Source organism: Muscardinus avellanarius (assembly GCF_963383645.1).
Source record: "Muscardinus avellanarius genome assembly, chromosome: 4".
Classification (NCBI taxonomy): Eukaryota; Metazoa; Chordata; class Mammalia; order Rodentia; family Gliridae; genus Muscardinus; species Muscardinus avellanarius.
Window position 1 is genome coordinate 59,407,522 of NC_137789.1, and position 72,089 is coordinate 59,479,610.

The 72,089-nt window shown below is 36.0% G+C and overlaps 1 protein-coding gene across 1 annotated transcript; it reads right to left on the bottom strand.

Moving 5' to 3' along the window:
• Positions 1-9,916: 9,916 nt before the first annotated feature.
• Positions 9,917-56,505, bottom strand: ZC2HC1A (zinc finger C2HC-type containing 1A; the record flags this gene model as incomplete). The annotated part of the gene is given in 10 exon segments (XM_080693643.1): positions 9,917-10,082; positions 15,795-15,902; positions 26,299-26,398; positions 27,191-27,290; positions 32,705-32,853; positions 36,070-36,211; positions 43,616-43,732; positions 46,025-46,101; positions 56,392-56,442; positions 56,445-56,505. Coding segments are annotated over 10 exon segments (1,071 nt in total).
• Between the last annotated feature and the right edge of the window lie 15,584 nt (positions 56,506-72,089).

The window sequence follows — 72,089 nt, forward strand, 5'->3', positions numbered from 1 at the left end:
CCCCAGGGGGAGTAGTGTGGAGCACGCTGGACCCATGGGGAAACCGACCGGGTCACAGTGCTACTGAGTGCCTGATCCCACTACCTCCTCAAACCACATATACTGTCTTCTCTTATTAAAGAAAAAAGGAAAAAAAAAAAAAAAGAAAGAAAAAGGAAAAGGAAAAAAATTGGAGAGGGGTTAAGAAGACTGTGCCGGATGCCAGGACACTGGAGATGCAGACAAAACTTATCCATATGCACTGGAACTTATGGAAAAATTTCCCGTGAAGGAGGACTGCTGTTTCTCTATATCGTTAAGAATCTTGGACATCACCTGTAAGGAGAGAGTTTATCAGAGACCAAGGAGAAAGGCAGTGTTGAAAGTGGTCTCCGCGATGGTGGTGGAGACTTGTATTCAGGAGAAGCAGAAATCAGATCCTACCAACCTTATTTTTTGGGGGAAATTACACCAAATGTCGAATGCTACCGTCACACATGCTTAGGAACACTCAACAACATTCAGAGTGGAAAAAGAGCTTGGGAAGAATTTGAAATGGTGGAGGCAGTGGCAATGGCAGTGGCCAGTACTCAGGGGAGGCAGAGATCTGATGCATTACACCTGAAACCTTTGAAATAACCCCAGAGGCAGAATGTACCACCATGCACCCTCGAGAACGTGGGACAATTGGTTGGGCAAAGAGGGTGCTCGGATTGGAGCCTGCCGAGGGGTGAGGCCGGTGACAGACACAGCAAAGCTGGGATTGGAGCCTGCCGTGAGGCAAGGCTGTTGCTGGAGCCTCCGAGGCCAGGATCAGAGCTTGCCAAGGGGTTAGGCCTGTGCTGGGGCCAGTGAGGCCAGGATTGGAGCCTGCTGTGAGGCAAGACCGGTGCTGGGGCCTTCAAGGCCAGGATCAGAGCCTGCCGAGGGGTTAGGCCAGTGCCAGGGCCAGCATGGGCGGGATCGGAGCTCACCGTGAGGCAAGGCTGGTACTGGGGCCTCTGAGGCCGGGATTGGAGTCTGCCAAGGGGTTAGGCCGGTGCCAGGGCCAATGGCTGGCATCGGAACCTGCCGTGAGGCAAGGCCGCTATTGAGGCCTCCGAGGCCAGGATCGGAGCCTGCCGAGGGATTAGGCCGGTGCTGGAGCTAGCGAGGCCGGCATTGGAGCCTGCCGTGAGACAAGGCCGGTGCTGGGGCCTCCGAGGCCAGGATCAGAGCCTGCTGAGGTGTTAGGCCAGTGCCAGGACCAGCGGCCTGTATTGGAGCCTACCGCGAGGCAAGGCTGGTGCCGGGGCCTTCGAGGCTGGCATTGGAGTTTTCCAAGGGGTTAGGCCGGTGCCAGGACCAGCAGCCGGCATCGGAGCCTTCCGTGAGGCAAGGCCACTATTGAGGCCTCCAAGGCCGGGATCGGAGCCTGCTGAGGGGTTAGGCCGGTGCTGGGGCCAGCGAGGCTGGGATCGGAGCCTGCCACGAGGCAAGGCCGGTGCTGGGGCCTCCGAGGCCGGGATTAGAGCCTGCAGAGGGGTTAGGCCGGTGCTGGGGCCAGTGTGGCCGGGATCGGAGCCTGCCGTGAGGCTAGGCTGGTGCTGGGCCCTCTGAGGCCGGGATTGGAGCCTGCTGAGGGGTTAGGCCAGTGCCGGGGCCAATGGATGGCATCGGAGCCTGCCATGAGGCAAGGCCGCTACTGGGGCCTCCGATGCCGGGATCAGAGCCAGCTGAGGGGTTAGGCTGGTGTCGGGGCCAGCGAGACCAGAATCGGGGCCTCCCATGAGGCAAGGCCGCTGCTTGAGCCAGCAAGGTCTGGATCAGTCCACCGGGTAGCCAGGCCACTACTGGGGCTGTCAAGAGTGGGATCGGTACTTGCAACATGGCATGCACAGAGAAATATCACAGAAAATAAAAATCAGATGCTTCCCCTAATCAGCAAAAACTAGGAGGAAAGGGGCAACAGGAAGAGGTCGAGCTATAGAAAGGGCCCTATAGTGAATCAACTAAGGTGACCAATCAGAGGGTATGGAATAGGGGAAGATGGAGCCTCTTTAAAACGTAGGAGGTACATAAATAAATGTATCAAAGTTAATCACCAAACAATCATGGGATCGAGGGAGGGGGAGGGAATGGGATGAGGACTGGATGAGGGCTAATTGGATGATGTGTGCTTGTATATCCTCTCAAGTCTCGTACTCCAATGGATATATGATTACAATGCACCAATTTTTAAAAAAGAAAAAATAATAAAATAAAATGTACTCAAAGATCACAATAATTTTTCACTAGAAGATATTACTTAGGGAATGTTTAATTTAGTATTTAATATTCTCTACCTAATGAAAGAGGTTAAGCAATGGTAGATACAGTATCTTTGTCAATAAATAGCAAATCACCCTACTTCTAAACACTAGTTTTTTTTGTAATAGCATCAGTGAGAATCACTATATTCTATGATACAAGAAGGAGAACATTGGAAATATTTATTAAAAGGAACTTGAGAATACTATTCTGCTCAGAGGGTATAGAGTTGGCAACATGTTCACTCAAAAGGTGAGTAGAATTTTTTTTTGGTGTTACTAAGGGTAGAACCCAGGGGCTTTTCTACCTCCAGGCTATACTCCCAGACCTATTTTATACTTTATTTGGAAACAGCGTCTCTCAGTTGCTGAGAGCCTCACTCAGTAGCTGAGGTTGGCTCCGAATCTGTGTGATCACCCTGTCTCAGCCTCCCAAGCATAGGGATTACAAGTGTGTGCCCCACATACAGCTTAGTGAGTAGTTTTGTCTACCTTAAGACATAGTGTTAGAAAAGCTACTGCTTTGAATTTTTAACTTAACAACTAGTTGAACGTTTTCAAAGGGAATAACAAAGAATTAGTATTTAAAATAAAATATCTACTTTTTGTGACATGTACTTTTCTCTGACAGTAGTGAAAAAAATCATATTAAAAAAAACCTCGCCAGGCGTGGTGGCGCACGCTTGTAATCCCCGCGCTTGGGAGGCAAAGACAGGAGGATCGCGCAGGTTCAAAGCCAGCCTCGCTGACTTAAGAGACCCTGTTTCCAAATAAATAAAAGTATAAAAGTAGGTCTTGGAGTGTAACCCGGAGGTAGAAGGGCTTCCAGGAACCCTAGTACCACCAAAAAAAAAAAAAACAAAACAAAAAAAAACCTCCATGGTGGCACAAGCTTGTAATCCCAGCATTTGAGAGGCTGAGACAAAAGGATCCGGTTCGCATAAAGCCTCAGTTACTTAGTGAGGCCTTTTGCAACCAGTGAGACCCGGTTTCAAAATAAAGAATTAAAAATACGGCTGAGGGTGTAGCTCAAAAATAGAATGCCCCTGAGTTCTATCCCCAGTACTGGGGTCTTGTGAAGTTACTACATACACACTGGCCCTAAAATGATCCTTTTGTCTCAGCTTCTCAAGTACTGGGAATACAGGTCATCACATCTAGCTTTATTTTATGCTCGATGATGTAAAACTTTACATGAATAACCTGGACTTCTCAACTCATAGGTGATACAGAGTTAAAAAGGGAGGGGAAGAAAAACTGTTTTAGAATGTACTCTTGTGTAAAATTTATAAAAAATAATTTCATTAAAATTAAACCTAGAAGCGGGGTGTGGCAGCACATGCTTGTAATCCGTTTCAAAAAATAAAAAGACTAAAAAATAGGGCTGGGGGTGTAGCTTGGAGGTAGAATGCCCCTGGGTTCCACCCCCAGTCCTGAAAAAAATATTTTTTTAACCTAGAGTTGACAAAGCACTTCCAGAAATATGGATAGCTTAGCTAGGTCACAAGGGTATATTTAACCTTGTGAATACTACAAAACAATGGAGAAGGTAGCAATTTTAAATTTTGAAACATCCCCTTCTATATTTGCATTTTAAAGATTACAAAAGTACTATGGATTCATTTAGGAAACTGATAATACAAAAATATTTAAAAATATAACTTACCAGGAATTTTTCTAGTGGAAACAAATACATTAAAAATACATTTCAATCCTTTTATCACTGTAGCTTTTTACATAATTGAAATATTTCAATATATGTACTATTTTAAATAAGTGTTTCTCTTAATAATAAAATATATCTTTGCTATGAAAGTGCATTAATGACCAATGTCCGAATTTTCATTTGATTACTTATAATACTATTAATCATGTTCTGCATAAATATTTTACTGGTGTATTGTAATCATACATAATGAAGTTCAGTGATAGAGATGTACATGTGAGCCTCCCCTCATTTCCCCCACACCCTCCCCCTCCCTGTGCATGACATTGAGATCAGCATGTAATTTTGTCTATGTACACCACGCCCACCGAAGTGTTATATCAAATCTTTCTTCCCCTACCCACTTTCCCCCTTCCACAGGTCCCCTCCATCACTCCACTAGGGTTTTTCCCTCTTTGTCTATAGGCCCTTTTGTATCTCAATTTCTCCCTAGCCTCTACATATGAGGGGAAAAAATTATTTCTTACCTCTTGTGACTAATTTCTCAGCATAATATTTTCTAGTTTCATCCATTTTCCTGCAAATGACATGATTTTGTTCTCATGGCTTAGTAGAATTCCATTGTGCATATATTACATAATTCAGCAAGCCATCTGTTGATGGGCACCTAGGCTGGTTCCATAATTTGGTTATTGTGACTTGTGCTGCTATAAACATAGATTTGGATGCATTGGTGTAATAGCCTGGTTTCAATCCCTTTAGGTAGATACCCAGGAGTGGTATAGCTGGGTCATATGATAGGTACTTTCCCAGTCTTCTGAAGAACCTCTACACTGATCGCCAAAGTGGCTGCAACTAATTTGCAATCTTACCAACAATGTATCAGAGTTCCTATTTTGCCATATCCCCGACAGCATTTATTGTTTTTTTCACATAATTGTTATCGATTTATAGTTTTACTATGTGGATAAGGGCATTGCAGTACCCACGGCAGTTTTCAGTTTCATAACTTGTTTTTTCAATTGGTGAAAATCAGCATTTCACTGTGGCGTGTACTCAACACTAAGCACTGCTGGCTTCTTTCCAGTCTTCCTCCTTCTAATTAAATATAGGCATAGATATAGATATATTAGACAAGGAAACAGAGAAGACTGCTGTATTTAAAAATAATGATCCCAGGGAATTATCAATAACTTTCACACAACCTGACTTTTCCTCTATCTTTAGGATAGTAGCAGTTCCCAAGATTCAAGTAGCATTTCCCAGATCCAAGGGAACCCACTACACACAACCTTCCCACAACCATTTGCCTTTTCTCCATCCAAAGAGAGTGCAGTTCTTATAATCCCTGCACTTGGGAGGTAGAGACAGGAGGATCACACAGGTTCAAATCCAGCCTCGCTAGCTTAGGAGACCCTATTTCCAAATAAAAATATAAAAATAGGTATGGGAGTGTAGCCGGAAGGTAGAAGGATTTCCAGGAACCCCAGTACCACCAAAAAAAAAAAAAAAAAAAAAAAAAAAAAAAAAAGTTCCCTTTAAACAAATCATGTTTTTGTCCTGAATTACAATTATTTGTTTACATATCAGCTTCTCCAAATAAATATTAATTTGAAGGCAGGGAACTTAATCCTATCTTAGACATTCTCTTGATCTCTAGGAGTAAGTAGAATGAAGCCTGCATAAGGAAGGAGGGACAGGGGTAACAGGATTGAAGCCAGGGGCATTCAACCTCTAAGTTACAACTCTATCCTGATTTTTTTTATTTTGAAGCAAATTCTAAGTTACTGAGGCTTGCCTTGAACCTGTAATCGTCCTATCTCAGCCTCCCAAGTACTGGGATTAGAGGCATATACCACATCTGGCTATATACATCCTTTGATAAAAGTTTATAAGTTTAACGTTTTAACTGTATGCACCTTACATTAGTTTGCCTAACCACTCATTTACTGGCTATTTAAATTACTGCAATTCTCCTATGTTAGGTGATGTTAAGTTAGCCTAGGTGATTGGGGGAAGGAGAAGACCTTTGTCTTAAAAAAATATAACCAACTAAATTGGTACTAAGATAAAACATCAAAGAAAGATTTCAAATATTTGGTAATTTCCACGAGTGATATCTTCAAGATGCATAATTTTTCCAACAATATATTGGAAAGTATAAATATTAAATATTTCTATCAGTTATTATGATGTTGATGTCCAAAATAAGTTGAATGATGTTTCTAAGATATCAACATCTGAATTACTAAAACAAAAACCAAATGAGAAATAATTACTATTAATTTCTGTAATTCCTGTTGTCAAAAAAACCATATTACTGAAAGGTCTTAAACAATTGGAGGGAGGCTGATATTCGATTACGCTAAAGCACCCTCTAGTGGTAAAAAGGCAATTCACATAGAAGTAAATTGTACCTAGAGCGGCACCCTACATAACATTTACCTGAAAAAAGTAATCTTATTATTGCATTGTAATTATGTATCACAGTGAGATCACATATACATTTATATATGCACACTTCACTTGGTATTTTCCTCTCCATCTCATCCTGCTGCCCCCCACTCCTTCTCTATACATGTGAGATCTTCATGTAAGAACATAACATCATTTAATGTTTCCTTCTACAAGCCTCCTTTTGCTCTTCCCCTTCTCCAGTCCCCTTATGCTATTCCACTGGTCTCTTTCCTTGTTTATATTAAGTCCCTTTGTTTTCTATTTTACTCTAGCTTTCACATAAGAGAAAACGCATGACCCTCAACTTTCTGACTAGATCATCTCATTGAGCATAATATTCTCTAGTTCTACCATTTTTCTGCTAATGACATAATTTTGTTCTTCTTTATGTCTGAGTAAATTATGTGCACTTCTACTCTTGGTAAAGTGTTCACCTCTAGCCTAAGCAAACTGAGTTCAAGTTATATTAAACATACCAAACCCAAGCCATATTTTCACTAGAAATACTCATTTTTAAAATATAAAATATGAGCCAGGTGTGGTGGCGCACGCTTTTAATCTCCGTGCTTGGGAGGCGGAGACAGGAGGATCACGCAGGTTCCAAGCCAGCCGCGCTGGCTTAAGAGACCCTGTTTCAAAAATATAAAATAGGTTTGGTAGTGTAGCCCGGAGGTAGAAGGGCTTCCAGGAACCCCAGTACCACCAAAAAAATAAAAATAAATAAATAAAATATAAAATATGATCTGTTATTAAGTATTTGTCATAATAAGGATTTGCCAATAACTATATAATATTTAACTTTAAATATCCACATTTCCTATCAGCCTTAGAATCATGGATTTTCAATCCCTAAACTTTATTTGGTATGAAAAGAATGTTTCTATACCTTAAAAATTATAAAAACATTCATACTTTAAATCCATAAAAATATTAATTTAAAAACTGATATCATACAGTAACAATAAAAAACTATTTTCTCACTTTATAAAATTTGTATTTCAAATATTTCATTTATATTAGTGTGTTCCTATCTATATCTGACTAAAAGATAAGACATCAATAAATAAAAAATAGCATTTTTATAGTTCATATCTTTATTGAATTGGTTTAAAATGAAGGTACTATTTACAATAAAAACATAACAAGAAACATGATAATATTACTTTCTGAAGGTAATAACTTTGAGAATAATATTTAAGCAATTTTTACATTTTTAACTTAACCTTAAAATCATCTTTCATTCTACCACATTGACAAATACTTGTGCAAATAAATAAAAATAAAATAAATGATGCATAGAAAGATCACTTAAGAACTATTGTACAACAAACCAATGTGAGTAAAAGACGCATGTAAAACTACATTTAAATACACTGTAACGTGTCATGAGTCATAAATATATCTCACTGTTTATAATAATCGCTGTAATGCAAAATTTGGTGAGAAACAAACATGTGACTATTTATTTAACTTAAGCTTAATCATCTAACCCTTCTGTGAGCAGAAAAAAGATTAGGTCCTCTTAAAAAACAGTGTCATTCCTAGATAAAATAAGAATCGAAAGTTTTCATATGATTTATAACAAATAGGAGAGCACAGAAATTGTTGGAATGAGAATGTACATATTACATATTACATTTCTATTCCAATGACTAATATGTATGAGTTTTCTAAATTCATTACAACTTATTTGAGTCATGGATTTTTTTTTATCAATATGACCGAATAAGGTAACTAAAAAAAAAAATCAGGAAAGAAACTGAAAGGTGAGTAAAATGACAATTTCTATTACCACTAAGTTCATAACCTTTGCCTGAATTAAAACAAAAATTAAGAACAAAAATAAGTTTTAGAGAAATGAAATTCTAAACCACAAATTTCTACAGTGATCCTTATAGTTGATATGAATCATAAATAAAAAGCTTGAAAATACATAAAATATAAAATATTTACTTATACCTCTATGATAAGAAAAAGCTCACTTGGGTTTGACTGAATAGAAATTACTAAATATGGTTACATATGCCATCAAAGAAACCTACTACTAAATATTATGTTACACTGTGAGTGACAATGATCAAAAAGTTCTATTTTAATCAAGTTAAGGAGAAAATATGATTTTGTGTGTATAATTACATAAATCAGCTATGCATTAAAACAACACATTTTCAGTGGTTTTTCATTCTGACAGGAATGCTTTTCAACATTAAACACTAAAGAAAATATGAGTAGGAAATATTAGATATACTCTTAACCTACTCATAGCTACATCTAACTATACTATATGAAACTGAAATTCAAGAATACTTTTTACCTGCATGCTCAATGCTAATGAATAATTCCACAATTATTTATTAGATGATGTGGTTTTTAAAAAAATGCATCAAAGCACTTTTATAAATTTAGATATACTGAAATATGTTTAAGCATGTAAGATTTTTACAAAGAATTTTGTGCATCAAATACTGCAAAGAAACACAGTAGTAAATTAAAGCTACTCTTTAGATAATTAATATGAAATTTGGGAACACAATTGGAAGTAGAAAGAATAGAATATATGGGCCAGGCATGGTGGCACGTGCCTATAATCTCAGTATTTGGGAGAATGAGACAGGAGGACTGTAAATTTGAGTCCAGCCTGGGCGACTCAGTAAGCTCTGTTTCAAGACAACAACAAAAAAAGAGCTAGAGATGTATCTCAGTGATAGAATGTCCCTGTTCAATCCCCAGTACCACCAAAATAAAAAAATAAAAATAAACAATAAACAATAAATTTTTAAAAACACAAAAAAACACACAACAGAGGTAAAAAAAACAACAACATTCAGTTATAAACAAGATAAGAGCATTAGTATTTTTTAGTCTTGTTTCTGAAAAGGAAATTGCATAATTACATTTTCACAGAATAAGTAAGGATCTTTAAATTATATAATGAATAATCTACCAAGTTAGGGGAAACACAGACCTTAGGTTTTTTTTTTTTTCTCTCTCTTATTTTTTAGGAATATAAAATTAGTTGTTGAATTCAACAACAAATTAACCTCACACCAACTAATAACAACTAAAACAATTCTTCAATTTCAAAATTACAAGTAGCTCATCCTACCATCCTCCTGCCATATGAAGATAGGCATCAATAACAACAATGTATATTCTCATTTTCTGCTCAAAGTTGTGATTACACTAAAGCTCGAGGGCTAAGCACTAGCATTTGTGGAGGTACACTGAATGTGCTTTAACATCAACATAAGTGCAATGCCTAAGTTAGTGATTCCTTTTGAAAGTATTTCCTGACATTGAATATTTTTCTGAATGGCACAGCTTGGGGCATCAGGTATTTATTATATACAGGATATATACACATATATAAACACAAATTACGCAGCAAAAGGATATGATCCAAAAATTACTGGAATAGGCATTTTTGAATAATTTTGAACAAAATACCACAGGAGCTAGGGGACGTAGGCTAGCTGTCCAAAGAGCTAAGAAACTCTCAACCTGGCTCTTTCTTTTGGAATTCTGTTCAAAGAATCATTCTTCGAATGCCACATTCACAGCAGAACTTTGCCCATTCTACAGGGTATTTTGTCCCACACTCATGGCAGAATTTTGGTAAATGTCCAGATGAATTTCCTTCAATGCCTTTAATGTTTCCACCATTAAGTGAAGATGAATAGTCTCCATCTGGCCTGAAGAAGTAAAGAAAGAAATGGAAAATAAAGTTCACATCAGTAGTTATTGACCCATAACTCTTGAGAAACTGGTATAACTAAAAACTTGTCTAATCTCATTTTTAATATTCCCTTAGTTCAAATTTTAAAAAAAAAAGGATCTCTACAATATCAGCATATTTGTCACTGTTAGGAGAACTGATCATGACCAAAAACAACCATTTACTGCAGATGGAAAGGAAGACTTAAGTCCTTTCTGCAAATCATCTTTATATAAAGCAGAAAACTGAAATCAAGCCTCCAGGGAAGATGGAGGTCTTCAGGTTCTGGGTTTGGCCACAAGGCTTATGGGGTGATATATCCACTAGTTTATTATTTATTTTGATTCTATTAACCAATTATATTATTATGATAAAAGAGATACTTCACAAGCTCATATGCATGCTTTAGCAGGGCAGGCTTTTATTACCATAACACAGCAATGTATGTAAAACAGTCACTAGAAGAACTAAACACCTTAAGAAAAGTTTAGAGTAAAGTGCTAGAGGTTATAAGGGTTTCATCACAGAAATCAGTTTCAGGTACTACTGGTGAAACATTAATCAGGGAAAATAGCTATTTAATTCCTATAAGAACACCAGATGTTCTGAGAGAGGTAACAGATGTTCTGAGAAAGGGAACACTTAAATGACTGTATTATAAGAATGACACTACTGAAAAATATACATATTTTTCCCATGGCGGGGGGGATAAAGAACCTAGGCACTTCTCAATTCGGGTACTGTTTTCATATAAAAAGGTTAAGGTTGATAAATAACCAGTGAACTTTAAGAAAAGCCACTATAAATCTAAAAGTCATAGAGATGATAATGAAGCAAATGCCAGCATATTGTGTTTGAATATTTCTTACTTTTCCTGATTTCAGTCCTGCTAGAAAGAAGTTACAAAATTATTACAATTTTCTGCATTGAGAAGTACACTCTCTTAGCTATTGAGAGCAAACTTACAGCTTCAATATAATCCCTTTAAACCACAAAGAAAATACTAATGAATCAGAAGACTAATGATGGAAAAGTTCCAAGACAAAATAAGACAGCCTTACTGTCAACGAAATATATAAGAATTACTTTAAAATATAAAAGATCACTTTAATGCTCTAGTATGCACATGTAAGAAAAGAACACTACCAACATTAATACTTACCACAATAACAGAAACTCAACTTAAATAAATATTGTTAAATTCCTCTACACAGTGGTTAGCAAACTTATACTCCCACTGGTAACATTATGAGGTTTCTCCATTTCATGTTTTCTAACACAATTTTCACTGTGTGAAGAAATTTTCATTTTTGCTAACCTGATGAGAGTAAAATGGTAGCTTACTGCAGATTTAATATACTTTTTCTTGACTTTTTGTAATGCTAAAACATCTTCTCAAGATGTTTCTTGGCCATCTGTATTTCCTATACTGTGAAATGCCTGGGTTCCCTGCCCCCCATCCCTACCAGAACTCAGTATTATTTATAAGGGTCTATTTTTTAAATTTTCTTTGTAGAAATTCCCCACATATCCTGGGCAGTAATTTGTTGGCTTATGTGGATAGTAAGTATCCTCTTCTAATTTGATATGCTATTTTACTTTATCTATTGAGTCTTAGCACTAGTTTTTCATTGTAATATGATCAAATATATTTATTTTTTGTTATATAATTATACAACTATAGTTTGCACATTACCTAAGAAATACTTTCCTAACTAAAGATGACAAGACTTCCCTGTATTTTATTCTAAGATCTTAAATAGCTTTCCTTTCCATACTTAGGCCTTTGACATATTTGTAACTGATTTGTTATGTGGCAGTGCTTGCACACATAAGGCAAATGTTCTGACTTTCAGCTACATGCCCAACTGTGTAGGTGATTTTTTTATACTTCATATAAAGTAGGTATAAAGTCTTTTCCACATATGCGTAAGTATTAGTTCCAACATGTCCCACTTCTAAAATCTGCATGGCTACCTCTGAAATGTTGCAGATTACTAGTCGTTTGTGGAACTGGGATCTTATTCTAAGCAATCAATTCTGAATTTTTTATTTTCCTTGTCTATCACTGAATTAATGTCACACTATCTTACTTTTTATAACTTTGCACATCACTTACTTATCTTATTTAGCATGTTCTGGCTATTAGACTTCTGTTCTTTATAAATATTTTTAATTTAAATATACTAATTTGAGTATAGACCTTTACTAAATAGATTGATGATATTAAATTCTGTACTTTATGGAAAATATATAAACATATTATTTTTATTTCTTTCTTTCCTTTTTGGGGAGAGATTGGTTCTGGGGATTGAATCCAGAGGCATTCTACCTCCGTGCTATACCTCCATCCCTTTTTTTTTTTTTAGGAAACAAAGTTTATGTTACTTAGAGCTTCCCTAAATTTTTGCAGCTGTCCTTGAATGTTTGATTCTCCTGTCTTAGCCTCTCATGTACTGGGATTACAAGCATGTGCTCCATGCCCAGCTATTATTTCTAGATTTCCTTTATTGTTTCCAAATTTTCTCCATCAGAATTAAAAGTTCTTACTTGGCTTTGAAATTAATTCCTATATAATTTAAGTGTTTGTCTGGGGATTTTTTTTTTTTTTTTTTTTTTTTTTTTGGTGGTACTGGGGTTCCTGGAAGCCCTTCTACCTCTGGGCTACCCTCCCAGACCTATTTTATATTTTTTTTACTTGGAAACAGGGTCTCCTAAGCCAGCACCCAAGGCTGGCTTCGAACCTGCGCGATCCTCCTGTCTCCGCCTCCCAAGCATGGGGATCATAAGCATGCGTCACCATGCCCGGCATGGGGATCTTTTAAAAAACTGAAATTTTTGTTTGTTGCTGGGAAAAAGATTGCATTAATTTTTCAATATTCTGATCATATCCAGAAATTTACCAAGATTTTGCTATTATTCATGCAGTAAGTTGTATTTGGAGTGTTGTATATACATGTATAATTTTTTCTGTAAAAACTAACAACTTTGCTCTTTTATCCCGCATATCTGGGGAGATATTTGAAAGAGTTTCAAGCGTATATGGTCTATCATGCTTGCAGAAAATAAAATTTTCTGAGATTTCTTTACCTGTTATCACTATAATTATTTTTAACTGGAATGGGGATAGAGTGTTTAGGGAAAGTAAAATGAACAAAGCTCTTGGCTTCCTATTAGGTTATCAACCAATTAAAAAAATTCCTGAGGTCGGGCGTGGTGGCACACGCATTTTGTAATCCCCACACTTGGGAGGCAGAAACAGGAAGATTGCGCAGGTTCGAAGTCAACCGCGCTGGCCTAAGAGACCCTGTTTCCAAAAATAAAAAAGTATAAAATAGGTCTGGGAGTGTAGCCCGAAGGTAGAAGGGCTTCCAGGAACCCCAGTACCACCAAAAAAAAAAAAATCTTGTTGTGATTTTTTTATTCTGCCTGTGTGTGTGTATATATATATATTGGTGTTTTGCCCACTTATTTGGAGGGATGACATTTTATTCAAGGATACAAATGTGCAAATGTACTAATGTTGTCCATTTTCATAAGAAAATGGCAATCCTGCACTCAGCCTTAAATCAAATTACATGGCTCCAAACATTTCACAGCAACACAGTGAAACCATACTTCACACCTCCAGGAAACATATCCTTGATATTTAATATTGATCAAAATGTTGGCATATATAAACAGTCTTTATTAAAGAGACTGGCTGGAATAATAGGAGTTATCCATTCCTTTAGGGTTCCCAACCCTTGCTATGTAAGAGCATCACTGTTAAAAAGTTTTCATAAGGCAGATGCACAGATGTCCACTCTTGAACCAAGATATCCAAATCTCTGGGATATACTAGACATATTCAGTTTTAGAAAATATTTATTTATTTATTTATTTATTTATTTATTTATTTATTTATTTATTGCGGTACTGGGGATGAAACACAGGGGAATTCTACCTCTGAGCTACACCTCCAGCCCTATATTTTAATTCTTTATTTTGAAACAGTCTCACTGAGTTATGAAGGGCCTAAGTAGCTGAGGTTGTCTGCCAACCAGGATCCTCCTGTTTCAGCCTCCCTAATGCTGGGATTACAAGCATGCACTACCACGCCTAGGTTGAAAACGAATTTTTAGTTGGGCGTGGTGGCGCACGCTAGTAATTCCCACGCTTGGGAGGTGGAGACAGGAGGATCGCGCATGTTCGAAGCCAGCCATGCTGGTTTAAGAGACCCTGTTTCCAAATAAAAAGTATAAAAAAGAAATAGGTCTGGGAATGTAGCCCGAAGGTAGGAGGGCTTCCAGGAACCCCAGTACCACCACCACAAAAAAAAAAAAAAAAAAAAAGGTTTTTTAAAACATTGTACCTGCCAGGCGTGGTGACACATGCTTGTAATCTCCATGCTTGGGAAGCAGAGACAGGAGGATCACGCAGGTTCAAAGCCAGCCACGCTGGCTTAAGAGATCCTGTTTCCACATTAAAAAAAAAAAAGTATAAAATAGGACTGGGAGTGTAGCCCATGGTAGTGTAGCGGGGGGGGGGGTGCTTCCAGGAACCCCAGTACCACCAAATAAATAAATAAATAAATAAATAAATAAAATATTGTACCTAACCATATATTTGCTTAAAAGTGTTCTAGAACAATGGAATGTATATTTTTAAAGAGTCTTTCTTCAACTGAGATGAGTTAATTATGTTTAAAAACAGTGACTATCAAGTTGAGTAAATACTGACAGATTAGAAAAGAAAGTATATGGATAATGACCCTGAAGGATAATTTTTTTTTGCGGGTCTGGGGATGGAACCCAGGGGCATTCGACCTCCAAGCTGCACCCCATGCCCTGTTTTTTATTCTTTATTTTGAAACCAGGTCTCACTGAGTTGCAGAGGGCCTCACTAAGTGCTGAGGCTGTCCACGAACTGCGATCCTCCAGTCTCAGACTCCCAAATGCTGGGATTACAATTGAGTTCTACCACACCTGGCTTCCTGGATAATTTTAGGATAATTTTAAACATTAAAGTGTTACTGGAAATTACTTAGAGACCATGTCTTAAAATAAGAAAATAAAAAAAGGATGGGGACAGCCAGGCATGGTGGTGCACGCTTGTGCACGCTTGTAATCCCAGCACTTGGATGGCTGAGACAGGAGGATTGCGCAGGTTCGAAGCCAACCTCATCTACTTAGTGAGGCTCTCAGGAACTTAGTGAGACCCTGTTTCCAAATAAAATATAAAAAAATAGGTCTGGGAGTGTAGTCCGGGGGTAGAAAGCCCCTGGGCTCCATCCCCAGTACCACAAAAATTAAAAAAAAAAAAAAAAAAGAAAATAAAAAGGATGGGGATAGAGTTCAATAGGAGAGAGATGGGGATCGATCCCTGTGGATTAGGGGAAGTTAAAGAAAATTATAATAATGAGGTTCATGGGTCAATTATTTCATTTGTAAAGGTAAAACAATTCCCATATTGTAGTAAAAATTGAGACACTAAAATCTGAATAAATTGTCTTCCATTATTTAGAACTATAAATATCTAGAAAAATAATATTCATGGTACTTTGTATACAACCTATAAGTCATAATGAATCATATAATGAAATAAAAGCTAGGTTATCTATAATTGGATTATGACCTATTTTTGTATATGAGACTTAGAAAACTACAAACATTCATTTTTAGTTTTAGGATGGTAGAGCTAAACATACCTGGCCATGTAGCTCTCGGTATATGTTTTTCTTTTGCTCAGTAGCACACCTGAGGCAGAATTTCTTGCCAAACTAGGTGGTGTGGAATTCCGAGGTTTGATGTTAGCTCTACAAAAGAAAAAAAGAGATGAAATAATGAAAAAATACTGAATATAAACATTTAGTTCTCAAATTACCTATTTGCGTCATAAGAAAAATATCTGCAGAGAATTTAAAAAGATTTAAGTCCAAATAATTATTTTAAATCTGAAAACAAGTAGTAGTTAATACTAAGGATAAACCAAAGCATTTTGCATTTACTCACATAATCTTGTTGACACATGAAAACTACTGAAATATTTACATGTCCTTTATATGAAACTGTAAGGTAATTATTCTAAAAGGCCTCGATCAAGATAAAAGTATAAACGTATGATTTTTTCAAAGCACAGATGTGTTATTAAATGTCTATGAGTAACTGTTAAGTAATACAATGAAAAAGTTTTACTATTTTAATCATGAGATGTGGTTAAAAAAAGAAACATTAGCTAACCACTTTAAAGAATAATACTCAAGTTATGAAAGCTTTTGGAATAAGCAACTGAAATAAAGGGGTTAATCTAGTTTTCCCTTAAAAAAGTTAATTTCACCAACTGCACAGCCTGAGCTATCTGGTATCAGAGACACTCTCCCAGCATTTGGTAAGCTGAGACAGGAGGATCCGGGTTCACGGCCAGCCTCACCTACTTAGTGAGGTCCTTTGCAACTCAGTGAGACCCAGTTTCTAAATAAAGAATAAAAAATAGGGCTGGGGATGTAGCTTGGAGGTAGAATTCCCCTGGGTTCCATACCTAGTACTGCAAACAACAACAACAACAAAAAGTTGAATGATGATATGACACTAAAGATATAAGCATTGGGATTCAGATAAATCTAGATTCAAATCACACCTGCTACTAACCAGCTTTGTAATAGTGTTCAACCGAAGTTCCTCATTGACAAAATTCTCAATTAAGGAAGGTTATGAGACATAAGTTACCATGAATATTTAGCACCGTTGATGATAATAATACTATTACTACTGATACTACTACTACTACAAGTTAACTTTTATATACTAATACTTACTAGATACCAATACATTACTAATTGTTTTGCATATATAAACTTATTTAATCCTAGGAAACAGACAAACATTAATTCTACAGATGAGACAAATGAAATAAAAAGCCCTTGAATAAGTGTCCATGTTGAACAGCTAGTATGTTGCAAAGCTAGAATTCTAACATTCAGTAAATCATTTGTTCTCTCTCATTAAAATTTAATCATATTTTTCATTTCACATGTAAGCAATGTTTAGTTATATAATCAAGCAGAATCTTTTTAAATTCTTTTAGATTAAAAGTTCTTAATCTTTTGCTGAGATTCTTTCTACTCTGCTTATATGGCAAAGTTGATGAGACTCTCCTAAAATTTTTAAAAAGAACCTCCACATTATATGTAGGCAATAACGGACTTTTTTCTTCAAATACCCATTACTTGGCAAATATGAAGAGGTACTACTACATGTTTCTGAATCATCCCCCAAATCTCAGAAGATATTCCTTTTTTTTTTTTTTTTTTTTTTTTGGTGGTGCTGGGTATGGAACCCAGAGGCTTTCTACCTCTGGTCTATACTCCCAGACCTATTTTATATTTTATTTGGAAACAGGGTCTCGGGGTCTCACTGAGTTGCTGAAAGCCTAAGTAGCTGAGTCTGGCTTTGAACCTGTGCAATCCTCCTGTCTCAGCCTCCCAAGCATGGGGATTACAAGTGTGTGACACCACACCTGGCTTATTATTCCCATTTTTAAGTTGAAAAAACTTTTCTTTTTCTTTCTCTCTCTCTCTCTTTTTTTTTTTTTTTTTTTTTTTTGGTGGTACTGGGGTTCCTTTAAGCCCTTCTACCTCCAGGCCACACTCCCAGACCTATTTTATATTTTTATTTGGAAACAGGGTCTCTTAAGCCAGCATGGCTGGCTTCGAACCTGTGCAATCCTTCTGTCTCTGCCTCCCAAGCACGGGGATTACAAGCGTGCCCAGCGTACACCACGCCCGGCCTGAAACTGTTCTTTTTTTAAAAAAAAGATAGATTCTTGCCATGTTACCGAAATTGATCTTGAACATGTGGGCTCATGTGATTATCCTGCCTCACCTTCTCAATTAGCTGGGATTACAGGTGCATATCATGAAGCCTAAATTGAAGAAAGTTGTGTTGAGACAATATGTAAATTGCAAAACTATAGTGTGGCCAGATCAGTACTAGAAATTTAGTGGTATTACAAATTTCACAAACCATATTGCAATGCCATCATTCAGAGTGGTTGCTTTCAGTAGTTACTTCTTCAATAAGCAAAGAATCATCTTGGTGTGTAGATGGAATGCCCAAGACTTCTTCAAATGGTCTTTCCAAGGCTACTCTGCTTTTATATAGCCCATCTAGGGATGCTGCAGAACTAGTCAATCTCTAAAAACGTGACTGTCAAAGAATGGCATTTGAATAGGAAGGACAGCTTTTTTTTCCTTTTCCTTTTTATAAACTCTGTAACAGTCTTGATAGAAATTCTATCACCTTCCATTCAAACTTTGCTGATATTTCCCCTCCATTATCTGGAGTCCCACTGATATCCTCTGTTTCCTAGTTTGGGCATATTAGAGGAAACATATGTACCTTCTGGTGGGAGGGGGGAAGGGAAAATGGGGGGGGCACCAAATATAGTTTAAATGTAAACTATTTATGTTCAATAAAAAAATTGTTAAAAAATTCTATCACCTTCATGTATGTGTTCAAAATATACAGATGATACAAACAAACATGTCCATGAACAAACATAATTCACCATATCAATAATTTAAAACTGTTTAAAATGTTTACATTTAAAGAAAATGAGATTATTAAGAGCTGTGTACTAACTATCCTTTTTTTTTTTTTTTTAAGTAATATCCTCTAAGAGGTGTGTTCTGACTGTCAAGAATCATTATTAAGAGACGAGGTATAGTGGTACATACTTGTAATCCCAGTACTTGAAGGCTGAGACTGGAGAATCTCAAGTTTGTGGCCAGGAGCTTCAGCAACTTAGTGAGGCCCTCTGCAACTTAATGAGACTCTGTTTCAAAATAAAAAATAAAATAGGTCTGGGGATGAATAAGTCTCAGAGGTCGCAGGCCCCGATTCAATCCATAGTACCGAAAGAGAGCAAGAGAAAATTATCTTGATCAATGTTAAAACATGTTGCCCAGTCTCACACAGTCTAAATGCTTTTCTTTCTTCCCAGAGTCTGCAAAGTGTTACCCTTATTCTACATCTGTAATTTGCTTGCTAGAGTTCAAATAATAAAAGGAGGTTTAAATCTTTCTGCTAGTCAGTTTTTAAGACCTGGCTCAGGGATAGAGAAACTAGTAGTAAGCAAAAGGCTCAGGACACAGTATTCTTTGTAGAGTCTATCACTAACTACCTAAAAATACTCATGGCTGCTGCTAGTATCCTGAATAACTCTCTGATTTTTATATCTATATAAATTTATTATTAATGCTTCATATATGAATACTATAATACACACTGGCTTAAAAACTCCTTAATATTTTTTCTTTCAACTTTAATGAGTACACTATTAGGCCCTAACTTCATCATTAAAAAAAGGGACTACACTTAGTACCGAAGTCCAAATTAGTAAACCTTGAAGACTCGTGCTGTAGAGTTTCAAAAACAACTGCCAATTATATGCTCTCTTCTCAGTCAGCTAGGCCAGAAGACAGGAGTGCATCCAGCAGTGGCATGTCCCTTCCCTGTTTTATATAGAGTCTAAGCATCAAATGACATAAAGACTAAGAATTCCTTATTATTTTTTAAGATTTTTTTTTCTGGCTACATTAATATCTGCTTGACTAACATAATTTAGTGATATTATGACAACTTTCCCCCATACTCAAAGTTATTACAACAATTATAATAATACAGATATAATAAACTGTTATGAAAATTTCATAATATATTAATATATAACAGCATATATTATTGTTATATTATTTTGTATTCTTTTATTATATATTATTAATTATAATTTAAATTATTATTTGTATTTTTCCTAAAAAAGCCTTTATAAAAACAATTATTGAAGGTGACTACTATTAAACTCTCTAAAAATAAGTATTTAATAGAATAAAATATATAATTTAAAACAGTGCTAGAACAATAGAAATGTCCAACAGTATTTTAAATCCCTGATTATTAAAATTATTTGGCTTAAAATGATTATTGAAAGATTATTTTTTAAGTGTAAGAAGGTAAAAGTTACAGCATTCTATTATATAAATCTTTTATGAAAACATCTGAAATAGATTTACCAAACTGAGTTACAAATACTTACTTGTAAATGGGTAATAACTCATGTCTTTTGAAGGCACTGTCTGATTTTGTATCACTGTCATACAACCTTTGCACATTTCTTCCAGTTCGAAGTGGAGGGCCTAACTTGTCCATCTTACTATTAAAATATATAAAGGTGTACCCATAAGGAGATTGCTACTGTTTCTTTATATAAAGAATTTTTTTTTTAGAAAAAGACATTCTGATTCATCAGAAATTTAATCCCTTTCCTTATTATCTATCAGGGTAAGAACTAATGTCAAAAATATTTCTCAACAACTTCATATAATATCCATTATTATACCTGGAAATTCTGACAATAGAGTTTTCAAACACAGGCCACATCCATGTAGAGCAGGGAAATGGAATCAAGCAGGAAAGACAACAACTACTTCTTCGAAGAAAGTTTGTGAAGGACATGAACTGCTGATTATTATTTACAAATAATATAACTTTCTAATAATATAATATCTTTCCAATAAAGAATGAGTTTATCTCTAAATTTCATGCAGGGAAAATAATAAAACATTATCCACATGAAAAAAAAACAGATGGCAATTCTAAAAATCACATGTAAAATGTTGGAAAAAAATGCCATGTGAAAAAATTCAAACCCAAAGTATACAAGATCTCCATCTAGTGGACAATTGTATAAACTGTAGGTCTATAAGATATTTATTTTACATCAAGCAAATAAATATTTGAATCAAATATACCAACAATCAACAATCAATTATGCATTTTAATAGGGAGCAGGGGAAATTAAACTAGGAAATTTTAAAACGATCTCAAATGACTGCTGATAATACAACAATGCTTAATTTTACAAGTATATTCCAGCTGGGCACAGTGGTGCACACTTGTAATCCCAATACTTGGGAGGCTAAGACAGAATCGCAGGTTTGTGGCCATTCTCTGCAGCTCAGTGAAGTCCTCTGCGACTCAGTGAGACACTGTTTCAAAATAAAAAATAAAACAGGGCTGGGAATGTAACTCAAGAGGCAGAATTCCCCTGAGTTCAATCCCCAGTACCACCTCCCCACAGACACAAACACAAATGTACATTCGATTCAAGACACGTTTGCCTATTCATTTTTTGTTTTTTTTTACTCATCCACTAGCTCAACAAACTTTGAATAACTACTAGGTCAAACATTGACAATTTCTGAGGAAACAGCGACAAATAAGAAAGAAGTGGTGCTTGTTCCTAAGTAGTTTAGTGTCCAAAAAGAATATGTTAATTTTTTTAGATTAGGGTCTTTGAGGAGGAATATATTACATTCATTTTTTTATGTTCATTCAGAAGCCCATTCATAGTGGGTGTTTCATTGTAAAAGTTGATATTACTAATCTACAGGTGTTTACATTCGAATTAAAATTTTAAAAACTGCTTTACTAGCCAGGCATGGTGATGCACGCTTGTGATCCCAGCATTTGGGAGGCTGAGACAGAAAGATGGTGGTTAGCAGACAGTTTCAGCTACTACTTAGTGAGGCCCTTTGAAACTCAGCGAGACCTTGTTTCAAATAGTTAAAAACAGGGCTGAGGTGTAGTTCGGAGGTAGAATGCCCCTGGGTTCCATCCCCAGTACTGAAATAAAATAAATAAAATAAAATAAAGTAATAAAAACTCTTTTACTATAGATATGTTTGAGATTAAAATTTGTGGGTTTTTTTGTTGTTTTTTTTTGGTGGTACTGGGGGTAGAACCCAGGGGCTTTCTACCTACAGGCTATACTCCCAGATCCTGAAAACAGGGTCTCACTAAGTTGCTGAGAGCCTCACTAAGTAGCTGAGGCTGGCTTCGAACCTGTGAGATCCTCCTGTCTCAGCCTCCCAAGTGCGGGGATTACAAGCATGCGCCACCACGCCCAGCTTAAAAAAAAAATTGTTCTTTTTTTTAATATGTGAAAGATTAGGAGATTCAACTCTTTGGAATTTAACCATATTTTCCTAAATAATTATCACTAAATAATTATCACTAAATAATTATCAAAGCAATACTGTTTCAAACAGTGGTTATCTTTAAAAAGAAATCTGTGATCTGTGAAGAAGAATAAAATATATTTCTTTTTTAAAAAGTTACCAAAATAAAATTAGAATAGCCTTGTTTGCATAAGGCCTTATGTTCAATAAAATCACACTGACGAAAAAGTTTACCAACTGGCACGTTGTAATTTTAGACCTCTGTAGTTATGATACTTTGAAACATTCAGAGTTTGGAAATATGTAAGACACTGATTTTTTTTCATCTTAAATCCATCAATCCTTAACAAATAATTTAGTGTCTCAATTCCATGGCAAAGTGAACTATCTAATACAATAGCTTCAATCATTTTTATCCACATAAGAAGCCAAGCTGTGTAATTCGTGGTTGTTTTATGTATTTCTTAGATCAGCAACACAGAAAAGTTCAGAAAAATCTAAATGATGCTCTGCAAATATTCAATTCATGCACATCAAAAAAAATCTCATGAAGAAAAGCATGTTTCTAGTGATATGACTACGACAGGTATTTATTTCTTACTACTTTTAATACAATAGGAGAAACCAAAATTAAACATTTTATTAAAAAACATTTCTTACATGTGTTCTATTGCTCTAATATTACCTCATCTATTATAATCTCCAAAGTAAACTTGTTTTTAATTATAACTGAATATCTGAAGTGATATTTTAGCTACTGAAATTAGTTGATACACACATTTAAACTGGCGCTTAACCAAAAAAGAAGGCACAACCGTGTAAATGCTATGACATAATTCAAATGTGCCAGTATCTATGGTAAAGCTCAGTGAACCTAAAATTTCTAGGATCAAAGAAAATGATCTTTTATAATAAGGAAGTAAATTTGTCATTGGAGTGTGCTTTACTTTAAAAAAGTCTTTTAAAGTTGACATGTTAGTTGTCTAGAACTTGTTTTCTTTCTTTTTTTTTTGGTATTGGGATTGAACTCAGAGACATTCTATCTCTGAACTAGAACCTCAGCCCCATTTTATTTTATTTCTTATTTTGAAACAGGATCTTACTAAGTTGCTGAGGCTGGCTTCCAATATATTCTATTACAGATCCTTAAGTATACCAGATTAAAGTTAATCACATTATTTATACCAGACTTTAAACAAGCACAAGCCACTGAGTGATGTCATTTACTAATCGCATCAGATGCTCAATTTCTTGAAAGGTGCAGTTAACCAGATGTCTTAATTCCATCTTCACTCAATCCTGAATAAACTGTATACATGGAAAAAATGGTTGCTATACAAAAAGTAATTCTTCCACTTCCAGTACAACCATCATTGCTATGTATATGTCACAGGTGTACAGATGAGGGATTTATTAACTCCTTATTTTTCACTATTTCACTAAAAATTCATTGTATGCCTATATGACAGGCATTCTGCTAAATTTTGTAGTACATCTTTCATTACAGTCTCTCATCATGGAGCTTAAAATCTAGCAAAGGAAACAAAGAAATAATTAATTACATTAATGGTTCTAAAACAGAAATGAATGGTATCTGCCACTAAATGGACAGTTGCTGATAGTTCTAATTTAGTATAGTAATATGGTAATAATCTACTTAGTACAGTGAATATGTTGGGCCAGAGACACACTGTTATCTCTTTCCAGTTGTTAGAAACCCTCCTTTAACTTGTAAGAATTTTATATGTTAATGAACAATCAAATTGGAACAGAGATGATTGAAGATTTAATAAGATGTGGAAAAAACAAAATTTTTCATCTTCATGGCATTATAAACAGGGCAGAACTTAAAATGGTTTTATATTTAAAAATCTCTGTTTATAAGTAAAATTTTATTTTCCCTTGGTTGGTCATATTTTCTTAGATAAGTTGTTAATGTCTAAGAGTCACAGAATATTGTTAAAATGCAACAAAGAGAAATATATCAAAGTTACATACATATTTAGTGGCACAGTAGAATAAAGAAGTCTAGCTTTCTCTTTTTTGGTGGTAATGGGGTTCCTGGAAGCCCTTCTACCTCCAGGCTACACTCCCAGACCTATTTTATATTTTTATTTGGAAAGAGGGTCTCTTAAGCCAGCGCGGCTGGCTCCAAACCTGTGCGATCCTCCTGTCTCCGCCTCCCAAGCACGGAGATTACAAGCATGCGCCACCACGCCCCGCAGAAGTCTAGCTTTCTAACTTCAAGATCAACACCCCTTCTTATACCAGCTAGCTTCACATGTTTTACTTAAAAATAATGTGTCAGTACAACTAATAAAATCGTCAATATGAAGTACTGAAAAATATTGCCTTTCAATTCACAATTAGCTATAAATAAAATGATAAGCAACAAACACCATAAGTATCATAAAAGGCAATAGTGTGTGTGTGTGTGTGTGTGTGTGTGTGTGTGTGTGTGTGTGTGTGTGTGGTGCTGGGAATCCAGGGGCATCTACCTCCGAGCTACACCCCCCAGCCCGAGTTTTTATTCTTTATTTTGAAACAGGGTCTCACTAAGTTGCAGAGGGTCTCACTAAGTAGCTGAGGCTGGCTGCAAATCCAGATCCTCCTGTCTCAGCCTCCCAGATACTGGGATTACAAGTATGCGCCACCATGCCCAGCTGTCAATTCTCTTTGGTATGGCAAAAACAAGTCATGAAATTCATTGCTAGTCTCTTTTTAACTAACCAATCAGTCAACTCAGGAAACAAAAAAAGTATCAATTTTTTATCACTGGAAGATGAGATTCTTTTATTTTTCAACTACCTGTTCTATTTTTTAACTTACATTCTTTTTAAAAAGATAGTCTGCACTTTCTTTTTGGAAGCAGGACAATTAAAAAAAAAACATTTAACTCATCAGACCTTTTTAGTTATTTTTTTTTCTTTTCCTACAATGAGAATTACTAAACTCCTTTCAGCTTTTACATTCTGTATATAGTGTAAATAGAAAAAAAAAAAGTAGTTGACTTGACAATTACCTTTGTATATATTTCTTACATGAAAACCAAAGTCAATGTGAATCACAGATAACCTATATTTGAAAACAATTGTGGGGGGGCTATATTTCCTCAACAGACTATATTAGTATAAGTAAAGATAAATATATAAGCCTCCATTCTTATGGTTCTGTGGCAATAGCCTAAGTTTCTGATTTATTAAAATGGAAGGAAAAAGGAATTTATAAAAACATGGCTTTCTATAAAGTCTCTAGTGTTACCAATAATTTCCATATTAAATGAATTACTGAATTTCAATTAAGCTACTTCATTAAAAGCCATCTACATAAAACTGTTAAAGACAAAGTATAATAAAGCACTATATAAAAGAAAATAACTTAACATTTCAACATATTCTGCCTTTTTATCTACATATACTTTTAGTTTCTATTATGTTATACATGGAGTTTTGTATCCTATATTTTTCTCTGGTTAGAATGGAATCATCTAATTAATATTACATTTACTTTTATGGTTATGAAATATTCTTCTACAGATTTTCATAATTTATCATTTAAGGCCAGACATTTAGGTGTTGTTAATTTATTAGTTACATCCATCATATGAAAAATATGTGTAAGGGCCCAATGTTTAGAATCAAAACTCAATTTTTATCTTGCTTACGTAAAGCTATGTAGCTTTGAACCAATTATTTTCCTTCTCTGATTCTATTATTCTATGTTTGTGAAATAGTTTTAATGAAAATATATGCAAAATGTCTAGCATAGTCCCTGGAATATAATGCTTTAATAAATTATAATTTTTATAAAAATCTATATTTCAAATTATTTCCTTAGATTCTCAAAAGTAAAATTATTCAATAAAAATATGAATACTTAAGGCTCTTGATAAATGACAACAAATTATCTTCCTAACTGCTTTTACTACTTATATTCTCAACACCAATGAGTATATTCTTGGCCAACAAAAGATATTAAGATATGTTGTGTGCATATATGAATTAATCACTTTGAACCCCAGTATAACTAAAATGCGCCAATGAAAATTTTTTTAAAAAGATATTTCCTAATGAACAAATTTAAGACAATGAACTTAGAAATAAAACTAAGCTTAATGAAAAAACGAATTACCATGAATAAAACTTTAGTTTCATCAGAATGTATACCATTGATAAACTAGCCAATGTAGACTTACCCTGCCTGAGGGGCTGCTATAGCTTTATGAGAAGGAGACAAGGACTGAAGTTTGTTTCCCAAAGGGCTGTTAACCGAAGACACTTTACTTGAAGGCACACCTAATAATAAAAAAAATACAACAGCTTTAATAATAGAATACTCTGAATGGAAAATTCACATAAAACAGTGCATCTGAGAAGGAAAACAAATTTTTTGTAATGTTCTTTGTGCATATAAGTCAAATTATAAGTAAAAAATTTAAAAGAATGGTATTTTTAAAATGATATTGCCAGCAACAACACATGCATTTCTTTTTTTTTTTTTTTTTGATACTAGGGTTCCTGGAAACCCTTCTACCTCCGGGCTACACTCCCAGACCTATTTTATATTTTTATTTGGAAACTGGGTCTCTTAAGCCAGCAAGGCTGGCTTCGAACCTGCGCGATCCTCCTGTCTCCGCCTCCCAAGCGCTGAGATTACAAGCGTGCACCACCATGTCCGGCTTCAACACAGGCATTACTAATTTCTAATTTAAATTTGTATGTAAAAAACAGTACACATTACTGGTCAAATATCTACTTAAACCATTAAATATTTCTCTGTTAGGAATAACTGTCAAATTCAAAAAAGTATGTGAAGTCAAGGACAAAATGAGGCAAAAATCCTATGGTCAAATAATCAAGAAAATAACTGATTATTCTGAACAGATGATATACCAATAACATAATCAAGAACAGAGATGTAAGCAAACAAACAAAACATGTAAAAGTAGAAGTGATTAAAATTGCTTAATTTTTATCCAGAAATAATTACTAATGCACTTCTCTTCATAATTATCCATCTGTTTTAATAATTTAAGACCATTATCTTCATTTCTTGACGAATTTTTTAAGTTATTTTATGGATCTCACCTATAACAGTTTTGCTAGTGCCACTGGGTTGTGGTAATCGTGAAGATCCAGATGATGTGGTCCCAGGAGAATTTGACTTTTTAATTGCAGGGGGCTTGTACTAAAATAATGAAAACAAAATATTTTACCAACTTTTTTTTATTGATTATAAACTGGCAATTCAAAAGCCCACATTCCCTTGCTGTAAAATTTCAGTTTTAAAGAAACAAAGCTATGGAGAAGGATGGTTGTTATGGTTGTACAACATTATGAATGTACTTAATATTACTGACTGCACACTTACAAATGGTTAAGGTATAACTAAGTTATTTATATTTATAAGAAATTTTTATTAAAACTGGAAATTTATTTCTGATGAAATAGTTGAATGGTGTATTTGGACTAATCCTTTAATGAAAAACTAAAAATGCCTAAGAAAGTATAAAAGTATATAAAAATGTATATAACAATCATTTTAAAAGCACTGACTGTTGTTGGGTATGGTGGTACACACCTGTAATCACAGTATTTAGGAGGCTTAGACAAGAAGATTGTAGATTCAAGGCCAGCCTCAGAAACTTATGGAAGCCCTTGAACTTAGGGAGACCTGGTTTCAAACAAAAAATAAAAATAGGGCTGAGGATGTAACTTGGAGGCAGAATACCTCTGGGTTTAATATCCAGAATCACACACAAAAAATAACTGACTGTTACATTAGAAAAACAGAAATTGCTAGGTCAACCCAAGTTGAAATTATAATAAATTTCTAGTCATTAATATCAATCACATTAATTTTCTGTAGAAATTAGACTAGTCAAGCAAACTAACATCCATAACTTAAGTTTTTAAATGTTTCTAGACTAGGCCAGGCATGGTGGTGCATGCTTGTAATCCCTGCGCTTGGGAGGCAGAGACAGGAAGATCGTGCAGGTTCGTAGCCAGCCTCGCTGGCTTTAGAGACCCTGTTTCCAAATTTAAAAAAAATATAAAAAACAGGTGTCTGGGAGTGTAGTCCAGAGGTAGAAGGGTTTCCAAGAATCCCACTATCACCAAAAAATAAAAAAAATTAAAAAAATAAAAAGGTTCTAGACTACCAGTATTCCTAGATCCATGAAAGGAACAAACTTCTCTGGGAAAAGGTACCTCATGTAAACAATTGGATAAGTTTTTATGGGTAACAACCAATAAATAGTGAACACTATCCATGGACATAAGTACATACCACAAGTGGGAAAGCAGTAGGACCATATCTGTCTGGCTCTCTGATACTACAATTACCAGACACAACATACCTCTTACAACAAAACCATCCTCAGTACCACCAAAAAAAAAAAAAAAGGAGAAATAAAAGACAAATCTGAAAATATTAATAGGGAAACAATAAAGGGTAGAAAACTAAAAAATAGCTAATTTTAAAAAATTAAAAATATAATGACAAATTACAAACTCAGTGGTGGAGAGGTGAAGTGGCTACATAACCCTGCTACGGATAACAGCTACAACATGATTAAAAACAAAAACTAAACAAAAATTCTAAGAGACCAGAAACCATGGAAGACCTGAAATGGTGTCCTCTGGATTTAATTTCCTTTGACACCCCTTGCCCCTAAAAAAAAGAATTAAAAAAAGAAAGCACAATTTATAGAAGATAAAATATTTCAAGTTGATATGTTATCTATAATGCCCAGTTTTCAATGAAAAATTACTAGCAAATAAACAGAAAAGTATGGCCCACATTCAACAAAAATGACAGTCAATAGCCAGGCATGGTGGTGCACACTTGTAGTCCCAGTGCTTGGGAGGCTGAGACAGAAGGATCGCACAGGTTCAGCAACTTACTGAGATCCTGTTTCCAAATAAAGTACAAAATAGGTCTGGGAGTAGAGCCCGGAGGTAGAAAAGCCCCTGGGTTCTACCCCCAGTACCACACAGACACACACAAAAACGACAGTCAATAGAAATTAACTCCACATGGGCCCAGGTGTTAGACAACCAAGGATGTAAAAATAGTATAACTATGTCCAAAATGCTTATATACAAAAATATGACAAATATCATACCAGTGAATGAACATATAGGTATCATAGGCATTTTCGGACAACCAAGAACAGAATTCATTACCAGTAAAATCTACACTACTGTTTCAAGAAAGCTCTTTAGACTGATGGGGAATGAAAAAAGGATGGCAACTTAAGATTTCACTTCGACAGCACATATACTAAAATTAGAACGAGTGATAGAGAAGATTAGCATGGCCCCTGCTCAAGGATGGCATGTATATTTGTGAAGCATTCTATTTTTTTTTTTTTTTTTTTTTGGTGGTACTGGGGTTCCTGGAAGCCCTTCTACCTCCGGAGTACATTCCCAGACCTATTTTATATTTTTATTCGGAAACGGGGTCTCTTAAGACAGCGCGGCTGGCTTTGAACCTGTGCAATTCTCCTGTCTCTGCCTCCCAAGCGCGGGCATTATAAGCGTGCGCCACCATGCCCAGCAGCATTCTATATTTTTTATGTTAAGTGAGATTAGCCAGTTACAGAATGTAAAGAGTCATATGTTTTCTCTAATATGGGTGAACTAGGGAGAATTGGAATACCAGATGAACTTCAGAGAGTGGAGGAGAAACTGTAGTGGAGCCAGACAGTTGGTCTAAGGAAGAGAAGGGGTAAGACTGAAGTTCATTAATGGAAATACTACCATCGACTATGTGTACATATGTGAATATACCAATGTCAATCTCAGTACTATTTATTTGGAAGGGGCGAAATGGGGAGATGGGGAAGGACCACCAAGTGTTGTGTCCATGTATATCACTGTCAACATGATTTACATTATAATGTGAGACTATAATGCATCAATAAAAGCACATTATAAAAAAAAAAGAAAATCTATAGCTAGTACCATACTCAATGGTAAAAACTGAATGCTTCTAACATCAGGATCAGGGCAAGGATATCCAATCTCAACACTGTTGTTCAACAATAGACTGAAAATCCTAGCCAGTGCAATTGCTATTGTTTGCAACTGGAATGTCCCCCAACATCCATGTGCTGAAGGCTAGGTTGCCAACCGGTGGCTCTACTGGGAGGAGATGAAACCCTTAAGAAGACAGACCTAGTGGAACATTTCAGTCACTGAGGCCATGCCCTCAAAGAGGGTGTGGCATGCCAGTCTCCTTTCTCTTTTGCACCTGGCCATGGCCATGAAGTGAACAGATCTCTCCTCTACCACATGTTCCAGTAATGAAGCAGTGTGCCACTACGGACCCAAAGCAAAGGGGCCAATTGGACATAGAATGAAACCTCCCAAACTGTGAGCAAAAATAAACCTTTCCTCTTTTTAAGCTGTTTATCTCAGGTATTTGTTAAAGTAACAGAAAGCTAACACAATAAAAAGGCCAAAAAAAAAAAAAATAGATTAGAGGAAGTAAAACTAATCCTTATTTACTTTGACATGACTGTATATGTAAAAAAGTCCTAAGAAATATGAAAGAAGGCTATTATAATTAAAAGCAAATTTAGCAAGGTAGCAAAATATACAAACAATACTTTTGTTCTAGCAACAAATGAAAAATAAAGTAAAATTCCATTTATAAGATCATCCCCCAAAATAATATACTTAGGGGAAAATATAACAAAATATGTGCATGATCCTTATATTGAAAACTAAAAAACACTGTTGAACTAAAGAAAATCTAAATAAGCAGAAAATATTAACAAGTTCATAGACTGGACAATTCAGTACTGTTTGGATGTCAATTCTCTTCAAACTGATTTACAGACTTAATATAATCTCAATCAAATGCTAGTAGACTTTTTTTAAATTACTAATTATAAAATTTGTAAATAATGTAAGCAATCTAGAAGATCCAAACCAATTTTTAAAAAGAAAAAAAAATAGATTTTAGATTGCTTTTCAAAATTATTAAAGTACTGTATTTAGTATAGTGATAGTGTGGTAATGATTAAAGGACAGGCATCAAAGAAACAGAAAAGTTTGTCCTTGAAATAATCCCCCAACACACACACATGTTCAAATTATTTTCAACTGAGTAACTACTTACTGGGGAAAGGAAAGTCTTTTCAACAAAAGGTGTTTCTTTTTCTTTTCTTTGTGGTACCAGAAAATGAACCCAGGGCCTCACACATGCTAGCACTTTATCACTGACCTATATCCTCAGCCTTTTTTATTTTGTCTTTTGAAACAGGGTCTCGCCAAGTTGCCCACACTGGCCTCAAACGTGCAATCCTTTTGCCTCTACCTCCTGAGTATCTGGGATTACAAGCATGCACAAACATGCCCAGTTTAAGAAAAGGTATTTCCCCCACAATAATGATGATGATGATAATGATATAGTCTTTACAATAATGTCTTAAAACTTCAGTCCAAACACTCTCCCAAAGAGGTTCCTGGTGTATTGGGAGGTCTTTAAGTGTGATACATTATTCATAAATAACAGATTTGATTATTAAATATTGACTAAATTACAACACTCAAAAAATATTGTTCCAGCTGGGTGCAATGGACTTCTATAGTCCCAGCTACTTGGAAGTAACCTTTAAGCCCAGGAATTCAAGGAAACATACAGGAGCAATAGAGCTCTCCCTCTCCTGAGAGAAAAAAATAGTTTACAAATGAAAGCTTTGTGGAAACAGAAATCTGCTTAAAAGTCTAAATTAACAGTGTTTTCTATAACAGTAGACTTAAAACATAATAATACTGTAAAATTTAATTTATCTGACGAACCTTGTATGTTATATAGTTTTATGTTTCTGTAAGTGCTTTCACATACACTGTTTCTTTGCTTCTCAAAGCCATCACACAGATTTATTTTCACTTCATGGATAAGGAAATAAAGGTTTACATACATAGCATGTTATTTGTCTAAAAATTTCAAAGCTGCAATTAGGGTTTGAACCCAAGTTTTCCCTAACTCATGTATATTACCCATATAGAACCAGAAAACATTTGTGATTTTCAGACTTTGTCTTTAATTCAGTTTTCTATCCCTCTGAATCTGGATCTGGTTCATTTACACTTAATTCATTTTCTTGCTTTATTACTCTTTAAATCAGTTTCTTTCTTTCTGTTTTTTGTTTCTGTGGTACTAGGGATGGAACCCAGGGGCATTCTACCTCCGAGCTACACCACTAGTCCTAATTTTGAGTTTTCATATTTTTTGAAACAGGGTCTCACTGAGTTGCAAGGAGCCTCACTAAGTAGCTGAGGCTGTCCATAAACCGCAATCCTCTGGTCTCTGCATCCTGAATGCTGGGATTCAAGCATGTGCCACCACACCCGGCCAAGTCAGTTTACTTTCTAATCCCTACTAACTCAGGTGCCTTTCAAATCAGTTAATTTAAACAGTTTTTCTAAACTAGCCAATTAACCTTCTTATTAAACCTCTTAGGCTAATATAAAATTTAGCAGCTGAAGAAGCTATACTGTCCTATATATGCATAAACATGAAACTATGAATTTGAAGGTACCAATTTCTTACTGATTTATAGAACTGAGTAAAGTTAAGCGTTTTACCTGTGTCCGAGAAGTTGGTTTTCCTTTGGTTTCTGTAGAAAATTTGCCTTTATTACTAATACGTGCTGCTTGTTCTTTACAAAAATTTATATGTCTATCAGCTGCATTTTCATTGAATCTCCTCTGGCAATATGGACACTGAATATAATCTACAACAGATAAATCAAAACCCGATTAATAACCTAATAATTGAAATGAGATATAATTATGGCTTTTATGTTTCCGTGTAAAATCCAGCCTGACTTATCTAAACTTGATAAAGACTTTAAAAAGTCCAATAAATCGAATTTTCTAATATTGAATCAATTTTTTTAAAAAATCGCAAAGATAAATCTTCAATACAAAAGAATAAATTAGAAAAAAAAGTGTAATTTCTTTTTACCTTTAAAATACCATATGCCTTCATCCTGGATATAACATTTTATATGGAAGGCTAGTTAAATAGTAGCAACATATCAAAATACAACTTAAAATATGGACTCAACTATAAAATCTTTCATTTCAATTAGAGAAAAACATCAAGAAACAGTTCAATTTACTTTCAACAACTTATATCTCTTAGAGTCTTAACAGTTTGAAGAAATGATAAAAACTCCATTGACATAATTCAAATTTAAGAGCTAACAAACATTTCCAAGATGAAATATTCTCCCTGACTATAGCTACTATAAATAATTTTTATAAAAAATTGAATATCAAGCTGGGCGTGGTGCCACACACTTCTAATTTCCATACTTGGGAGGCTCAGATAGGAGGATTGCAGGTTTGTGGCCGGCTTCAACTACTTAGTGAGGCCCTCTCCAATTTAGTGAGACTCTGTTTCAAAATAAAGAATAAAAATTAGGGCTCAGGGTATAGCTCGGAGGTAGAATGCCCTTGGATTCAATTCTTGGTACTGCCAAAAAAAGAAAAAAGAAAATCTAAAAGTTAACACAAAATCAAATCTTATAGCATTAAAAAAGAATTCAACTAAGCCTGGTGTAGGACACACCCTTGTAATCCCAGTTCTTGGGAGGCTGAGAGAGGAGGATCGCAGGGTCACAGCCAGCCTCACCTATTTAGGCCCTTGGTAACTTAATGAGACCCTGTTTCAAAATAAAGAATAAAAAATAGAGCTGGCAGTGTAGCTTGGAGGTGGAATGCCCCTGGCCAGTTCCGAACAACAACAACAACAACAACAACAACAACAACAAAAAAAAAAAAACCAACTGAATTAAAAAAGACACTAGGAATAAATAAAAATTGTTTAAAAAAAAACAACAACTCCATTTACTTCAACAAGTTTGCTTTTGGTAGAAAATTTTAGAATTTACACTCAACCAAAGCTCAGTAATTTGTCTGTTTAGTAGTGGAGTAGGTCCAAAACCTCTTAATAACAAAGAAATTGTTTTTCAAAGGCTCAAAAGATTAAATATTCCTAAATACCAAATTATTCTGAAAAACTGACACTGACTTGTATATATTAAAAACAATAATAACAAGAAATAAAAAATATAGCCCAAGTAGACTAACATAATATCTAAACACCTCCAAAGCAGAGAACTCAATTTCATGAGGAAAATATAGAATCAAAAAAGATTCAAGCCCTGTTGGACGATCCCAGAAGGACTCACAGAATTAAGAGTTAATTACTAATTTTATTAACTAGGGGTTGACAAACTATCGCCTGTGAACTAAATTCAGTCTACTTGTTGGTTGTTTCTGTAAATAAAATTTATTTGAAGATGACTATGCCCATTCATTTGGCTTACTGCAACAATGAAAGAGTGGGATAGTTCCAACAGGGACCTCATGGCATGAAAAGCCTAAAATATTTACTTACTCTCCGGTTCTTTAATGAAATTGTTTGTAAATGTCTCCTATACAATAAAATATTAAAAATGATCATATCCAGCCGGGCGTGGTAGTGCACGCTTATAATCCCAGCTCTTGGGAGGCAGAGACAGGAGGATCACGTAGGTTCGAAGCTAGCCTCGGTTACTTAGTGAGGCTCTCAGCAACTTAGTGAGACCCTGTTTCCAAATAAAAATATAAAATAGGTCTGGAAGTGTATGTAGCCTTGAAGTAGAGGGTGCCTGGGTTCCATCCCCAGTACCACACACACACACACACACACACACACACACATATACAAAATAATATATCCAGATTTTCTTAAAGAACATTATCATTGCTAAGAAACCCAAATCTAGAATACTACTAATTTTTTTTTTTTTTTTTTTTTTTGTGGTACTGGGGATAGAACCCAGGGCCCTTCTACCTCCAGGCTACACTCCCAGACCTATTTTATATTTTATTTGGAAAGAGGGTCTCTTAAACCAGCTGAGGCTGGCTCTGAACCTATGTGATCCTCCTGTCTCATCCTCCCAAGTGCGGGGATTACAAGTGTGCACCACCACACCGGGCAAGAGTACTACTAAATTTTAATGTGGTTAACTTGTTACATCAAAAAAGAACTTCAGGCTGTTTTAATAACTAATAGCAAAGCAACTGTGCTGTTTTAGGGTTATCAGTACCTAAATATGTCATATGGATTTGTCATAATCTTGCTTAGCTTTTGTTAACAATGAACAGTGCAACTTTTTAGTGGTCTAATGAGGAAAACATAACACACTAACTGAAAAGAATAATTTAGATCAATCAGTTTATATCGTAGTTTCTCCTGTAAGAAGTGTTTATTTTACAAATAATATTGACTATGACTTCTTTGCTTCCTAGATGAGAAGATACCAAAGAACCAGGCAACAAAACTATCTGAATTTTACTTAACAACTGTATTACAACCCACAGTGAACATAATTATTTCTTAGAGTAACAATATTTAATAGTTAACATATTTTTAAATTATATAATGCTTGACAGGAATGGTGGAAAACGCCTATAATCTCAGTATTTGGAAGGCCGAGATAGGAGGATTGCAGATTCAAGGCCAGCCTCAGCAACGTAGTGAGACCCTGTTTTAAAATAAAACAGGGGGTATAGCTCAGAGGTAGAATGCGTCTAGGGTCAACTTCTAGTAACACCCCCAAGAAAATCAAGCCTTAGCTACTTAATGAGGTCCTGTGCAACTCAGTGAGACCCTGTTCCAAAATAAAGAATAAAAAATAGGACGGGGGTGTAGTTTGAAGACAGAATGCCACCTGGGTTCCACCCCCATTACTACAAAAAAAAGATAATGCATTTGTATGACCTATACAGATATATCTTTATAATCCTAGATGCCTGGATTATCACTAAAGCTTTTAAAAATTATCCTTCATTGGGTTCCATTATGATGATATAATTTTCATAACAACTTAAAATATATAAAAATCTAATCACAATGTTCTGTCCATCAAGTTTTTTGTCAATAATATTTCATATACCAGGATCGTAAGAAGGTGGAGGTGGAGGAGGAAGTTTGCCGCCCTCTTTAAGAGCTTGATCAAGGCCTTTAGCTGCTCTTATGGTAGCAATGAATTCTTCATGTTTTCTTCTCCAATTAGATGGTTTCTTCGGTGGCTCTGGCTATAAATAAAGACAAGCTAGTATCAAAACATTTTTGTAGTAATCTGAATAAAATTTGATGTAATGCTTTATCACTTTAAATATGCTCATAACAGAAATCTTTAAATAATCTCAAGTTAAAAAAAAAATTAAGCTGGGTGTGGTGGCACACACTTGTAATCCCAGAATTTGGGAGGCTGAGACAGGAGAATTACAGGTTCACAGCCAGCCTCAGTTACTTAGTGAGGCCCTTTGCAACTTAAGACTGTTTCAAACATAAAGAATAAAAAATATGGCTAGAAGTGTAGCTCAGAGGTAGAATGCAACTGGGTTCAATCCCCAGTACCAACAGAAGAAAAAAAAATTACAACTATGTCGAATTGAACACAACTTTTAAAATTTAATTCTAATCATGATAGACACTGCTAAGTTACCTTGCTGTATCCACTAATGCTCCTACTAAGAGTACATTTGTTTTCCCATAATCTTTCCAATAAAGTACTGAACTTTTGGATTTTTAACTGATTAAAGAGGTGAAACATAATCCTCTCTAATGTGAGTTTAACTGGAGTTTCTCTTGCAATTAGTGGAACTGAGGACCTTTTCCTTTCAATGAGAACCACTGTATCGATTATTTGAAAAGTTATGTATTCCTGGTCTTATTTGTTGTGTTATTGACTTGTTTGCAACAATTTCTAACTGTTCTTTAGAGGAGATTATTCCCTCTTCCCTACCACAGCTTGTCTATCTTTTTGACCTTGCCTATGTAGAATTACTGAGATGTAGAATTCAGATTTTTTTTTTTTGTATTAGAGACTGAAGCCAAAGGCATTCTACAAGTTAAACCCTCACGCGCAGGCGTTCACACACTCTTTCTTCCCCCGCCCCTCTCTCTCCCCCTTCCTCCCTCCCTCCCTCCCTCTCCCTCTCCCTCTCCCTCTCTCTCCCTCTCCCTCTCCCACTCCCTCTTTTTTTAACAGGGCCTCACGGAGTTGCTGAGACTGGCCTCAAATGTCCAATTTTGCTGTAACAGCTTCCCAGATACTGAGATTATAGAAATATTTCTGAGATGCAGCATTATTTTTACATGTAGTTTAATTTATGGATCTTTCCTTCCATGGCCTCTGGATTTGCAGTCATAATTAGCTAGGTCCAACTTCATATCAGGGTAAATTAAAATTTTCCCATGTTTATGTCTAAAACTTTAATGATTGATAATTAATTAATTACTTTACTTACTTATTTATTTTGTGGTGCTGGGGATTGAAACCAGGGATAGTCTAACATACCAGCTACACCTCTAGTCCAATTTTTTATTCTTTATTTTTAAAACAGGGTCTAAGTTGCAGAGGGTGGGCGAGAACTCAGATCCTCCTATGTCAGCCTCCCAAGTACTAGGATTACAAGCATGTGCCACCATACCTGGCTATCATTTAATTTTTAAGAATGCAAGTATCTTGTTCATTTGTAATAATTCTAGTATATGGTATGACATGGATTCAACTTGTTTTTTAATATGGCAATGCAGTTGACCCACTATCCTTTAACTTTTCCCTCTACTGAACTGTAATAATACAGAAATCATATACTAAATCATTTCACATTTGGGTCTATTTTGGAACTTCCTGTTCCATTTATCTAACTATCTTTGTGTTAGTACCAGTATTTTAAATATTGAGACTTTACAACATATTTTGATATTTCATAGGCTAATCCTACTTTATTCTCTTTTTACAATCTTATCCTGGTGATTCTTGTTTATTTTTCCATATGGACTTTATAATCAATTTTAGTTAAAAACTTATATTTTAACATGAAAAATATTATATTCATAACCAGCTAAGGGAACTTAAAATATTACACTGCAACTAGATATATGTGAACATGGGATATAGTTCCATTAAAAAGCATTCATTTGTATCTTTCAGAAGTTTTTAAAGTATTTCTTGTGGAAACCTTGATCCTTTATTTAAAAAAAATTATTCCTAAATATCTTATATTTTATGTTTTTATTTTATATAGGGTCTTTTCTTCATTTCTCTTTGTATGTGGGGGAGAGTAACTAGGGAATGAAACCCAGGGGCCTTCTACCTTCATGCTATACTCCTAAATCTATTTTATATTTTATTTGGAAACAGGGTCTCACTAAGTTGCTGAGAGCCTCTCTAAGTAGCTGAGGCTGGCTTCAAACCTGCGTGATCCTCCTGTCTCAGCCTCACAAATACTGGGATTACAAGCGTGCGCCCCCATGCCCAGCTTCATTTCTCTTTTAAGGGATTATTTTTTGCATATATCAAACCTAGTAATTTTTATAAAATAGCATGCTTTTCATTACTTCACTGTCATATTGTCTGTAATTTCTCAGTTGACTCTTGCATTTTCCAGGTATATTAATCATACTCAATTTCTAATCCTTATGCATTTCTTTTTTTTAATCTAATTTTACCAGCTGACACTTAACATATTGGTTGCAGTTTAACTTTACTCCTATTTCTGAACTATTTCTACTATCTTTCCAATAAACATGATGCTGGCTCATGTAATTAAAAAGAGATATAATTTGTCTCATTATTGAAATGCCTTGATATTCTTATTATGTCTTTACTTTTTAAACCAAGTGCTCAATCATCAATAATGGTTAATTCGAAAACAATAATGGTTTGTAGCCTGGCATGGTAGCCCACACTTGTAATCCCAGACAGGAGGATCACAGGTTCTCAGCCAGCCTCAGCTACTTGGTGAGACCCTATTTCAAAACAAAGAATAAAAAATAAGGCTGGGATGTAGTTTAGAGGTACAATGCCCCTGAATTTCATAACCAGTACTGCAAAAAAAAAAAAAAAAGTTTCTTAAAAAAACTAATAATGCAATACTAATGAAGAAAAAAGATAAAATTAAATTTACCAAACAATGAGATAGTACATGATATAGTTCTTACTTAAAAAACAGAATATATTATAAAGAGATTTTCTGACAATAGATTTAATAATTAGGATGAAATGGTCAATATCCTTAAAATATAACACAAATACACAAAGAAATAGAAAATAACAGTCTTTTACTTATTTTTAAAGTTATTTCTTAGCATTAAAAACTCAAGAAACTCACTGCTAAAAAAAAAACAACCCAGTAAAAAAATGGACGAGTGAACTAAATAGACACTTCACAAAAGAAGAAATTCAAATGGTCAATAATTGTATATTAAAAAACATCCAGCCGGCATGGTGACGCACGCTTGTAATCCCCACACTTGGGAGGAGGAGACAGGAGGATCGTGCAGGTTCAAAGCCAGCCGCGCTGGCTTAAGAGAGTCTGTTTCCAAAAATAAAAAAGTATAAAATAGTTCTGGGAGTGTAGCCCGGAAGTAGAAGGGCTTCCAGGAACCCCAGTATGACAAAATAAATAAATAAATAATAAAATAAAATATTCCGCATCATTAGCAATCAGAGAGATAAAAATCAAAACTACCCTGAAAGCCAGGTGTGGTGGCACACTCTTATAATCCCAGCATTTGGGAAGCTGAGACAGGAGGATCACAGTTAGCAGACAGCCTCAGCTACTTCAGCTACTTAGTGAGGCCCTTTGCAACTCAGGGAGTCCCTGTTTTAAAATAAAGAGTAAGTGTCCAGGTTGACCATGCTTCATTCACAGTTATACATATATTCGAATGTAGCTCCTCCAGTTAATCAACCTCAGCCTTCTTTCTCTCCTACCCTTCCTTTCTAGCTTTGCTGAGGTTTCCCCTCCATTGCTGGGAGGGAAGAAAAGGGAAAGTGGAGGTGGGGGGAGGGCACCAAGCACTGTGTGAATGTATACCATTTTCAATATGATCCACATAAGAATAAAAATAAAAGAATAAAAAATAGGGCTGGGGGTGTAGTTAGGAGGTAGAATGCTCCTGTGTTCCATCCCTAGTACCACAGGGGAAAAGATACTACTCTGAAACTTCACCTAACTCCAACAAGAATGGCAAATCATTAAAAATACAAACAATAACAAATGCTGGCAAGGATGTGGAGAAGTGGGAACTCTAATACATTGTTGGTGGGACTGTGAATTAGTGCAACCACTTTGGAAAACAGTATGGAGGATCCTCAGAAGAATGGGAATGAATCTATCATATGATCCAGCAATACCACTTCTGAGTATCTACCCAAAAGAAGAGAAATCAAACTACTAAGCATGTGTACCTATGTTCATAGCTGCACAATTCAGAATTGCCAAACTACGGAACCAGACAAGATGGCTATCAACAGATGAATGGATTACAAAATTATGTGATATGTACACAATGAAATTTTAATCAGCCATAGAGAACAAAATTATGTCATATGCAGAAAAATGGATGGAACTGGAGAACATCATGCTAAGTGAGTCACAAAAAGTAAAAAAATGGATGCTCTCCTTAATATGTGGAAACTAGGGAGAAAATAGGTCACAGGTCTATATGAAGAAGGAAAAACCATAGGTGGGCAAATAAGTCGACCTAACTGAGAGAGATGGGAGGGGGGATTACCTAATGTACATGATGTACACATTTATAAATATATCAATGTCAATCACTAAGCCAAACATGAGAAGGAGGGAGGGGGGAGGAAAATGGGGTAGGAATTTGGGAAGGGTTAAGTAAGTGATGTGTGCATGTATAGCTCTACCATCTTGTACCTAATTAAGATGTATGACTGCAATGTACTAGTAAAAAAAAAAATTCTCACAAAGCAACCACCTGATATAGTAAAGAGCCTTTACTGTTGAATTCTTGCAGTTAACAAATTACAGCAACCTTCCACAAACTCACAGAATAAAATTCAAGGAAGCAACTTTCTAACTAGTTTTATGAGAACAGCAAAACTTTGATAAAAGGAAAAAGTACAGACCCACCTCTGTCATGGTTACAGATGCAAAACTCATAAATTAAGTTTCTTATTTTATAGCTATGTCTGCTCACAACATTCATGAGAACTACTCATCTACTGGTAAGTTTTGCTGCTCTGTTCTTTTTCTTTTCTTTCTTTTTTTTTTTTTTTTTGGTGGTACTGGGGGTGGAACCCAGAGGCTATACTCCCAGACCTTTTTTATATTTTATTTGGAAACAGGGTCTCACTAAAGTTGCTGAGAGCCTCACTAAGTAGCTGAGGCTGGCTTTGAACCTGTGCGATCCTCCTGTCTCAGCCTCCCAAGCGCGGGGATTACAAGTGTGCGCCACCACGCCCGGCTTGCTGCTCTTTTCTATTTTGTTCCCTCATAGTATTGTACCTCTGTACTCATGTAAGCTAAAGGTTTTCTTCTTAGTCATCTTTGAATGAGTCAGGTTTTCCTGGTACAGTTACTTGCAAGAGATTTGGGGGAAGAGACCCAGGGCAGCTTTCTGGGCTACACAATCAGCAACTATAATCTTTGTGGAGCAGGTACAGACTACTTACTGCCTCTTTGACTACATGCACCTCCTCTTTTACTTTTCTAAAACAATACAGGGCACCTCCTCTTTTACTTTTCTAAAATAATACAAGTATAAGAGGGCTACAGCTGCCAGCATTTCTTCCCTCAGTTCCTGCAACCCCTAAAAAAAGACACAGGCCTTTATTTAGGTGAGGCCTCTCCTCTGCAGAGTGGTTTCTGAGAACCCTATCACTGGGCCTTCTCAATTTTCCACTCCTCTTTTCCCAGTTTCCTCCCTCCTGGCTTCTGTCCAACTTCAGTCCTACTCATTCCAGGTCCTGGCTATCCAAAGTTCTTGCACTTTATCTCAGTTCCTGCCTTGGCTGTAGTTAACAAGTGGTTGTATTCTTTCCAACAAAACCTCTCACCTTTGAGGAATCATCTTTAAGATAAAGGGATTCTTCACCTCTAACCTAACAAATTCCCAGAATCCAGGCCACAGGACCTCCAGAAATTTCTTGCACTTTCTCTATGGGTAGCTCAGCCTGATGTCAATTGCTTTGACATACATTTCCTAAGTTTTTGGATTATGCCTGTCCTTGGTTTTTCCTAAAATGGAGTCTGTACAGTTGCTGTGCCCCTAATTAGCTTGTGATTTTATTCGATTTCCTTAATATAGGTAAATACATCCAGAATTACACTACAATGTTTCAATTTTCTAAATATTGCTTCTCAAATTTTAATATGTATATGACTCATCCAAAGATTTTGATAAAAGCAGATTCTCATTCAGTAATTTGCATCCACAGATTAAGTAACCCGCCCAAAATAGCATGAAATGCTGCATAGTCAGGGCTGAATCCAAACAGTCTGACTCTTTAGCTAGACTTCATACCCATGAGGTTATACCGCCTCCAAAGAAAGCAATCCAAAGAGCTAATACACCTGACAGGCTACTAGGAAAATCTTCCAATATTAATTTGTGTACCTTATTCAAACTTCATCATCCTTCCCATAAACATCCACAGACTGCAAAACAAACATTTTGATGAACATTTGATTTTCCTATTATAGAATAATTGTTTAGTAAGATTAATTCCCCCTTAGGGAAATGTATACCTTACCTTAAAGAAGTTATTTGCATTAAAAGCAAGATTTTGTTTAAAAAAAAACTATTAAGCATTTAGCTTCAACAATTTCACTGAAATGACTTTTTAAAATTTTATCTGACAAAGTATTTGATTTAGTCTTAGCAATTTAACATATGACAGATATTAAGAGATTACCACAGGAGGATTTTTGCTTTGGTTCTGGGAAAGAAAATAACATAAGACTGTATGTGGACAACTAGACGGGCAAAACATATCCCTACAAAGCATAATACAAGCCAGGCATGGTGGCACACACTTGTAATCCCAGCATTTGGGAGGCTGAAACAGAAGGATCGCGGTTCACAGACAGCCTCAGCTACTTAGTGAGGTCCTCCTTTGCAACTCAGTGAGACCCTGTTTCAAAATAAAGAATAAAAAATAGGGCTGGGGGTGTAGCTTGGAGGTAGAATGTCCCTGGGTTTCATCTCCAGTATCACACAAAACAAAGCATAATACAAATCACAAATACTGGATCAAGATAATCAGTAATTATTATGCTAACATAGCTGTAAATAATAGCTTTAGTTTCTGTACATAGATTTAAAAGATTATACTACTGTAAAAGATAGTTAAATGGTTCAAAACTTGTTGTATCTGAACTATTAAAAATGACTTAAAATGAGTATATGAAGACTTTTTAAAAATTATTTCCAATCTATAGTTAAGCAATTGGCTCTGCAATGGTACAAAATTCTCATTGTAATTAAAGTTTGAGATGGTACTTTGATATTCCCTTTGCAATTAAATTTTTAATTAAAATAAAATCTGTAAGTTTCTGGTAATTTTTAAACTGAACACAGAAAGTGTATTATTTAACCTCAGCAAAGCATGTACATATAATTTTTTCAATATACATAAAGCAGGATTTATACTATGCACAAGGTGATATAGTTACCCTTGGTTTAAGAGGTTTTACTGTTGGAATATCAGTTCCTTCAGCTCTTTGTCTGCTTGAGTCAAAAGTCTTCCTTTTTTTAGTGGCAGTTTTCTGGCAAATGGGTCCATGTTTTTTCTGTGAAGATGGAGAAAGGCAACATTTTATCTGCTTTTCTATAGGAGGGAAGATTGTAAAACTTTACTTAAGTTGCTACCAATTTAAAAATCTAAGCCCATTTTAAAAAGTGAAGATAAAATAAATAGTAAATAAGCTGTACCTTAATTATAATTTTTAAATGTATACAATGCATGTTACATGTTACTTTTCTCATAAAAATTATAGAGAAATACTCATAAAATTTTACTAAGAGTTATTTGATAGCCTTCTCTCACTTTTCATACTTGCTAAGAGTAAGAAAAATAACACAACCAATACAAAGCTACTTGAGTGAAAAACAAGTCTTTACACTTAAACATATATTCTAGAAGAAGAATGTAAATATGAAGAATTGCATTAGTTTTAGTATTACAAGAAGTTAACATAATGGAATAATTTAGATTACTAAAAGAAACATAATTAGTAGTAGGCTAATATAATCTTAACACAAAACAATAGGGAAAGTATTGTCTTACTCTTTTTCTCCCTTCTAGAATTCATTTTCTACTTTTCTACAGCTAGAGTTATTTTTATTTTCATTATTTTTTAGTTATTTAATGCTCCACACCCATAAGATTAAAATAAATAGTTGCCTCTTTCATTCATTTAATTCATTTTATGGACAAAACGTCCTCTTAACTAGCTTTTAGTTAACCAATTAGATTTAAAAAAAATTTTGCCACCGTACAAAGCATACTGACTTATGTACACTTTTTCTTTTGTGTTCTCATAAATGTTGAAGAAGCTGGAACTATTAAACTGCATCTGTGAAAAAAAGACATCTCACCTGATTTATTTGGGTGGAGTCATGAAATCTCATGCTTTTAGTTCACAATTAGTAATCAACTACCTTATATACTTGCTTTCAGTTTCAACAAACAAGCAGCATAATTATAGCTATTTGACTAAAACCTCTTAAATAATTAAAATGAGGCTATCAGGTGACTGTCTAGCACATCCATGTATATCTGTTCACAAATTTTTTTGCATATGTCAAGTGTATTTGGTGCTTATTTTCAAACTTGATCAAATTGTAGCTTTTATAATATCATTTAACTAAATAAAAGTGAGAAGAAAAAGGCATGTTTGCCTATGAGATTTCAACTGAATGTTTTGAAAAACAGTGAATTGATAGGGGAAAAGATCCCTAAATATGTAGGGAAAATGTGGAGAACATTATGCTAAGTGAGAAGTCACAAAAAGAGATTAGATGCTCTCCCAAATATGCAGAAGCTAGGGAAATCATGGGTCATAGGAAGAACTCTAGATGCAAAAGGAGAAACTATAGATGAGCAAATAAGGTGAACCAACAGAGAGGTATGGGAGGGGAGAAGAGGGAAATTCCCTAATGTACATAATGTACATGAACAAACATCAATCACAAAGCCAAATATGAGAAGTAGGGAAGGGGGAAGGAATGAGGGTGGGAATTGGGGAAGGGCTAAATGAGTGTAAAGGTATGCCTCTACCATCTTGTATCCCATTAAGATGTATGACTACCATGCACCAATAAAAAAAGCTATAATTTAGAACATATGTGCAGCAAAAATATTTTAGATCATTAATTCTTCACCTTGCTTTAAACCAACAAACTGGAAATAGTAAGTTGCATAATTGATTGTACCAGAACCCTAATCAGCAGACCCTTATTTTAAAAATGTTATCAAAGTATTAATAAATACATATTTATTCTGAAGTTAAAATATTTAAGGTAAAAAAGGCATAATTTTCATTATTCCTTACTTAGCTGGCTAGTTTTTATTAAGATTAAAAGAACTTCTAGTTGTACTTACCAGCTTGCTAAAAGTAGCTAAAGAATCAATAATGTTTCCTGGGTAAGCTTGCTTTGTAAAAAGAAAAACCTTTTTCTATGAAATATTTCAAACACATAGGAGATATGAGAGATTGAATAGTGAATTCCCATTTTGTTTCATCTATTCTTTTTCTTGAAATACTTTAAAGCAAATACCAGCCAGTATATCACTTTGTAGCTGTAAATAAATTATTTCCATTAAGATGTGGTTGGTTCTGGTTTTGTGTGTTTGTGGTAATACTAACACATTACTAGAGGAGTTTAGCAGACAAATCAAACTCTGAAGGGAAGAGAGCACTCTAGATAAATGACACAGATGGAACTGGGACTCCTCCAGAAGAACTACCCAGTATCTCGTATGCCACAGAACTTATTCGCATGAAAGCTGTCCTGGAGCACTAAATGATAACAGATCTATCAAATCCCAAAGGAAGAAGGTACCACATCAGCCTACTTACTAATGCTACTGGAAAGAATGTTCTTCCACAAATCTTGCAAGGCAAAAGCTCTCCAACTTGGACAACAGTTCCATTTTCTAAAACACAAAAGAATAAATAACATCTATAGCTAAAATTATGAAACTTCAAATGTTATTGTTTTCTCTTACTTTCATAGGTAAGTTATCACTTCTTGTACAAAATTCCTTGTTTCATTTTGAAATAAGTAAAATTATAAATTACAGTAGCATAAGGTTTACAATGATCAGTGGTCAAAAAGACCATGGTACAGCCGAGCGTGGTGGCGCACGCTTGTCATCCCAGCATCCGGGAGGCTGAGACCGGAGGATCACGGTTCACGGACAGTCTCAGCTACTTAGTGAGGCCCTCTGCAACTCAGTGAGACCCTGTTTCAAAATAAAGAATAAAAAATAGGGCTGAGGGTGTAGCTTGGAGGTAGAGTGACCCTGGGTTCCACTCCCAGTACTGCAAAAAAAAAAAAAAAAAAAAAAGCCATGGTAAATGAGAATGACTTCAGAATAACAAAACAAATATTATTGGAAATATCTAGTTTTCTTGTAGTTAGCCAAATCAATTTGTCATCTTTCATTATATAAGCTATCTATTATAAATTACTAAACTGAAGAAATCAAATTTATGTGAGTAAATCTCCAAGGCATGAAAAATTCTTCATTGGTGACTGGTTATGTGACTTCCTGAAGTGACCTAGGAAGTCTAGAATAAAAACAATCTTGTTCTGTTTACCACCAGACAATAGAAAGTATAAGCTCCTAAAGATAAGTTCACCTAGTTATTAGGCAAACTGCATGTTATATGAATTATTATTCCTTTCAAAAAAAGATAGAATAACACTTATAATAATATTTGCATTATGATTCACTGAATAAAAGGTATTTTGATCTCATGGACTTAATTCATTAAATGATGGAGTCAGCTATAGTTTTCATTCAATTAAAATTAATATATACATCATATACCTAAATACAAAAATCTTTATTAAAATATTATTTTTAAAGCCGACATTCTTTGGACCTCTATATAACTCAATCTGTTGTTTTATTTTCTATCCAAGTATCAAACCTAATTTTTTTCATATCTGTAATTTTCTAAAAGTGATAAATCTGTAAGGTTTTTATTTTTGTTTATTTTATTGATTGTTAAAGTTATTTAATAAGAGACAGGAAAGCATTTTCTTTTCAAAGTAACATGAAAAAAATGTACAATTTTGACTCCATATAATATGTTCTATAGCACTTAGTGAGTTCACAAAAACTAATCAAGTAAACCAAAATAGACATTCGTGAAAATACACTTAGAAATACTTTTTGTTTTCTCATTCTCCTAGTACTACACTACTCTATTTTCCTATTTTACTGTTTTTTTTTTAAAAAGTGGCCATTTGTCATCTCAGATGGAAGCAACGTCTGCAGAGAGGCAGTTAAGCAGTGGACACAAAAGCAAAGCCAAGATTTTCCTGATTTGTCCTTCTCTAATGCCAGGAACTAGGTTATTTAAGGAGAATGATCTCATTTATCTGGATCCCTTTACTTCATCAACAATCCGAAAAGCTGAAGTAATTGCTAAAGGGAATCCATTAGGTTCACAGAAATAAGAATGTCTTTAAATGATGTCCAAAGTGTACTGCATATCGAATAATCTATTAAACTTATTTGTTTTTATGTAATCCTTTATATACTAAGAAATGATTTAAACTTTATCAATAGACAGTGTTAAAAAGTAACATATATCTCACTTGCTTAAAAGTAATATTTTACTATCTACTTGTTAAGTAGATGACAAAGCAAAATCTTATAAACATTAACTATTGAGGCTGGAAGTATAGCTCAGTAATAGAGAACATGGTTAGCATGCATGAGGCTCTAGGTTCAACCACAGCAACAAGGAAGGAAGAAAAGGAAAGAGGGAGGGGAGGAGGGAGGGAAGAAAGGAACAAACGAAGGAATTAACTACTAAGAAAAATCAATTCAAACACTGAATATAATATGAGTGCCTATTCAAGTACCTCTACCATGTAATAGTAGCACAAAAGTGGGATAACAATCACTGCTCTCATAAATCTAACATACTTTGTGTTAAATAAATCTATTTATTTGTTCAGTATATCTTGAAACCAAATCATATATTTTTTTAACACAAAAACTTAAACATTTACCAGGAGTCAGACAGAATATTACAAAAAAACTCAATTCTTGAAAATAATTCCCACAAGTTATCTAACATGTTTAAAATGTCTTTAAAGGAAAAGAAAATCATGGTCACTAAAAGGCATAAAAAAGAATATATTTGAGCTATATCAAAATACAAAAAATCTTTGTGAAAAGTCATTATTTAATTCAAAACAAAGATAAATATAAATTTCTATTGTCCTCTTGTATTGGCAAGTAATAGAGCATAACCCTATAATTCATAAAATATGGCATTCACATTTATGTTAATGCCAATACCTATTGAAAATAAATCTATACTCATAGATTATGATTAATAGCTTAGGCCTTAGAGTTAGAAGCCACATTGCCACTTTTATTCATTAAACAACATGACAGTGTAGTAGAAAAGGCACTGAAATTTCAAGTCTAGTGTTACCTAACTTCAAATCACAGCTCTGTCACAGAACCATGAGTCCTGATCAAGCTATTTAAACTAAGGTTCAAATTTCCTCTTGTATAAAATAAGAAAGTTATGTTAAATGACATTATGTGCCCCCCTTCTACTTGTAACATACTACAATTTAATGCTATGAACTTTACAATCACATTAGCAAGAAATGTACACAGATGACAGAAACCTTTCTTATTGATGTTATATTAAAAAAAAAAATTCCAGTCGGGCATGGTGGCACATGCTTGTAATCCCAGTACTTGGGAGGCTGAGACAGGAAGATCGTGCAGGTTCAAAGCCAGCCTCAGCTACTTAATAAGACCCTGTTATAATAATAATAATAATAATAATAATAATAATAATAAGTCTGGGAGTGTAGCCCAGAAATAGAAGGCTCCTGGGTTTCATCACTAGGACCAAAAAAAAGTTCCTCATGTATGAATGACAAAACTAATGCAAATGATTCAATTAATGCATCAGGCAGTTTATGTCATGTTGATAAAATCATTCCCACGTGTCTACATAAGACACTGAGAATCTCAGAATCTGAAAGGACTTATAGGACAGAACATGGCATCTGCACACTGCATATACTAGAAGGAAACATAAAACTAATCACATGGATAAATTCAGTTTAGTATGTGTTTAGTGAGGATAATATCTGCTTGATATATCTTAAAATTTGTGAAGACTAAGATGTTACATATTAAAAAGTTTCCCAACCTAACAGAATTTTTTAAAAAGTACTACTTTCCAAGGCATGAAAGTAAACTCCACTAACTGCTCTCAAGTGGCAAAAAGTAACACAGTTTGAAGCATATGTAAATAGAGTCGAGATACGATGTTTAGAGAGGTGAATATTGTAGCAGACAGATGCCAAAAAGCACTCAAACTGATGGATAGAACCGAGTTAATCAAGTCAATAAAGTACTTATTAAGTTAATTAATCTCTCCTCAGAAAATTTATCCAATATACACTGTTGATTCTATTATCAGTAGTTAATATTTAGTGGCTTCAAAATTTGCACAAGACTTGAAATTATATTTTTATATACTATTATACATGTAGATGATGTAAAAGAATATGCTATTAACTAATATAGTTTTAGCACTAAAATATATACACTTAAGAAATAGGAGAGATCATTTTCAAAAGAAAAGACTCTTGGAAGCCAGGCATGGTGGTGCACACTTGTAATCCCAGCATTTAGGAGGCTGAGACAGGAGGATCACAGTACAAGGACAGCCTCAGATACTTAGTGAGGCCTTTTGCAACTCAGTGAGACCCTGTTTCAAAAAGAATAAAAAATAGGGCTGGAAGTGTAGGTCGGAGGTAGAATGCCCCTGGGTTCCATTCCCAGTGCCAGGAAAAAAAAAAGAAGAAAGGAGAAAGGAGAAAGGAGAAAAGGAGAAAAGGAGAAAAGGAGAAAAGGAGAAAGGAGAAAGGAGGAAGGAGAAAAGAAGAAAAGGAGAAAGGAGAAAGGAGGAGGAGGAGGAAGAGGAGGAGGAGGAGGAGGAGGAGGAGAACAACAACAACAACAACAACAACAACAACAACAACAACAACGAGGAGGAAAGAAAAAAAGAATCTTGGAAAATAAGAACAGTTCTGGCCTCCAATGTAGCAAGTCTATTTATTCCCTGCTATCACATGCTATCATTCTATCACAGCTCAACTGAATCCAACCTTTCAGACTCAACCAACCTCTATTTAAAGCACCTATCACCAAAGATTCTACAAAATCTACCAGCTTTCAAACCAACAATTTCCAAAATCTCAGGAAGTTTTCATTTTTCAGTTAATCTTAGGGGACTTCAACATTCAAACTTAACTTACTCAAGACACAACCTTTGCCCTCCACTCTACCTTAGTTACTTGCTTTCTAGTTCAAAAACAACACTAGACAAAACAAATTATAGAGTCCACTTTGGACTCTGAAATACTCAAGTTCCCTCTCTGCAGAGTTCCACCTCTGTCCTCTCGATCTCAGAGTGACTTGTATTTCCTTAATTCAGAAATCCTCCCCACATCCACGGTTCCATCGTTTCATGTAACTACATCAGGCCAAAAAGCACTAATATTTGTCCAAGAAATTAATATTTGTCTTCACTCTTTCATGAGACTATATTAATAAACTAGTTGTAATTACTCTAATATATTGTTAGTTATTGTTGTCAATCTCCTGCTCTAATTTATAAATTAAACTTTATCACAAGTATGCATCCATAAGAAAATATAGTACATAAAGGGTTTATAAATGTTGTGGTTTCAGCATCCATGGGGGTATTGTAATGTATTCCTCATCCCTCTGGGTTCAATCTCCAGTACCACAAATAAAAAAAAAAAAAAGTAATAAAAAAAGAAAGAATAAAATAAAATAAGCCCGGCATTGTGGCGCACACTTGTAATCCCCGCGCTTGGGAGGCTGAGACAGGAGAATTGCACAGGTTTGTAGCCAGCCTCAGCTACTTATTGAGGCTCTCAGCAACTTAGTGAGACCTTGTTTCCAAATAAAATATAAAATAGGTCTGGGAGTATAGCCCAGAGGTAGAAAGCCCCTGGGTTTCACCCCCAGTACCACCAAAAAATAAAATAAAATGAAATGAAATAAAATGACAGGGATGTAGCTCATGTAGTTCAGTGGAAGAGTCCTTGTCTAGCTGGCATAATGCCTGGGTTCAATCACCAGTACCACATAAAGGAGAAACAGAAGAAATAGAGAAATGAGACTCTAGACAGACAGATACGGATACAGAAAGACCGACTGACATAGTATATTATTTCTTCAGACTTATTTCACAAGGAATCCTTTCTACCCCCAAGAGATATTTAGGATCAGTGTCTTGAGTAGCACATTTTTTGAAAGACTTGACATTTTTGCTTAGCTCCTCCCTTTCATTGACTCCCTATCGGTACTGCAAGCACACTTTACCAGGCCTAACCATTATGTCCAAACAGATTTGTTCCTTGACTCAACAAGTATTTGTTAATAAGCACCTAACATGAGAAAGAGACTCTTGTAGGAGACAGAGATGCAGAGATTAAAAAAGAAAAGATTCTAATCATAGGGAGCTTCTCTTCTGAGGGGTGAAAAATAAAAATAGTTAAATATAAAATGTCACATGGTGATAAATATAATGAAGAAAAACTAGAATAAGAGGAAAGAAGAACATCATAAATGCTATCCTTAGAAGTGGATAGGCTCAGCCGGTCGTGGTGGTGCACGCTTGTAATCCCCGCGCTTGGGAGGAGGAGACAGGAGGATCTCGAAGGTTCGAAACAAGCGCAGCTGGCTTAAGAGACCCTGTTTCCAAATAAAAATATATTAAAAAAAAATAGGTCTGGGAGTGTAGCCCAGAGGTAGAAGGGCTTCCAGGAACCCCAGTACCACCAAAAAAAAAAAAAAAAAAAAGTGGATAGGCTCAGGAAAAACTTCTTTTAAAAGCATTAAACACTTAAAGGAATGAAAATAACTGACCATTATTCTACTAATTGTCAAACTCAAATCCATCTTTTGCATCCTCATCCTGCAGCTGTTAGTAAATCCCTTTGACTATTAAAGCACCTGCTCTCTTCGTTTCTCTATTTTGTTCTTTTTAACCCTAAATTGTCTATATTTTGCAAGCTAAGCAGGGTTTGAACAGGTCAGAACTTAAGATTTCCTAGAAATATCAGGTGCCATAGGCTTTTTCTTGCAAGCATTCACTAATAATAAAAATATTATTTTCCTCTTATTGATAATTTCTTTTAAACTTCTTCAGAGACTCTTCCATTCCAATTTCAAGTCCTGCTCAAACCTAAAACATTAGTTTCTTCCCTTATTAAAAATGGTTTGCCTGAGTGATTGGACCAATTTGAGACACTTATATGCTGAACTAAAAAGCTCAGGTAGATAGAAATATCCAAGTAACAATGAAACTTTTCCACCAAATTCCCCTACTTACTGCAGAAACATATTCCTAAAGCCAAATTCATTACCTCATCCCCCAAACTTGATCATCTTCCAAAAGCTATTTCCTACCTCTAATCAAAACTAGAAAACTGCTTTTATTTTTTATTCTTTATCCATGTTGCATCTAGCAGTCATGTCTCATTTTTCTATCTCAGAAATACCTTCTAAATCTATCCTTCTTTTTACTTATTTTACTGTTTTGGTATTGGGCATTGAACCTGGGACATTCTACCTCTGAGCTACACCTTCAGCCCCATTTTTTATTCTTTATTTTGAAACAGAGTCTCACTCAGTTGCAGAGGGCCTCACCAAGTAGAATCCTTCCTTTTGATTCCTCCAACTTTTGCCTTAGTTTCAACCCTCCTCACGTGTATGTATTTTCAGTCTCTTTCTTCTCTAGACTATCTACTCTATCTCCAGTGCCACCACAATTATCCAGGGAGATGGACCAAATGCTATGTTTCATCTATAATGGACTATTCTTAAGGTTCTAACAAGCTTCCTATAATTTTTGTGCATCCAGTAAACAAGAACTGAGGGAGCTTTCAGTGTAATAGACATCTAGCTAAAACTGCCCAAATTGTAGAACTAAAAATAAACAAACAAAAACAAAGTAAGGTTTCAAAGACAATCTTCTCTAATACACTGGCTAAAATTTCTGGCATCCAACTAAGTCTCAAAAAAGCAATGAATGCTAGATAAATTAATAAAGATAAAAAATTATACAGTAAACTAGTATTTATGTTAAGTAAACAAAACAAACTACAATGGGACATGATGGCTATCTTAAACTAGATCGAGGGCTACAATGGAGAGCAATTTATCTCATTTATCAAGTTTTAGAAGGCAATACTAAAACCCAATAATGTTAGAAACCTGAAAGATGAATGGGCAGTCTGATCTCTGCCATAATTGTTATAAACACTTATTAAGATATTATAAACTTAGCCAGGACCACTGCACTTTGTAAGGCCCTGTTTCAAAATAAAAAAATAAAACAGGGCTAAGGGTATGGCTCACAGGTAGAATGCTTCTGGGTTCAATCCTAAGTGCACACAAACAAAAACAAACATAAGGTTTTAAGCTGTACCTGGTGGGGCTTTCCTGTAATCCTACTACTTAGGAGGCTTGAGACAGGAGAATAGCAGGTTCCAGGCCAGTGTGTCATAACTTAGTAAGATTACCCTGTTTCAACAATAACAGGCTGAAAGTGTAGCTCAGAGAAAGAACATCCCTGGGTTAGATCCCCAGAATTAAAAAAAAGTATGAAAATAACATACTGTATATAAGGATAAAATCTCCTTAGATTTTTATTTGCTCTTAAATTTATAGATATTAAAGCTTTTGAGAGACTGTAACTCTCCCAAGTCTAGAACTATTACTATCTTTAGATATAGCTATATGGCACAACCTTTAGTTGAAAAAGCATTGAAGGCTCTACTTTAATTGTTTAAACCATACAAAAGTGCTCAGTTATCAATTACACCAAATAATGAGCCATAACTTATATTTGGTTTCAAAAAAGTGTTCAGTCTGATAACTCATCTCTTTGAAAAAATCAAGAAGTATCAAAGTCGCAAGAGATTAAAATAAGTGGTTTATGATTTGCATTCAAGTAATATTATGTATGACACATTAAGAAAACTTAAAGACTGTATATTAGAAATATGTTTATCAGTCAATCTTCAAAATATTTCCCTACGTTTCCAATATAGGAAACAACTATGTTATCTGTCCCTGTATCAATGTTTATTAAATGGAAGCATGGATAAATGAACTAATGAATGATTCCCTAAGATTTAAAGTCTTGGATCTTTGCAAAATGTGATATAATAGAAGCTAATTTTTAAAAAGGAGGTTGGGGAGTGAAAAAAAAAGGGAAACAAGAATGACACTGCTCTCCTTCAACAGAAAAATCAGAGCTTTTATTAGGTTGAACAACTTGAAATGACAAAGTCAACTGTTTTGCCAGACAAAAAGAGCAATTTTCAAATATTTAAATCCAATTAATTGAATTGGACACATCATAGTTAATATTTTGTTCAAAAAAATCAGAGTAAGAAGTCAATGCTATTTAAAATGATATATCATAAGTCAGATCCATAAAACATGCCCACAGCATATTAGAATCCATGGATTTCTACATGCACATAAGTAAATATTACACTAGGCCTCCATTATATTTTAAAAGCATTCTTAGTAAAGTTTAAATTGTACTGCCTGCATTGATAAAAATGTAAGATCGACAAAAATAGGTAGGGCTTTGCTGTTATTCTTTGATGCTTTCTCAGGGCAGGAGGGTGCTTAGAATACATAGGTGAAAAATTTGATGACAATTACTGCTTTAATTATAAATGTTGAATAAATATAAATATGAAAACTAAAGCACTTTATATGCATTGCAAACGCCTTCTGAGAATTCTATAGCCTGTACCCCTACCCATTTTGCTATAATACCACCACATATTTTTAAAGAATTAAAATGAAATATAAGTTGCTTCCAGAGCACTCCCCTAAACAAGAATATGTTGAAAGGAGTACTATTATTACAATTTCTTATTTATGAATGATGTTTCTAAAGTATGCAAACAAGAACTTTACAGATCATGGCATAGTGCAGCTACCTGCAAATGGAAAATTGTCATAATTGACTAAATGTCACCTTCATATGTTTAGTAAGAGAATTCAACTTTAATGCAAAAGTATGAAATAAAGTCATATCCGTGTTAATGCATTAGCCTTCTGGTGGGCTTAAATCATTGAAAAGTTACCAGTCACCACTTTTCACTTCAAAACATAATCTGAAATATTTTACTCTTTATCATGCAACAATACACAAGGCTCAAGGCCTTTGCTTTATCACCTAAATTCATATAAATTAGAAGAAGAAAAAAGCCAAATCAAGACAGCAGGATCTTCCAATTCTGAAGGCTTGGTCTTCATTAGAAAGATCAAGTATAATTTCATTAAAAAATCTTGAAACTGTCGTTGCCAGTCTTGGGTGTGTGTGTGTGTGTGTGTGTGTGTGTGTGTGTGTGTGTAGGTTTTTTTTTCTCCCTTCCTTTGTTTTTAAGGGAATGCTGCCTTTACACAGGATAAAATGGGTAAAGAGAATAGAAGAAAAAGTGCAAGAATTGGGAACAAAGCAAAATCAGGAGTCATGGTTACAGCACAAGGATAAACCCAACGATAAGGAACCAATGCTGGCTCTAGTTTACACTAACCCTTCTGAATAAACCATTAAATCTAGTAATCTATTGTCCCCACTGTAAAGCTGGCCAGTGGCATTTCCTGGGGTGATGCTCTGGCATCTCACTGGTGGAAGATGCGGTAGAATAAAACAAACAAAACCGGCTACCTAGGAAAACTAGCCAAGAAAGTGTCAGGAGCTCGCTGGAGGTGGGAAGCAGACCTGGGGGTCCAGCAAAGACTTGCGGCGGGGAGGCCGTGGACATTAGGGGAGAGTCCCGTTTGCAAGAAAAAGAAAAGCTGGCCGGAGACGGTGATTACCCAAAGGAAACTCAGGAGTCGGACAAGACAGCGAACCGTAAGAAAGGCCGTGCTGGCGTGAGCGACGCCAGCCTGGCTCGGGTGGGAACCCGCGCAGGGCTGAGGCTCCGGCGGCGTCCCGGCTGCGAGTCCGCGGCTCCCCGCGCCGGCGGCCCCGCTCCTCCGCCCCGGCCTCTGCAGGCGACGGGCCCCCGCCGTCGCGGACGTGCCCTCGCGTCCCCGGAATCGGTGTCCAGGCCCCGAGCTGCCCCGCTCCGGCCGCCGCCCATCCCTTCGCCTCCTCACCTTCCAGCCCCTCCATAGCGCCACCGCCTCCGGCTCCGCGCGGCTCCCCGGCAGCGCCCGTCGCCGCCCAGCTCTGGCTGTAGCAACCCGGCCGCGCCTCCCACCCGCTAACATCCTGGGCTCCCATTGGTCGGCGCCGCTAGAGGGGCGGGGCGTGGGAGGGCGTGTCCTCATCGGGGATACGCCCCCTGAGGCCGGGACCCGCCGCTCCCCAGGTCACCTTCCAGGGAAGCCCGAACCGCTTCCGATTTCATTCTGCATCCCAACACGGCCTTTGTTCCACTCCAGCCTCATTTTGCTGCTCACCTTAGTCTCCTTTTCAGAGTATCTCAGCTCCGCATGCGCTCGCGTCGCCCAACAATGCACGTAGGACTCAACAAACAAGCAAACCCCACCGAGTCCTGCAGGCTGGTGTGCTGCAGTCTCTTTGGTCACAGTGTGTCCCCCTAGACTTCATTTTCACACATGGCCTCTTGTGTTAAGATCTTTTTCCCAGGGAAATTCTATTTCGCGCACGCACGGGATTGTGGAACTGAGATTGTTAAGTCTTTGAAAACAATTTCCTCAGCATGGAAGCCTGGGTCAAAAATTAGAAGCGAAACCTAGCGCCTCTGCCCCATCTTCCTCTACTCTTAGCCAGTCCTGATCTTGTATTTTATCATCCTTCACCCAAAATAGTCTGCTGGCCGGATAGCTAGTGAGGTAACATCAAAACTATGTTTGATCAGGGAGTTTTAAGTGGGAAGCCGACAAGCAACTTTAGCCATTTTAAGAGTTTTAACAGTCTTAACATGTTTCACCAGAACTGTTTCTTGGAAAATCTGATATAGCAGTACTAGGCCATAATATTTGTTGACTCCAGTACACATTGGCGAGTTAATTAGAATTGAGATATTTCCCATAATAATCTTATACTAATTTTCTCATTAATTCGTGTAATTGAAAAGTCTTGACTTTTTAATTTTGCTACTATTTAAAAAGTATGCATCTTAGAAAAGAAACAAACAAGGCCGGGCGTGGTGGCACACACCTGTAACGCCAGCATTTGGAAGGCTGAGATCCAGGAGGAGGTTCACAGACAGCCTCAACTACTTAGTGAGGACCTTTGCAACTCGGGGGTGTAGTTCGAAGATAGAATTCCCCTGGGATACATCCCCAGTACCACCAAGAAGAAGGAGGAAAAGGAGGGGGGGGGGAGGAAGAGGAGACGACAACAACAAGTGTGCATTTTAGAAATGAGTAACCTTTAGAAAGCAAGAGTCCAATTAATATCCACTCAGATGAAGGTAATTGTTAAAACAAATAAACAAATATAAGCTGGACCTGTCTCATTGGGGAGGTGCACTAAGTAGATACTATAGTCTTTTTTTTTTTTTTCAGGAATAAAAATTTTCACTTTCTAGATGTCTCAGAGTTAATGGTAAAACTTGATTTTTTACTAATTCTAATTACACTAATTCTAATTACCCTGCCTTGTCCTCTAGCTGCCTCAAATGTAAACTCAAGTGTTCAGACATGTTCTTTACATACAGCATTTCTACTGTGAATCTTAATTCTCCAAAACATGCTTGTTGGTCTCTTCTGCAAGTAATGGGCTTGCATCACTTTTACACTACAGCTCTCCAGGCTCCTCAGCTTTTCCCAGATTTTCTCCTGGGTCAAGAGGATCTCTTCATCTCTTTCTTGGTAAGTCTCTTCCCCTACCACCTACATGCCTGGACTGTGAGTCTCTTTCTTCTTTATGATCTTTTCTGACCTCCTTTCTAGCCCATTCCATTTTTCTAGTGCGTTCATTCAGCAATTATTTATGGATATCCTTCTGTGCTTCAGGCCCATTCATCATGGGCCAGTTACTAAAATGAATGAAACTCAGTTTCCTGCTTTATGTTCCCAACTTTTAATCTGTACATAATTCTTTTAGCTGCCAAGTGATCTTGTTAATTGATAATAAAGAGGTCTTCCTATCTTCTTAGCATACAAAAATGAAAGCAAAGTTTTAAAAATGCTTACTGACTTATTCCAAACCATAAAACCAGGAAATATCTGAAGTAGACATTATGCCCTTACCTTATTACATCGTATCCATGATTCTGTCTACTTTGCATTGTGTTCCCTTCAACCGCCATTCCCTGGAGCTGATCCACATTTCTTCTTCACCTTTCAAAAGGCTGAGAAAGTTACACACATCCTCTCATTTAGAAATCCAGCCTTTTGTTGGATCTCACACAAAGTTGAAGTGCCTTTCAAAGAGAACCTTTGGTTCTCATTCAGATCATTTGCAGAGCACAGCTAAAAGAGATTCTCAATCCCAGTGAGAACACAGCTTGGTTTATCGGCTCCACCATGTAGGACATTTCTTCCTTTCACGTCCATAGAAAGAATGACCCTCCACATTGCGGGTGTATCAGCATTAATTGATACATTTTGGACTCATATCAAAATGATAATTTTCATCAAAAACAAAATAAGCTCAGTTCTTTAAAAGTAGGAAAGCGTGTTGAACAGTTTTCTAGACTGATGAAGCACATTTTGGGTTGGCTGTTATTTGTTTCCTTTTTTTAGGTTAAAGTGAAAATAGAATTAAGTATTGAAAGAAAAAAATAGTGACAGTGCATCATGGCTGGGGATCATCAGAAGCAAAGGTAGGCTGTCAGAGGTGAAGATTTGTTGAAGGAAAGATGTACTAGACAAGACAACAGGAGAAAAAAAAAAAAAAGGAACAGGAACCTTAAAGTAGAGAGGGACCTAAGGCAAATTTCAACTTCTTAATGCTGGAAAGCTATTCCATTCAATAGGAAAGAGATTGTTCTACCTCTAGTCTTCTCTCATTTCCAAAGGAACTATAATTCCAAAGGAATCTCTATTCTCCACTTTTGCAACTAATTATCAGTTGAAAAAAACAACAACAGAACAACCATTTAAACCTTCCATTTTAATCCCACCTATTTATCCCTTGCTGTACAATTCTAAGTAGATTTTCAATTACAACGTAAGTTCTTGAGGTTTCCCTATGTACACAACCCTGCTTAAGCATAACAGCAAGCTTCAGGGAATTAACATTTAGTGGATTAAGTCCATGCAAGGCATGATACAGAGCCGGAGGGGGGCTATGTGTTTTAAGTTTTAGATGTCATGGAGCAACTTTCAAAAGCACTTAGTTTCAAAGAGACATTTATATGAATGAAACATCTTAAAAGGTTTTTGAGAGGAGCAGAACTTCAACTTTATCTCAGAGAATATCATTGGATAGGTACAGATCACTGAAGATTAAGAGAGGATTGGCATAAGCCTCCTTGTGAACAAAATTCAATCCTGGCATCCTCTGAGACAGTGAGTAAAGAAGCAAAGAGGGTACTTACATATATATATATATATATTTTTGATGTGTAACTTTTTCCCCAGTTTAAGTTACAAAGTACAGGCACTATGACTATTAACATATATTTTGATCTCATATTTAGGGTGTTTAATTAATTATACATCCTAGTACACACCATATACCTCAACTATCCATGCACAGCCTCTCCTTTTTAATTTTTTGTTATTTTGCCATTTATTATCTATTTTAACTGTTTACTAATCATTCTCTTCACTACAGGCAGCATTTTATTGCATTTATACTCTAACTCATAGAAACTCTTGATTATTTGTGATTCCTTGAAATAAATATAATGCTGTTTTGTGTATACTTCTCTTTAGCTTACCAAAAGACACAACATTCAGTGAGCTTCACACTGCTTAAAAGTTTTATATTTTAAATTTTATTTTTCAGCCGGGCATGGTGGCGCACGCTTGTAATCCCCGTGCTTGGGAGACTGAGACAGGAGGATAGCGCAGATTCAAAGCCATGCTCAGCTACTTAGTGAGGCTGTTAGCAACTTAGTAAGACCCTGTTTCCAAATTAAAATATAAAATAGGTCTGGGAGTATAGCCGGGAGATAGAAAGCCCCTGGGTTCTACCCAGTACCACCAAAAAAAAAATTATTTTTCTATTCAATGTTAATTTTGTAAAATGCATTCAGAAATTCATCCATCCTATTGTATATTGGTTTGTTGTTTCTAAATACTGGTTTGTTGCTTCTAATTGCTGGATAATATTTTACTGTGTGCATACATGACATTTTACTTATTCATTCTTGTAATGAAGAGCACCCAGTTGCCTCTAACTTGCTACTACAATGAACATCTTTGTGTCTGTCCCCTTATGAACCTGGGCTCAAGTTCCTCTGGGATGCATCCCTGGAATAGATTACTGGATCATATTTATTTCTACACAGTATGCTCAGATTGCTTTCTACAATGGCTGTTCCAGAGTATACTCCCATCACCAGTCTACAGAATACCCATCTTCCTATATCTCATGAATAGCTAGCTGGCTTGCCTGTAATTTCTGTCCATCTGTTGAGAGTCCAGGGTTGGTTGTTTCTTCATATGCTAATTCAAATTTGACTTTTAAAACATTGCCTAGTTTTATCTATTTTTAAATTGTGTTTCTCATCTTTTTCTTATGAGTTTGTAAATTTCTTAGGTATCATATAAATGTTAACCTCTTGCTGATTTTGATTACATAAAAATCCTTTTCTAATTTTTCAAATATGTGATACTTTTGTCTATGATGTGATGCATTGAAGTCTTTAACTTTAATTCTGTCAAATCCATCCACACAGTAGTTCATTTCGTCCTTAGAGGATATATATTCTGACCCTCAGTGAACACCTGAGACACATATAGTACTGAGCCCTATATTTACTATTGTTATTTCCTATCTATACATACTTGTGATAAAACTTAATTCATATATGGGGCATCATAAGAGAATAAGAGTAATAACTAATAGCAAAATATGCTATTTTATGGCAAAATATGCCATTTTAAATCATGGACTATAATAAAGTTGCCAGCATCACTACTCTTGCTCTTTGGTACAAGAGTAAATCACGGGTTATTTAAACACAAATACTACAAAACCATGGAATTGACCTTATAACCAAGATGGCAACAAGAGGCTAACAGGCGGGTAGCTTCTACACTATGAATACACTAGACAAGGGATGATTCACATCCCAGTCAGGACAGAGAAGTGTAACACAAAATTTTATTATGTAATTTAAAATAGCACACAATTACAAATAGCTTATTTCTAGAATAGTTCATGTTCTAATTTTAGACTTTATTTAACTACAGGTTATCCAAAACTATGGAAACCAAAGCCCTGAGTAAAAACCCTGGGTAAAAAACTATTGTATATTTTCCTTATGTATTGTACATTTTAATTTTTTTTAAGGTTCACCTTTAGGGTATGAGGAAATTTTCTGACATATTTTATCTGTCCTTGTTAGGCTTTTATTCCATCAGGAGATCCTTTTTTATATAGTATGAGTTAGAAATTCAGTCTTAAGTTTTTTTCCTTAGAGTATATCAGAGTATATCTTAAAAGAGGAAGTATTATAATTATTATTTAAAATATTATTTAGAATATTAAAATATTTAAAATATTTAAAATATTTAAAATATTATTTAGAATAACATTCTATTAAATATTATTTAAGTATTAAGAGTATATCTTAAAAGAGGAAGTAAATTCAGATACAACAGATTTACAAATAAGATGATGCTGTGAACAGCTTTGTACCTCTAAATGTAAAAACTAAAAGGAAAAAAATTGTCTGGATATAATTAAAATTAGGGAAAAAAATTGAGAACCCGGTGTGGTGGCCCAGGCTTGTAATCCAGCATTCAGGAGGCTGAGACAGAAGGATTGCAGTTTGCGGACAGCCTCAGCTACTTCATGAGGCCCTTTGCAACTCAGTGAGACCATGTTTCAAAATAAAGAATAAAAAGTAGGGCTGGGTATGTCTCTCACGTGTAGAATGTCCCTGTGTTCTATCCCCTGTACCGCAAAAAAAAAAAAAAAAAAAAAAAAACTTAGAGTGAAATTAATGAAATTGAAATGGTAGGTATCTTTAATGCCAAGATAAGGAAAGATTTTCAGGTGAGTTTTATCAAGCTTTATGACCAAGTGGTTTCACAAAATTAAAAAAGAAGAACTCATAATAATTTTGTGAAAACAGTATAACCTTGATTATAAGTGCAATAAAGGCAATTTGTGAAAAATTAAAGGATAATCTAACTTCTAATAATATATGTCAGATCATTATTAAATGAGGCTTGTTCCAGGAATGTAAGTATAGTTTAACAACAGAAAATATAGTATCAATTTTACATTAATTTTTCTGTTTCTAGTTTAAGAAATTATAATACTTCATAATCAATTAAATTAGCATTTGAAACCTTTTAGAAACATTTCTGTGACAAGTTTTATTGTCTTTGCATTGCTGAATCTGCTGAAGATATGCAAAGATGATCACTGATAGTAGATAGGAGAGGGTTAATTTTGAGGAATATATGTGGTGTCCATAGAATTTGCACTATTGCTATTTATTTTATTTGATTCTATTTCATTTTTGTACTAGCTCTAAAAAACTAACTAGTTGGGGTGGGAAGTGGGTGGACAGAAAGTAAAAAGTGTGTCTGATTTTAAAGACAAAATTCTTCCTTGGATGATTCTACATATTTAGGCTTCTCTGCCTTGATTTGAAGTACAGTACTAACTGTATTTTTAATGCAAGTAACTGTATTTTAATGCCCACAGCCGAAGTGGGTCTTTATTTATTTATTTATTTATTTATTTATTTATTTATTTATTTATTTATTTATTGGCGGGTCTGGGAATGGAACCCAGGGGCCTTTGACCTCCGAGCTACACCCTGTACCCCATTTTTTATTCTTTATTTTGAAACCAGGTCTCACTGAGTTGCAAAGGGCCTCAATAAGTAGCTGAGGCTGTCCACGAACCGCGGACTCAGCCTTCCAAATGCTGGGACTACAAGTGTGCACCACCACGCCCGGCTCAGAATTGGGTCTTTTAATCGGCATCAAGATTGGAAGAAGGGGTGCAGAGAGGTTTGTGTAGGAAACAATGGCTTGCACTTGTATAACCAGGACATGGCATGATTCTATTGGAGGCCTGAGGTGTAGGACGCACAGATACATAGCAGGGATGAGAGGATATGCAGAGATTGCTGCTTGTTTCGTGATATCCTTTTGCTATTTTTTTCATAATAATATTACAGATATTTTAGCTGAGCACAATGATAAGGAATAGAGACTATTCCCTAACCTCTCTTAGAGCTAGTAGTTCAGATGACTAAGTATTGGCAAGTTTCATATGGTAATTTTTTAACTGTATTTTTTTTTTCAAAAAATGAAGAAACACAAGAGTGTGTCATTCTTTTTGTTCTCTCCTATTGGCTGGAATTTGGGCCTGAGAGCTAGAGCTGGAATAACCATGTTGGACCATATGGTGACTTCAGGCATAGAGTGCAGTCTTAGGATAGTTGAAAGACGGAGTCTGCATCTCTACATCTGGACAATCAACCCATAGACTTACACAAGAGATAGAAATCATTTTGCCTTAAGATTTTTTTAAGAGAGGGAAAGGTTAGTGAGATTGTTCTATACATACAGCCAAATCTAATCCTCAAGCAATAGAGATGATTTAGAAAGAGAGGAAGAAAACAACAACAAAAAATTTCTTAGGATCTTTTACATTATTGGATAACTCTTAACAATACACATAGGTATCAATATTCAGAACTAATTTGAAGAAGTTTTGAATTCCAGCTTTATCCAGTTATTCCTATTGTCTACAGGAAAGCCAAGGTTTTCAAATGTCCTTTTTTATCAGGAGAAGGAAAAAGAGAGGGGAAAAATAATATAAGGAGATTTTCCCATTAGTTTATTTTTAAACATAGTGGCTTCCTAGTCTTTTTTTTTTTTTTTTTTTTTTTGTGGGTCTGGGGATGGAACCCAGGGGCATTTGACCTCTGAGCTACACCCTCTGCCCATTTTTTTTATTCTTTATTTTAAAACAGAGTCTCAGCCGGGTGTGGTGGCGCACACTTGTAATCCCTGCGCTTGGGAGGCTGAGACAGGAGGATGGCACAGGTTCGAAGCCAGCCTCGGCTACTTAGTGAAACCCTGTTTCCAAATAAAATATAAAATAGGTCTGGAAGTATAGCCCGGAGGTAGAAAGCCTCTGGGTTCCACCCCTAGTATCACCAAAAAATAAAATAAAATAAAATAAAATAAAATAAAATAAAAAATAAAACAGAGTCTCACTGAGTTGCGGGGGGCCTCACTAAGTAGCTGAGGCTGTCCACGAACCACGATCCTCTGGTCTCAGCCTCCCAAATGCTGAGATTACAAGCGTGTGCCACCACGCCTGGCTTGAATCTTTTTTTTTAATATATTTTTTTGGCACTTTGTAGTCAAACATCACAATGGAATATAAGACTTGTTAGGATATGCAAGTACACATCATCCAATTAGCCTTTATCCAATCCCCATCCCACTCCTTCCCCCTCCCTCAATCCCATGCTTGATTTGGTGTTTAACATTGATATATTTGTTTATGTACATCATGTGCTCTGAAGAGATTTCATCTTCCCCCATCCTATTCCCTTAATTGCTCCTCCATAGAGCCCTTTCTTCCACTAGTTCCCATCCTGTTACCCATTTCTTCCTAGGTTTTGCATATTAGGGATAACATCTGATTTTTTTATTTTCTGTGATATTTCTTTGTGTATGCTGCATTGCAAGTTCCGATCCCACTCTTGAAGGCCCTGGCACTGGCCTGGCTACCTGGTAGACTCTGATCCTGGCCTCGCTCCAGCTATGGCCTCACCAAATGGCAGTCACTGATCCCGGCCTTGCTGACTCTAGCACTGGCCTCACTGCATGGCAGGCACCGATCCTGGCCTCCTTGGCCCCAGTACCAGCCTCCCCTCTTGGCAGACTCCAATCCCAGCCTCCAAGGCCCTGGCACCAGCTTTAACTTACAGCAGACACAGATCCTGGCCTCACTGACCCCAGCACTGGTCTCACCCCTCAGCAGGCTCCGATCCCAGCCTCGGAGGCCCCAACACCGGCCCTGCCTCATGCCAGGCTCCGATCCCAGCCTCACTGGCCCCAGCACTGGCCTCACCCCTCGGCAGGCTCTGATACTGACCTTGGAGGCCCCAGCAATGGTACTGCCTCAAGGCAGGTTCCAATCCCAGCCTCGGAGGCCCCAGCACTGGTCTTGCCTCATGGCAGGCTCTGATCCCAGCCTCACTGGCCCAGGAACAGGTCTAACCACCTGTCAGGCTCCTATTCTGGCCTCAGAGGCCTGGGCACCGGCCTTGCTGTCTTGCTGTGCATTGGGATCTGTTCTCTGCCACTATGAGCAGGTTGTCTACAGATGTTCATTTTTATCTTCCTTTTTTTTTTGGTGGTACTGGGGTTTCTGGAAACTCTTCCACCTCCAGGCTCTACTCCTGGGGACACACTTTTTAAAAATATTTTTACTTGGAAATAGGGTCTCTCAAGACAGCAAGGCTGGCCTCGAACCTGTGCGATCCTCCTGTCTCCACCTCCCAGGTGTGGGGATTACAATTGTGCGCCACCATGTCCTGCATTCTTTGATTTTTTTTTTTAATATGAGAGAGCAGTACATGTCTTTTGCGAAAGCTGGGACCCCAAATACCTAGTAGCAATTAATTTTGTTTTCCCTCCAAAGGCATAGATCCACAGCTTCACTCCAGAGAGCAGGCTCTGCTGCTCCACATGTACCCTGGCCTCCCGCTCTACAGAGGAACGTGGTGGCCATGAGGGCTGATGACTCTCAGATCCCGCCCTGTGACATCCCATCCCAGCAATGCGGAACTCCCTCTGAAATGCCCCAAACCTTTTTAGCACTTAGCATGTTGTCCAGAATTCCCGATCATGTGTGGCAGGAGCAGTCTCCTTTTGGGGAGATTTCCTCAAAAGTTCAAGGTGAACTGAATTGGATCTGTCTGCCCCTCCAAACTCTGGTCACCACCACTGCTGCTGTTGCCACTGCCATCTCGGTTCTCTCCTGAACACCCTTCCCACACAGTTTGTTTTCCAGAATTCCTGAGCATGTGCGGCAGTAACAGTATACCTTTGAGGATATTTCTTTAAAATTATGAGGTGGATTGAATTGAATCTCTGACTCTGCCAAATATTGATCACCGCTGCCACTGCCACCGGAATCTCAGTTCTCTTCCGAGCACCCTATTCATACAGCATGTTGTCCCAAATTCCCGAGTGTGCGCAGTGGTAGCATTCTACCTCTGGGGAGATTTCTTCAAAAGATCAAGTTGGGTTGAATCAGATCTCTGTCTCTCCTAAATACTGACTGGCCACTGCCACTGCTGCTGCCTCCACCATCTCAATTCTCTCCCAAACACTTTTCCCACATTTCATATTGTCCAGAATTCCTGAGCATGTGCAACGGTAGCATTCCACCTTTGGGGAAATTTCTTCAGAAGATCACCGTGGGTTGGATCAGATCTCTACCTCTATCAAATACTATCCTCCACTGCCACCGCCACTGCCACTGTCACCACCTTCCTCCTAGTTCGCTGCTGAGCTACTTCCTTACAGATGATGTCCAGAATTCTTGGAGCAGTCCCCCTTCGCGGGGATTTTTCCAAATGTTCCAGGTGAATTGGATATGATTTGTCTGCATCTCCAGAATCTTGGCTGCCACTGTGGCCATCTTGATCCCTCTCCAATATTTTTTTTTTTAAATAAGAGAAGACAGTATGTGTGTTTTGAAGAGGTTGTGGGATCGAGCACTCAGCAGCAATGAATTTTAGCTCCCTTCCAAGAGCAGAGGCCCACAGCCTCACCTCACAGAGTAGGATCTGCTGTTCTGAGTGCACCACAGGCCCCAGCACAGCACAGTGGTGCTGAGTTCTTCAGGATGCGAGGCTTGGCTTCCCACCCAGCGGTGGGCTTTCTGGGAGGTGCGTCGTGGCTTCCTGCCCGGCGCTGCTTTGCTCCCTGCACCACGCCCGGGTCGTTTTTCTTACAAGGTATGTTGAAGCGGTCTTGTCTCTCTTCTCTTCTGGGATGTTCTTCCAAAAATCACTTTTTTTTTTTTTTTTTTGGTGGTACTGGGGTTCCTGGAAGCCCTTCTACCTCCCGGCTACACTACCAGACCTATTTTATATTTTTGAAACAGGGTCTCTTATGCCAGCGCGGCTGGCTTCGAATCTGCGTGATCCTCCTGTCTCCGCCTCCCAAGCGCAGGGATTACAAGCGTGCGCCACCACGCCCAGCTCAAAAATCACTTTTCTTGCGTGGCGTGCGCCTCCTTGTCATCTGTCTTCTAATTCCATTATCCACTCTTTCTTCTAAATTATAGATAGGAAGTCTCAGCTGAAAATGCCTCTTTAAGTTGTCCCAATCCGATATTAAACCAAACTCTGGTGTCCAGGGCTTCTCCAAGGAATGCATGTTCTTTTCGGCAGCTGCGATTGCCACTGAGACAGCAGCCGCCACCATCTTGCCCTGCGCTTCCTAGAGTCTTACCACTTACTTTAATATGTTGTAAATAAGCCACGCCGGTGGTACACACTTGTAATTCCAATATTTGGCAAGCTGAGACAAGATGATCACAGGTTCAAAGCCATCCTCAGCATTTTAGTCCTTTAGTTTAGTAAGGCCATTCACAACTTAGTGAAACTCTGTTTCAAAATAAAAAAATAAAATAGGGCTAGGGTTTATCTCAGACATAGAATGCCCCTGAGCTTTGTCCCCAGTAACCCTCCTCAAATGTTGTAAATATTACAAATAAATCTAATATAATGTTGATGATGATGGAGATGTCAAGGTATTTATACTAAGGAAAACAAAAGAAACTGCCATGTGTAAATTCCCCCTTTAAACATAGGCTAATTACTAATATGATTGATTAATTGGTTTTGCCTTAACAAATAAGAAAAAGTAAAAACTTCTAACTTTTATTGTATATGCATATATAATTAGAATTATCTACCATTAGTTATGCAAACACCTACATTTGTATATCTCTAAAAATTTGTTTGCATTGAAATTATACCATTCTATTTACTGATTTACATCTTATTTAGAATGTATACCAAACTTTGCATTTGGCATAATGTCTAATTTTAATAACATGAGTTCAATCATTGTTTGCTTGCTGTTTCTAAGAGGCAGAATTTCTTCAGCCTATGTACACTTATGTTTCTTAGCAGCAAATAATCAATCAACAAAACAGAAATAAGAAACTCCTCTGGCTTTGTTTTTAAATCAGAATGCCTAACATAATACGTAATAAAAAATGAGTAAAAACGTATTATGTCCTCATAATAAAGAAATTTTAGACAATAAAAAATTGACATTCACACAAACTTAATTCACATATGAATTAAGGAATCTTAATTATCAATAAACCTGAACACTATGCAAAACTATAGTGGAATCAGTCTTTTTTTAAAAAAATCCTTTGAAATTTCTTTAAGAGAGAGCTTGTAAACCTTTGTAGTATTGTTGTTATTATGCATATCAATAACCATTGGGTGTGGAGGTTGTTTCTGCCTTTTTAAAATGCCCTCACTAGGTGTATCCTTCAATATTGGCTAATGAGCTATAACTGCTTCCTTCTGCAGAGAACTGCCTTCCTTGTAAAGGGTACTGTTGTTCCTGAGAGGTGATGACCTTACCTTCTCAGTAGGACTGTGGACTAACAGGCTGGCATCTCTGATCCAGATGAGCTGAGGCCAAACTTCAGATTAAAAAAAACCCACATCCTTGCTTAGCTTTCTTTTCCTGCTCTACTGCTTTAATTTGCTATCTTCATAGAGGGGGAGCCATTTTTTTTTGACAAGTAACATCCACAACAGTCTGTGGAAATGCTTTTGTAGGATATAAAATATTTTAATATTTATGTTGGTAGACTTTGAATAAAGCAGATTACCTTTATAATATGCATGGTCTTCAGTTGAAGGTCTTAATAAAGAATGACCACCCCCAATCAAGAAGTAATTCTGTGAATAGACTGCTTTTGGATTTAAAAAGGAACTCTTTACTGGGTTTCCAGCCCAGTGACCTAACTCCACAGATTTTGGACTTGATAGGCCTCCAGAGTCACATGAGCCAGTTCCTTAAAATACATCTCTCACTTTCTGTATATATTAATATCCTATTGGTTCTGTTTATCTAAATAATAAACTATGGTTACCTAGGTAGGTGAGTGACCAATGACCTGGAAAGCACAAAGTACAACTAATAATATTCTCTGAGAGAATGTGTGGTCTTTATGTGATCTCTGCCCTCATTTAAATATCCATTGGCTGCTTCTAGTTGGAATTCTCCTTTGTTCTCATCCTGTTTTCAGAGGTAGGTACTTCATGTCTTCATGTAGCAATTTGAACACTGTAGTAAAAGGCAAACTCATGGTCTAGTTTCAAAAGAATAAATTGTTAAAAGGTCTTAATCATTTTTTAAAAAAATATTATTTTGGTCAGAGTTACCACAGAAGGATTAATGGGCAAACTTGTGCACTAAGATGGAAGTTCTACAAAAATTTTAAATCTAGATTGGAAAACAAGATATAAAAATGCTAGGAATACATGCAGATATACTCAGCACATACAATGCCAGAATGAAAAGTTCAGGCTAAAAGAAGAAGCGTTATAGGGAAAATGTCCACATTTTGGAATTAGGAGAGTTGTTTGTATGAGATGGATTTTCTATTTTGTTCTTGAAGGATGTATAGGATGATGACAGGCATTTTTGGTAAGAGGATTGATAGGCAAAAAAAATCAGACATGATAATTACAATTCAGAATATAATAAAAGCATATCAAAGATGGAAAATTAATTATACAGTTGTTTATTGAACAGTTATTTTATGTGAGAAATTTTAGTAAAGCCTGATCTACAGAGAATCATGAGTGTTAAGCCTCCAGCTTAATTTAATTTTATAGACAGTAAAGGGTCTTCAGTCTTGATGTTTTATGAACACAGTGAAATATTTTTAAAGTACAATTTAAGAAAGCTGTGTCTGACAAACACAATGAGTTTAAAAGAACACCAACAGGACCCAAGCCTGATATTATAATGGTCTGGCCTATTTCTGCTACAAAGTTGGTAGATCTAAGAGTGTGGTTTTATAATATTTGATACTACCATTTTCCTGAAAACAAGCATTCAAATATTTCCTTGCCAATGAACTCTAGCTACCAATATGTTATCTTAAGTAATTTATCCATGAGAAATAGTAGGAAAACGTGAAAGTCGCACTTCATTATTGGTTTGGCTAATCTCCATTACCTCTCTATTGCAGGCTTGGATGGAAGTAGCATATGCATTGTATTAATCAGCTTGGACTACCAAAATAACATGCCATGTACTGGGTAGCTTAAATAGCAAAAAATTATTTTCTCACAGTTCTAGAAGCTAGAAGTGCAGGATCAGTGGTAATTTCTAATGAAGTCTCACTTGCCGGCTTATTGAAGGCTACCTTCTCACTGTGTCCTTACAAGGTAGAGAGTGAGAGATCTTATCTTCTTTTATATGGCCATCAATCCAATTAGATTAGGATATACCTTTATGACTTCATTTAACCTTAATCACCTTCTAAAACCTCTGTCTCTGAGGTTAGGGCTTCAATATATGAAGTGGAAGTAGCACAGTTTAGTTCATAGTAACATTTATTTAGACATATTGGAGAATTAAAAAGTGAGATATAGCCAGGCTAAAGATTATGACACTGAGTTAATAATTACAAGATTGGTAGGTAAACTTAATCATATTTTGCATAGGATTTGGTTTTAAGTGAAAAAAAAATAGATTTCCAAAACAAAAGTAGTTTCCCATAACATAGTTATTTCCCCAAATGTTACAAGTGAAAGCTACTTAGAACTCTAAAAATATTTATACTGTTTTATGAAAGCAGTTTGATGTTCTCAACAAATAAACATAAACAGTAAGTTTGATGATAAAAGATAATGTTAAAATATAAATAACCTAAATCTTTTGAGTAAATAAATATTCAATAAATGTTTTCTTATCTGTCTAAGAGGAAAATATAATGGTTAGCTTGAAGTTCTATTTTTTTCAAAAACATCTGTGGCAATAGTCTCTCATTCTTTAAAGATTTGTCATTAGATTCCTAAGTAAGACTTGCAGATTCTGGTTTCAGAAATATTTTTCATCTACTATTGAAATAGTACAGTGTTTACATTTTCTATTTCCAGACAATAAAAACATAAACATGATTTGGATCTGAATTTGGGAGAGCCGATTACTTATCCAGAATCTTAATGCTAGGGATTTCAAACACTTAGTATTATTTTTATTTCCAAAGATATCCTAGTAATTCACATAGAACCAAGAAATCTAACGTCAATTAAATTTCATTTTCAAATTAAAAGTAATGTTTATATGACTTATCTTATACAAATGGATATTTGCAAAAAATGGAAAGGAACACTCTTTGCTGTTTTTAGAATTTTTGCTTCTTTTCTTTACATTGAGTAAAGTGTCATTATAACAACTTTATATTTCTTCCTTAGTAACAAAAAGAGAAAGAAATTACAAAATTACTTATGAGCTCCAGCTGAATAGCCAGTACTTTGCCCTATAATTCTTGGAGTCTGGCTGAAAACTGCAGCATCATCACTGCTTTTACATAATCCTAGAACAGCCCCGACCCATCTGAGCTTAATCTGTCTTTTGGGAGTTTATTTCAATTGAACACTCTTATCTGCGAGAAGTCTAATGCTTTTGCCAGTTTTACACATATCATATTCTATCTGCAT